This window comes from Patella vulgata, chromosome 8 (genome assembly GCF_932274485.2).
Source record: "Patella vulgata chromosome 8, xgPatVulg1.2, whole genome shotgun sequence".
Lineage (NCBI taxonomy): Eukaryota > Metazoa > Mollusca > Gastropoda > Patellidae > Patella > Patella vulgata.
The window spans coordinates 51,646,037-51,713,095 of NC_065886.2; the positions used below are offsets into that span (position 1 = coordinate 51,646,037).

Consider the following 67,059-nt stretch of genomic DNA (forward strand, 5'->3'; position numbering starts at 1 on the left):
TATTACCAACAAAGAGATGTGAGAAATGAAAAACAGCCAAGTTCAAAGCGGAGCGAACTCAATAATTGTTTTTTAGGCCTTTGAATATTATTAATTTCAAATATGCTGTTCCTTTTTTTATATAATAAACGATATTATATTTAATATATCTCATGAAATTTTATGTAATTGGCACTCAGTTGTATGTATAAAAATTGCAAAAGCAATTAAATTAAAATCCATCGAAAAATGAAATAGACACAATTTATGTTTATATAATGACATGCAAAGCGGGGCGATGCGAACAACTATATTAAAAATGATAATTACATTTACATCCTTCAGGTGACCGACCTACGTCTGGATTCTTATGTAAAGGGTCGACCTGGACTATATTTTGGAGAATAAAACTGCTTAATTTTGTGTTAAAAGCCATTAAAATCTTCTACCTTTGGACCGAACAACTAACTCAATATACATGATACGTTTTCATCTTAAACCCGACATTTATTATATAAAAACAGGAACTGTATATTTGGTTTGGCTGAACCCCACCCCCAATCCTTCTGAAAAATCGTGTATCCAACCTTGTGATCAGCCTCGTTCTGGACAAAATACCTCGTTCCAAAAACATGACAATTTAAAAAAAAAAAAAATACGTTTTGTAACTCCAGACAAACGTGGCATTTTGTTTTTACCACGTTACAACTTGGCAAAATTATGGCAGAAAATTTTAAAACGTTTTTGCCACGTTTGGACAAAAATGAAGAACGAGGCATTCTGAGGTTTATAGTGTAATGCATGTGATAAAGCCTTCGTTTTCCTCCAATATATAACATATTTCCAATCTGATTAAAACACACATCTATATTTCGTTTCGTTATTTTATACTTTTAATGGCCTCTGCTGCACGAAGATCTGACCACTTGTACTGGGAGGTCGCGGCAGGGGGAACACAAGCTGCTTTTGACCCCATGGCGTTGATGTTTCTAGTGGGTTAGTCACAGTACTGTGCACCTCACTCCAAAAATGCGGGTTATATAAAAACTCTTCCAGATCCTAGTAAACAAAATTTTGAACAATAAAAAAAAACAAACGAAATAGGATCTGTGTTTTAATCAGATTGAATTATTACAAGTAGTGAAGAAAATGACTATCCCACTATCCCATCGTTTCGTCATATTAGGATTATCCAGGCATGAATCTATGTAGAAGACAGATATTATTTACTGTCTTTCACGCTTCCATGTAGTAAAATGATTATAAATTACTAAAATTTATCAAAGAATGTTAATTCTCCAATAAAGTGTACCTTGTCTGCCTACATCAAATTCTCCCATAAAGTGTACCTTGTCCGCCTACATCAAATTCTCCCATAAAGTACCTACATCAAATTCTGATTGTTAAGGGTTCTTTTACTTGTACACCAATGGACCTTGGTTTTCATAAACTTTTGAATGACTAGGTAACAATATAGTTGTCAGCCTGGCAGGTGTTACACCTGACAAGTGGGAACCAGAATTAACAAATCTGGTACATTCTAGTCGAGAGAGCTTACATGGCCCATGTACATATCAGAATTATATGATATATTTTAAAGACAAGTTACACAAACAGAGCATAGGAAAAGTATTTGGGAATCACCAAAATTAAAACTGTATCATGAGCTAGATTTCTTAAATAGAACAGTATTTATTTCCATAATTTAATGTTTTATTTTTAATTTCAGATATGGGCATTGATGGAAGATATATTTGTATATTATTAATTATTCCTACATCATCCTAATATGTCATTATGTATTTTGTTGTGATATTAAATGTCTTGTATTTATCTGAGTTCTCTATAAATCAAGTGATTTGATATACACCCCATTAAAAGCATCACCCTCACATTGGTTTCCGTAGAGAGAGTTACAGTGGCTTAGTTGCTGGCTTGCTAAACAGGATGTCTAGGATTCACTCTTTGAGTTGGGGAGGGCGGGGGGTTGGATGGCTGAATAGTTTGAGCGTTGTATCATAAGGTCTGTCATTGAGTTAACTGGCATGGTTTCGATTCCCCGGTTGTACACGACAAGGAGTAGGGTTTTCTCTGGGTCCTCACACTTCTAAAGACCCTTACACTATTGAACTCGGTGTTAAAACCTCTTCTTAAGTAAAAGAAAATAGAATTATGGCCCTAAAATATTGGTCATATTCAGTGTAGGATAAAGCACGAGATTGAGGTCGAGGACATTATCTTGCTTATAAACCGTCTATGTTTACATGTACGCCAAATGAGAATATCCAAGAATTCCCGTATGGAAAAAAAACCTACTCTGGAAGAATAACCGATTACAGGTTTTAGAGAAAAGCTTTCAGAAGAAGATCCCCAAATTTTCCCTGTATACATTTAAAGCCGTCCCTACTTTCAAACTGCAAGTTATTCCGGGCATAGAATATACCCCACAGATGAAAGGGATTTACCCTTATAGGTTTATAATTTCACATAAAACCATTTGATCTAATTTATGGTTTGCATAGATGAGACCACTGTGACCAGCAGCATAATCCCTACTTAATTCAATCACTCAAGCGTCCATTGAATATATTTTCATCAAGCCTCCAATGGATGAAGGAGGCTAGAATATATTTTCATTCATTGTCTGAATATATATATATATACAATCAATATACAACCGTTTTTTTGACATTTTATTATATAAAAATATGAACAGGTTAAAATATTTCATAAAACAAATATTGTTAGATTCATGATTTAAAATAAATATCTGAATTAAATCACATGGAATGTAGTAAATCTGGACATTTTATGTATTTTTCCTATAAAACATTAATATCTATGATACCTAGTCTGATCCTTCTATAAAAAAATATAGAAGAAACTGGATGTGTGTTATAAATCTAAACACATGGTTCAAATCCAAGTCATTATTTCTTTAGTTGAATCTTATAATTAGCCTAGGCAAAAAAAAATGTAATCGTCCATAAATTTTGAGTCCAATTCCACTCTAATAAGAACCCTTCCTTTTTAAAGATGCATTATGTAAGAGCTAAATCTGCCTATTGCTGGTCTTTATTTTGGCTTCAAATGTTATATAAATTATTTTTTAGACATTTATTCACATGACGAGCCCATAATCAACTCTCTAGAAGATCAGATTGCGCAGATATAAACGGATTGCAATTCGATCGCTATTTGATAATTTCATTTAAAAATGGCACAGGAGCGAGGCTGAGTCTCGATTAACAAGTAATGTTGCTGCGATAATAATCTATGTCAAAACTTCAAACAGTGATTAAGTAATTTGAATGAAAATTTTCAGTATAATTTTGCATTATCTATTTTTAACCTATTATAACAAAAACGGTCTGCTCTTTATCTAAATCTTACATAATGTATGGGAGATTGGAATAGACAATTTGAGAATTATGAAATCAGATGAAGAATAAATGTATAGTTTACCAATAAAAATATGATACTAAATATTAAAAATAAAGAGTAATGATAATATTTACAAAATGACTTATTACAAGGAATAAAAGATAAAATGTTTCTTTCATATGTTAGAAGACAACTACTATCAAAGTTGTGTAATATGATTTAGTTATGTTCATTTAACTTCAGAATAATTCATGGGATAAGTAATAACTTGAATATAGTACATATATATATGCTACACAAAAGACAGCAAATTATTTACACAATGGATTGTTTTAAACATTCAATTGTATATCGTGGGTGAAGTGTCAAAAGGGTGTATCTCAAGAATTTAGTGAAATACAATTTTTTGCATTTTTAAAATCTCCCAATTAATATGCACATTTCTGTCTAAGCTGTGTATCTCTACGCCAATTAGACCTGTTTTGGGTATCATGTGACCAAATGTTGTATCTTGATTTGTGGAAATTTTGAAATGCAAAAGGTTCTATTTCTTAATCTTTAGAAATTCTTAGATACACCCTTTTGACACTTCACCGACGATATTCAACTTTTATAACCTATAAAGAATTCAGAAATGGTATATTAAAAGATTTCAGTGAAAGCTGATTTTGTATCTAATTTTAACTCTCAATAGATTATTATAAAAGATATGTTTTATTTGATTAATCATCAGTATCTCTATATAGATAAAATGAATCTTGTATGATAATAGATGCGATTATGTTTCTGGGGCCTGTTTCACGAAATTTTAACTGAGATAAAATCCAAATTTTAGTAATTTAATTGGATAATATTAGATTGATTTTAGTGCTTAGCCAATCAAAATTGAAGTATCTACTAAAATTTGGATTTTATCTTTAGTTAAAATTTCGTGAAACAGGGCCCTGGTATTCTAATCAAGTACCGTTTCACTATTAACTATGATATCATTATGCTTGACAATTTTTTCAATCACCTTTTGAAATAAAAGTAGAAATTGCATACATGTAAGGTCACCATCATGAAGTTTTCTACAACATTTCACAGGTGGATATATTGTAGCACAAATTTCCTTAAACATAATATTTCTATTTACACAGTTTTAAGCATACGAATGCGAATAATTCTTTTCTGAGAATCGAAGTTCATAGGCCATGTCTCCCTTCATCTGTTCATCTCTAGATGACATTACCAATATGAAAACAACCTAAAAATAATAAAGAATTATTAGTAATCTTTAATTATCGGACAATAAAATTTATTCAATACACAACATAAACACAGGATTTTAGGGTCTGTTATTTACTAAAGGAAAGCGAATTGCAAATCTTCAACAAGAGGTTGCCAGGCAAGATACGCCCACATTTTGCAAAGAGATGGAAAGAGAACAAGCTTAAAACAAATTGGCAATTTTTCGTACAAGCAGGGGTCATAATCCAGAAAGTTACAGTTTGATATGCGTGAATATTGAAAGGAATCAAGATGTTTGGGTTATAAACATTTCAAGTTTCATCAAAATCTGATAAAAATTGTGACCTCTTAAGAGTGTCCACAAGCTAAAAATGTGTTTTTCCGTACAATCAGGGGCCATAATCCATGAAGTTATGATTCGATAGATGCCAATTTAGAAAGGACAGGGGCGACGACAATATACGTCAACATAAAAAGAAAGGTTGCCAGGCAACAAATTACATTTCAAAGTTTGCATATAAAAAATGATAAATATACTTTCATTTAGAAAATCATCTCATTTGGAAAACCAATCGAACCATGTCTCGTGTTACATTTTTTTTTTTTACTTATATATACCTTTTTTATTTTTATTTAATTCTCAGCTGATGATTTGCTAATTCTGTGCAGAAAAACTGTGCATATAGAATGTTGTAATAAGATGAAGAATACCCATTATTGATTACATAAAATAACAATACTCACATTTACAGACAATCGAAACATCCAAAACAGCCAAATAAAAACTACAAAGGCCAATCGCTAAAAAAAACAACATACAGGTGTTTTAATGTCATTAACATGATACAAAACAGAGAGAGAGAGAGAGAAATGGGGTTTAACGACCACTCGACACAAACTAGGTCATTTCGGGACTAACATATGGTTTAATTTTATTTACATAATTCACTTGCGCGTAGGGGTTTTTTTAGCAGTGGGAGGAAACCGGAGGACCCGGAGAAAACCCACGAGGTTGGATGATACAAAACAACACACCTGTCTCTCTCTCATTATGTTTATCATACATATATTGTAATGATAATCATGAGAGACAGAAACAGGGTTTAATGTCCACTCAACACAAACTATGTCATTTCGGGACCAACATATAGTTTCATTTTATTTCCCTAAGTCGCTTGCGCGTAGGAGTCTTTAGCAGTGGGAGGAAACCGGAGACAACCCATGCGGTCGGACAGGTGACCCTACTCCTTGTCACATACATATGGAAGGGTATCGCTGCCAATATTAAATGCTCTGCTAAATTGTCTTTTCCGTGCATTATATGTAAAACGTACAATGTACAAAGTCCTAATACTGGTAATGATAAAGTCAAAATACCTATTGAACCAAAGTTAAATATAACACGTCAAATGTTTTTATTGGAAAATAAGTTTTTGACATATCTACATTTTACATTTCTCTCATTACATTTTACATTTGCCCTCTGTCGCATCTCATTTGTCCTTCACGCTTTCTACATAGCATCTTATGCACAGCACTAACTTTGATATGCAAATGTAGGATATCATGTGACTTATTAACATATATGGAAACAAGGCTGAGATCAACCCAATGCACTATAAAGAGAGAGAGAGAGAAATGGGGTTTAACGTCCACTCAACAAAAACTAGGTCTAACATATGGTTCAATTTTATTTTAATAATTTGCTTGCACGTAGGGGTCTTTAGCAGTGGGTAGAAACCGGAGGACCTAGAGAAAACCCACGAGGATGGATAGGCGACCCTACTCCTTGTCACGTACAACTGGGGAAGACTCACTATAAGCCAGCACACTAATGAACTGGATGCTTGATCAATATATGTAAATAAAATGACTATTAAAATACTTACAAAGGTGTTCATTCCATAGAAAGAGAATTCCAATACAGAGAAACAAAATTCTACAAATGTGTAAAACGCAAACCAATTTCTGAACAGCTTGATCGTATCCATATACATCACAAAATGCTGAAGATGATAAAATATGATCAATAATATAATAAACCTTGATTTTAAGGAAACTAGTGTTTGTTATAAAAGTAATATAAACAGGAACCCATGGCCCCAAGTTCACAAAGCATTCTCAGATTTAAGTTAAGAATTTACTCAATCACTGTTTATGAGAAATATCTTTAATCCAGAAACACAAAACTTTGCACCTAATTGTAATCAGATTCGTAAAATGTTGAATGTGCTTACAGGCTCAATACCACTCTTGTTGTAACTGAATAAATGTCCCAATCTTTATTCTGGTCAACAAATTGTACTATTTTACAATATTCCAATTAATTGATGATACAAATTTCATCTTAACACACTAAAAGATTTGAAAAGCCTGACGTAAACCTTTTCAGATGTGACTTGGATTTAAAAATATTTTCGAACCCTCTGGACAAGTAAAATAGGATGTAATGGATAATTTACACAACAGGTAGGACACTTAAACATTTAATACTTAGAATAAGGCTAATATTTATTTACTGGAGCTGTCAAGCCAGCAAGAGTGTTATTGTCCCTTTAAGCTTATCTTATTAAAACCAGCTCATAAAATCATACAATTAGTAACAACTTACTTGTTTTGTGACAGACAATACCATAATAATGGAAAATATCCAAGTTGCAAAATGACCGAGTAGGATAATTATATCACTTGCAAGAAAAGCTGAAAAGGGATCATAAAATATATAGGTACATGTATGTCATCTATTAACGAGAATTTAATTAAATTCAACATTAAACATTATTTTCATTCAACATTCTGCTACAAAAGAGAGAGAAATGGGGTTTAACATCCACTCAACACAAATTAGGTCATTTCAGGACTAACATATGGTTCAATTTTATTTCAATAATTCTCTTACACATAGGGATCTTTAGCAGTGGGAGCAAACCGGAGGACCTGGAGAAAACCCACGAGGTTGGACAGATGACCCTACTCCTTGTCACGTACAAACGTGGAATTGAAACCACGCCAGATGACTCAATACAGGGTTGGGATTAGCGCTAGCCCTGTTTACATCTCATGACCTTTGACCAGACTTGAAGTTGGCCTAACCTTGGAATATTATAGCCCCTATTTGATAATCAAGGTTATAATATAGGGGATCCATATGTGATAGTCGAGACGTGTACATGGGTCATATATGTACAAGGGTGAGTATTACTGTGTATACCACCCTGTGATCTATGTGGTGGTGGAAGGTTGTATATGAATACACCTCATGGTCCATTATTTGTGGGAGTCTCACGTTTCAAACTCTATCTGGTCGGTCACCTCTGGCTTTCGGTCATGGTTTTAATCCCTGGTACGAGCGTATGTGGCTTGGGGATAGGGTCATCTTCTCAACCTCATGGGTTTACTCCAGGTACTCTGGTTTCCTCCGACAGGATAGACATCTGCGAGTGTGCTAGATAATAAAAATCAAAATAGGACAACTTGTCTGCGATATCCCCCTCCATGGAAGCGGATATTAACACTAAGAACAATGAAATGAAATGAAATGGGGTTTAACGTCCTACTGTTCTGCTCCGAACTGAGCTAATGAAGACAGGCATATACGCCATACAGTGTGCTATGAGGGAAATTTTGCCTGGACAGCAGCACTACGGCCTACACTTATATCCAATTGTCAAGGGATCTTCTACGTGCATATCATTGTGTAAATGGGACCCCAGTTTTTTGTCTCATCCGAACGACTAGACAGCTGTCCTTGTCAGGCCCTTCGTCCTGCATCAGTGACAAGGGGGAAACACGCTGGAAAATTTGGATGAACTTTCTCGGCCAATGCAGGGATCGAACTAAGAACAACAACAACACACATTTGTAAAGATATATCTACCTTCATGTTGATGAGATCTCCACTGTGTATGAAATCCTTGACTAATTTCAAAATCTTCAGATATAATGGCTGCCAAATCAACTAAACGCAAGACAATTGCAAAAAATACTGTTATCTGTAAGAAAGGAAAAAAACGTGAAATACATATACATATCAATATACCAAGATTTATCCAAGAATTAGTATCAAGTATTTTATGATTTATTAACCCACACTTTAAATATACCTTATGCAAGAGCTAAATCTGTCTATTGCAGGTCTTTCTTTAGGCTTGAAATGTTACATAAATTATAATAATTAATTATAACTTATCAAGACCATAATCAACTCTAGATGGCATCGCTAGCCTGTGATATTTACTGGATCTGAATACATTTTGTGATGGATGATATAACGTCAAATTGGATAATCGTGATTTACTTTTTTTATTGTACCGACTTTAGTAATGATGATCGAGGCTTGGCCTAAAATTGTTAATATCTTGGTTTAGAGTGGAGCAATTTGAATGAAATTTTCAGCATATTCTCTTTACATTATCTGTTTTTTATCTATCATAGCGAGAACAGTCAGCTCTTTATCTAATCTCCCATAATGTCCCTTTAAATCTCATAATAAAATAACAGAGTACCACTTCTACGCTAAATTGCCTCTTCCTAAAAATGGTCGAGCCTCAATCTGTATACTGTTTATACTAGCCGAAGTAACAGGTGAATTATCAAGATACTTTGTTTATAAACTGCACAACTAAAATCTTTATGTAAAAAATAAAAGGTCAACTTTATTGTATTTGATGTGTTGTTGATTTGTGAAGTGGTTAATTAAGTATTCTAGGCCCATGTCAACAGTTCCATGTTTAATATTATAAATTATCATTTTTACATGCTTAAATAGGCCTCTTAAAGATGCATATTACGGAAGATTAGATAAAGAGCTGGCAGTTATTCTCACTATAATAGATAAAAACTAGATAATGTAAAGGGAATTTGCTGATAACCGACTATCAAAAAGTGCGACAACAAATTTGTTCGAAACTGATTTACTAGGTCAAATTGCTTAAATTCACTCTAAGCTGAGAAAACCTTATTTTAAAATCACTGTAGCCTTGATTGTCATTGTTACTGCGGTCACGATAAATAACAAAGTCTTGAATATCCATTTTTGCATTTAATCATCAACAGACGTTGAACAGCAGATCGGATTCAAATCCAATGAAAATATTAGGGCCTACACATAAGATGGCATCGAGAGTTGATTGGTCTTTTCATGTTAATAAATGTCTAATTAATAGTTTTATAACATTTCAGGCCTAAAGAAAGACCTGCAATAGGCAGATAAATTGCCTCTTGCATAATGCATGTTTAATATAGGCCTAACATGTAGGTAAGAAGATACATGCATTGGAGTAACACAATTAAGACTAGGTTTATAATAATTAGAACTTTGTCCTGAATGTCGCTCCATACAATTCACTTCAAAAGAGGTTAGACTAGCAATCATTTTCCGTACCTTATCTTATAAAGGGTGTACAAAGGTATTCACAAATTCCAACTCATTATCGACCTCGCACTGATATATGTATGAAATTAGAACAGGTACAAAGTTTTATTAAAATAGGATGAAAAAATGTGGACATGGTTGTGTTCAAAATTAAGCAAATACCAGGTTTGAAATCACGCATCTTAGTCGATCCTTTGACATAATTAAAAACACTAAACTTACGTTTGTCCACAATAAAATGGTTACAAATCTAATATTCTTATATACGTACCAGTACATAAACAAGGCCAACAAATACAGCACTTGTCAGATTCCAGCAGAGGATTTTGTTCTTGAACACCGCCATTTTGGAAGTTTAACCTGTGTTTATTCCTACCTGTAATTAGGTCATCCTTTTAGGACAAATTATTAAATAAAAATACAGGTGTATATCATAGATTTTATTTTATACATTTAACTGAATGAAGTAATTTTGTACAATATACTTTACCTGAAAAAGAAAGAAGAATGAATTTCAACAGTATAAATACTTGTTAAAAATTGGATATTTCTTATAAATGTCATTAAATAATGATTGCTCCCCATTTTTACCTGTTCATGATCACCTGTAAAGAATTTTAGTCAATGAGTCATTTGTATCGTGAAGTGAAATGGTTATAAGATAATTTTGTAAATAAATTATTTAAAAAAAAACCCAAAGATCCTCTTCGAATACAGTATACACGTATTTACTTGTTTAACAAGAAAGTTATATAAACAGATTCAAAGTTAATTATTCATTAAGGTATTTTAAAACTCCAAAAAACAAAATCGCAAACATTAAATGAAATGAGTATAACAATTTTGCAGTAAATTAAAACCATTTTACTTTCTTAATAATATTAAATATCTTTTGGAAGAGTATTTAGTCAGGTTTTTTTTTATATCCCCTGCTAAATTTCACCCCTATTTAATTACTAACACAAAATACATCGGGTGGAGAAAAGGGAACAAGTTTAATTATCTTTCGTATATAGCCCGTTTGTTCGTTTGTTTCTGGAGTTTTACGTCCACTTCCACCAAGTGTGATATCGTTGACAAGTCTTTCCTAAGAAACTTGCCAGAGGAAGCCACAAAATTGTCTTTGCAGGGGCCCAAGGTGAATTTCATCCAAAGTATAGCCCCTTATATCAGCGGTTTTCAGTGACACTTGACGACTCCTTTATCTTTTTTGAGTTTTACTTTTCAGTCAGATATTAAACTACGATTTTTGTAACTTTTTCGGAGAAACGTAAACACCCAAATTTGATACATAAGCATAGTAATTAATTCAAAAAGGGATTCAAAATTATTCACCGATGTGCGACGTGGTCTTTGGTTAAACTATAAGCATGAACCTCTTAATAGCGAATAATTCCAAATTTTCGTCCTGATTCGACTTTTACGTCGTATGTCGTGGCTTTCTAGCGGCACAACTTTCTCATGAAAATGAAATGAACGGAACACAGGCGATGTCTATAAGACGATGTTAGCAGGCCCGTAGCCAGAGGGGGGCAATGCCCCCCCCCCCCGAAAAAATGTTTTGCCCCCCGAAAAAAATTTTTCCGATCATAGCTCTAAAATACCTACTGTAGACTGTGCCCCCCCCCCCCTAAAAACTTCACTGCCCCTCCGAAGCTAGCAAGCTGGCTACGGGCCTGGATGTTAGTTTGTTTATGTTTCTTTTTTCAAAATCTCATTATGAAGTGTTATTAAATTGAAAATAGTCATTTCTAAAGTACTATTTATAATATAATATATTTTTAACCGACTGTCAAATAGTAGGCTACGACACCAAATTCGTTCTAAACCGATTTACTAGGCTCCTTATTATCTCCCACAATGTTAGTTGCAATTATTCGATTTTTATACTCTCACATTTTCAAGTGGGTGTATATTGTCGTCGCTCCTGTCCGTTCGACCACAATTTGTTTGTGGACACTCTACAGGTCACACTTTTTATCCGATTTTGACGCAACTTGAAATATAGGTTTATCTCCAAAAGATCTCGGTTCCAGTCGATATTGGCATGTATCGGACCGTAACATCATGGATTATAATGGCCCCTGATTGTACGAAAAATCACGTTTTTTTAGTAGCTTGTTGACACTCTAGAGGTCACAATTTCATCTCAATTTGATGAAACTTGAAATATATATTTAAAACCCAAAGACCTTGTTTTCTTTCGATATTTGCGCATATCGGACTGTATAACTTCATGGATTATGGCCCCTGATTGTACGAAAAATCGCGTTTTTAACTTGTGGTGCCTCTAGAAAAAACAATTTTTACCCGATTTAAAAAGCCGATGGAATATATCACTGTTACACCCTAATGAAATAAAATGAAATGGGGTTTAACGTCCTACTGTTTTGCTCCTAAACTGGGCTAATGAAGACGGGCATACGCCATACAGTGTGCTATGAGGGAAATTTTGCCCGGGCAGCGGCGCTACGGCCTACTCTTATATCGAATTCCAACTGCCAAGCGATCGTTTACGTGTACGCCAATTTGTACAAGGGACCTCGGTTTATCGTACTATCCGAACGACTAGACAGCTGTCCTTGTCCTACCCTAATGATGGTTGAGTTCTTAAAGTAAAAGAAAGCTGGGGTAACTTTCTATACCCAGTGGCGTGGGTAGGATTAGAATTAATTACGAGAAAAGCTCATAATACCTTAATCTCTAACTCTGTTAAACGAGTATTTTAACAGGAATTCATCTAAATTAAAACGAAGTAATATTGGTCTGGTATAATACCATAGCATTGTTAACCAGTTATAGGGAGACAGAACAACATACAAAAGAATACGTAAGGATCCTACTGAAAACAAACATGGTAAACACTACAATATTCCAAGGAGTCTTAAAGAGCAGAAGGAAATCCCAGAATCCCTATTCCATCATCTAAAACTAACGCACCCTAAACCGACATAAGATATATAAGGGCCCTATTAAAGCCCGTTTACTATAGTCTGTTCCAGAGACTCGGCCCACAATACCGTACCGCCCAATACTTATCCAAACAACTCTTCTTCCTAGGCAAGCCCGTAGACTCATTCATCAAAGACAGACTTTTGCATGCAATTTAACAATCCAAACCGATGTGGAAAGGTGATATCATATGATGTTGTGGATTTGTTCAACAACGTCCCAAGAACCAAAGCCTTACATATCTTGAAGAATCGACTTGACGAATTAGATGAACCGATCCACCCAACCCAAACCATGATAAAGAGAGAGTGCACCTGGAGTTGAGATATTTCCAACGGGGTGACAATTTCTACGAACAGATCCGCGGCCTTGTCCATGTGCGTATATCCATTCCATTTAACGGTAAGGTATTTTACCAAATTAGGTGACTGCTACACCACCGTCCAGGGAGAGAAGTACCTTTCCTCAAAGGGTCAAGCACCAAGGCCATCCTAAAAGCAAACGGAAAGTTAATACTCCGCACCAACCCACCCCAAGCCCTCCTTCATCACCAACCCAAAGACTGGGTTTACCATATCAAATGTAGCTGCGGAGAATCATAAATAGGAGAAACATGAGACCCACTTTGTATTGTCAAGAATCTTGGCGTTTGGCTTGACCAGCAGCTCAATATCAATCATCAGGTATCAAAGGTTTGTCAGGCAACCAATATGCACCTCAATATATCACAAAATCAACAAAACAGACTACAATCCATTCAGAACTCAGACGAACGCGCCATCTTCAGGATTCGGTACCCCATTACTACAGAAACTCCACTGGCTTCCCAAAAAATACAAAACTCCCATATACAGCTACAAATCTCTACAACTTAGCCCCGAGATGCCTTTCTCAATTTTTACATGACCACCAAGAACTTTCAAATCTAAAAACCCAAAACTATACAAACTTCCTCGTGTAAAGACATCAATATTTGACAATCGGTCCATTGCTGCTGCCTGAAGGAACGACATACCGAAGAATATTAAATTAGCCAAAACGTACAGAATTTAAAACGTTTCCGGTGTTAGGACAGTTCTCTTGTAGTGCGTCCATATATACCAATTCCCCTTTTCCATGGCATTATTTGCTGATTTTCTGGTCTGAAATAAATGAAATTAATGAAATGAAATGGGGTTTAACTTCCTACTGTGATGCTCCGACTGGGCTCCCCGTGGTACAAGCACATCGGCGAGCGGGAGGGTCGCGGGGGTGTACTGTCCGCCCGGGCTCGAAATTATTTGAAGGATACTGCACGATCTCTAGCGCCATTTTGGCATATATCTGGGGTGACTGAAGGTCACTTTGCTAAAACACAGAGATATAACATAACACAACAAGCTATAATATTCCTAATGCATGTACTACGTTTTAGTTTTACTCATGTAATAATAATCCGATATACACGATTTTGACAGGAAATTTTAAGCAAGCAAACAAATGGAAAAACAAAACCCGTGACCATCAGACGCCAAAATATCAAAAACGAAAAAAAGAAATTCATCACATAAACTATTCGTTTATTTTTATCAATGCTCAAAATCATGTAGGACTGCATACAAGCGGAAGGGGTCCGGATACCCTGACGGTGACAACAGTCTCAAGTGGCGGAATGACGAAGGGCCGGGGCGCGAAGGCCCGGGCAGGTGTCTTATAGTTTTTAATCCACCATATTTTCCAAAAGTGTAGACTGACGTTAAGAAAAGTCACCAGTTTTATTCTATTTTACGACCAAATGGCAGTGTATCTTTTTTTTTTTTTTTAATTTATACCAACAGTTTTTTTTAAAACATTACTCGGCATACCTCCGGAAACCTCTAGAGTACGGACCCCTGGACAATTAATGTCCCAACTGCCCCCCCCCCCCTCCGTCACGGGACCTGACTGGGCTAATGAAGACGGGCATACCCATACAGTGTGCTATGAGATATGAGGAAAATTTTGCACGGGCAGCGGTGCAACGGCCTACTCTTATATCGAATTCCAACTGTCAAGGGATCTTTAACGTGCACGCCAATGTGTACACTTTGGTATTTCGTCCCATCCGAACGATATACGTTGTCCCTTGCCAGACCCTCTATTCTGCATCGCTGACAATGGGGAACCACGCCGGAAAATCCCAATGAATTGTCTCGGCGGCCAATGCAGGGAAAGAACACGGGACCTAAAGGTTACTCTTGCCAACGTCTTACTCACCAAGCCAACGTGGCTCCGTCTAAAATAAAAGAAGCGTGTTTGAACTTATATTTTCTGTCAGGTTTTTGTGAATAGTCATGCTTTTGAGATGGAAGGGTTAGGATGTACACAAACATGTATTAGGAACACCCCCCCCCCCCTCTCCCCATTCACGCGGATGGTACCTAACACACCCATCCACCCAAGGTCGATATCCAATGATTTTCTTTTCAGTACCCCTCTTTTACGTCTGGTACTTTAAAAAACATTTTCAATGCGATTTGAAAATTTTTCTTTTTGATATTTTTGCCTCTGATGGTCATGGATTTTGTTTTTCCATTTGTTTGCTTGCTCAAAATTTCCTATTCCGTTTGGGACTGTCTTTAACGTCAGGGTATCCGGGCCCCGGTAAGAAATCGGGGCCTAGCCCGGGCCTGTAGTACATGTATTTGATATATATGTTGCGTTAAATCTCAGTGTCCTGCATGATCGGGTCGCTTTTTTTCAAATTCTCGGTTCGAGATATGCACACATACATTACAGAGCAGCCTAGTGACAACGACCGTGACTAAATACTTTCATTACTAGTTGACAAATGGCTGGATTTATATGTGTTAAAATGTTAAAGACATAACAACATTGTTTGAAAGAGAAATTGTACATATTCAATTCGTAATAAGAACTTCGGAGTAGAAGGGAATCCCTGAACATTGCCGTCGAAGGGGGAATCCTCTTTGATTTTCTCATTATTTCTAATAGGTGACATTGTTGTTTACAAATGCTTTTTTCAACAAGCAAATAGTAATATAATTACCTTATTGATAAGATTATAACAATTAAATTATTTATGTGTGTTTTACCAGAGGTTAATTGCACTGCCGCAGCATTTCAATAATAGTTTTGACTGAAGTATTATTTCGTTCGCCCCCACGAAAAATGAACTATTCCCGACTTGCCAAAGATAGCAAGTTCACTGTCGCGTGACGTCATGTATGACAAAATGGCGGTAGATTTGGCACTTTTATGGACAGCAAGTTGACTATTTCTAAGTAAAAAGCGAAGAATCGATGGATTTAACCGTCATACGAGATGGCGGAGCCCAAAAGGATTCAATTGACGACAGTCACTGCAGTTGAGAAGGAAAAGAAGAGTAAATCAACGCCGAAAACAATACGTATCAACCTGACACTAAAGGACTCGACTGATACAACATGTCCCGAGTTTTCCTACACCGAATTAACGAGAAATGAAGGGGTAAGATGTGGAAAATTTCATGACAATTTTCATATTTATCACCTTTAATCTAGCTTTATTTACATCATAGACTGTCTTTTAATAAAATTCTTTTATTCCTCTCAATCTTTGGGAATTCCGTGATACCCGTAATGACCCCTAACAGGCGCACAAAATTGAGATTTGTCAGTAAAATCGTGAAAATCTACTAGGAAAATGGCTGAACAACGTTGGATAGTGTTCTCGAGTTGCATAGAAAAATAGACAGACATCGACAACGCCATATTGAACCTTTTCTCTCCTTGGTTTGTCTCTGAACAAATATATCAGGAGTTTGAGGGGAGCTGTGAGACAGCGAATGTCATCACCATCAATAGTCGTGTTGCCACTCCAACTCCATTCAAACTTTTACGTTAGGGTTCATTGTATGATATTTGGAATAAACTGATATTCTGGGTAAATTTGTTGGAAGCCACGTCCGTGATAAAATTAAATTACATAAACTGTTACAATATGGCCTGACTAGCTAACCCAGCCATATTTATGTTAGGTGAAGTAGGCTGGCTGTGGTGATCGAGTTTAGCATGCGTGCAAATTATTTTGTTGATTGTGTAGCCTAGTCGTGCAAAATGAATTTTGGTCCCTTGTTTGGAACAACATAACATTTTATCGGGAACGTAGATGATATGTCATGTTCATTGGACATGAATTTTATTTTTAACGAAAGCTAGATTTATGACTTGTTTATGATTGCACAATATAATGGGTACGACTTCACGAAAGGGGCGCTTCTTGTTATCGCTGCTGTATGGCAACTTATGGTTTTGTCGTAAATATGATTGTTAACGCATGTTTTGAAATTTGATTTTTATTTTCAAGACATTGTATGTTTAATAATACAAAATTTTAAAAAGTTTAAAAATGTAATTATATGAATTATGCGGCTCGTGACGTTTGTCATGCAGAGCTGGGTGGAAGTAGGTCAGTTGCTATTTATAGGTGTAGTATGCCAGGCGGGTCGCATATCGGGGTATTATAGAGAGCGGATTAGCACAGCGCTTTAGTTTATTTTTGGTACTTCGATCTTTGATTTATTTTATCGACGTTTAGATTATTTAGTGTTGCTAGGAGACTCGGCGCTGATTTAGGGTTGGTTTCTTGCGCATGAGCTGGAATGTAATGTGTTATACATGCGATATTAGGCTTTGCATGATAAAGGATATAGTCGTGTACTCTACAGACTATAGTACTTGTAGTTCAGTGTCGATGTGATAATTATACAGTGTTGGGCGCATGCTAGTTAATGTGTGTTTTAACAATGGCGCGTTGTATGTACATGTTCGTGCATAATATTACACGTGCGAAAATTTAAAGGGACACTTTTTTTTTTTTTTTTTTTTTTTTTTTTAAAATTAGTTATTGGATAGATTTAAAATGTTTTCGAATTCCTTCCCAATAAAATGAAAGTTAATTGTTATCTTATTTTGTTTAATAAATAAATGATTGTAGACTTCATGAGTTGGGAGTTTGCTTTTCTTCTTTTTTTCACCAACTTGTTTGTTTGGAATTTCCAAAACACAGCGTATAATAAAATGTAAATAGTTAAAATATGGAAGTTGAAATATGATTTGGATGATTAGACTTCTCTTCATATTTTTATTTTTTATTTTTCCTGGTTGTTTGACAGGCCTTAGTGGAAGTTATATAGGAATTTCAGACATAATTATTTCCATGATTAAGCAAATGTTTAAATATAAACTTTGATCGTCTCTGGCATTTTTTTCAGACAATATCTGACTTTTCTCAACTTGACCCACATAATTTACTGATTATTAATTAAGAGAGAGAGAGAGAGAAATGGAGTTTAATGTCCACTCAACACAAACTAGGTCATTTTGAGACTTAACATATGGGTTAATTTTATTTCAATAATTTGCTTGCGTGTAAGGGTCTTTAGCAGTGGGAGGAAATCAGTGGACCCGGAGAAAACCCACGTGATTGGACAGGCGCCCCTACCTTGTCACGTACAATCGGGGAATCGAAACCACTTGAGTTGACTCAATGGCAGACCTTATGATGCAACACACATGCGCTAACGTTTCAGCCATCCAACCCCCTGCTTTTAATTAAGAAAAAATTAAAATATCTACATGGATGGTAGATTATTCATCCCAATGAAAAAGAGGTACATCAAAAGATTTTAACAAAAATCGTAACTGCTACTTGCTTGTCTCAGACTAAGTCATCGTCTGTAATGGGTACCGGTACTGAATGTTGACAAATTTTCAAAAATACTGAAGGGAATTGAACTGTTTTTGAACTGAGATTACTTTTACACTCCCCTTATAATACTTAACAAAAATAATGACTGCAATGTTTTCTGTAGATTGTATTTTAGTTGATCATAAAAAAAATGAAATAACCCAGGTGAGATGCTGTCTTTGTCTCGATGTTAATTGATAGAATTGAGTTAAAGTCCTGATGTGGCATTTGCATTTGTCGCTAAAATGGGGGGTTGGATGGCTGAATGGTTAGCATGCGCGCGCTGTATCATAAAGTCTGTCATTGAGTCGACTGGCGAGGTTTCGAATCCCCGGTTGTACGTGGCAAGGAGTAGGGTCGCCTGTCCAACCTCGTGGGTTTTCTCCGGGTCCTCCGGTTTCCTCCCACTGCTAAAGACCCCTACGCGCAAGCGAATTATGTAAATAAAATTAAACCATATGTTAGTCCCGAAATGACCTAGTTTGTGTCGAGTGGATGTTAAACCCCATTTCTCTCTCTCTCTCTTGTCGCTAAAATATCCAATTTATCACGGCTTAATTCATACTAATCTGTACTCAGATAAGTTAACATATTAAACATACATCACAGTCATTGTTTTTTAAGGCGAGTGATCGCTCTCTAGCACCTGTCGCGCACCTGAATGTTGACCGAGGGGAGGTTTTGCTCCCTCTCCATAAAATTTAAAATCATTCTCCTGTACAAAGTCATGGGGTGGGTTTATTATCATTTATCAAACTAGGAATTACCCCCGTTCATGCGGTTATTGATCTTCAGAACCATTTCAGAACTAGTCACTCTCCTTAACATCAGATCACTCTCCTTAATTTCTAAATCACTCTAGATCGAAACTGGGAGAACTTTTTTAGGGAACGATTTCATCCAGATTTTCTGGCGTGGTTCCCCTTTGTCAGTGATGCAGGACCTCACAAGGACCTCACAAGGACAGCTGTCTAGTCGTTCGGATAGGACGAAAAAACGAGGTCCTGGGTACACATTTGATATAGCACATTGTATGGTGTACGCCCGTCTTCATTAGCCCAGTGTGGAGACGTTAAACCCCATTTCATTTCTTTTTCATTCATAAACTAAGCTAATATTGGGACCTAGAAATTGACCCTAATGGGTCACAACGCATATAATAATGTAATCTGATTGTATATAAACTGATTTACATTCAATTGTTTTTGTTTTGACTCTAATTCTAAATCAGTTATGTCCAGTGAAATACGGCAATTTCTAGCATCTGGTTATTCCAGTCTATTACGCATGCTCTCTGGATAAGATATGGCGTCACCATTTGACAGGAGTTGTGGAATATGTCTAGCCTCGTTCTTTCTGGTCACTTGTTACAAATGACGCTGAAACGCACTATGGTACACGATTCGTGTACCAACAGTAAAATGTTTGTTTTGTCGTAAATATTGGATATCAGAAGCCTACCTTTTCCCGGTAAGATCACAACATCAGTGTCGATTTGAATTGACAAATAATTTGTGTTTTCAACGTGCAAGACTTTGGATGATATTGAGCTCCTTTAATATAACGTTTTTTTTTATTGATTCAGGGGGATGTGTCACAAGATGGAAGCTCCACCTATCCATTTGGTGATGAAGATGATGATGGCAAAATGGCTGCAATTGCCAGAGCATATGAAGAAAAATATGTGAGTTCTGTAGAATGTTTAAACTTTTTGAAAGTGTTTTTCAGGTGAAAAAGCCTACCTGTACTGAGTTTGATGATGATTTTTTTCTGCTTGGCGTAGCAGAGATAAGCAATTTGATTCATTGATGCTTTGTGACACTATAACTTTGATTCTAATTGAGTGAGAGTGTCAACTTGGTGTATACCGGTAATTTCATTGCATAAATACCTTGACTAAGTTCGATGATAAGTTTTGGATGTTTCTAATGGATTACCCACAGTTCCGTGCACCATACGCCAAAAACTGATCCTAGTGTAGTAAAGACAAGTAAAACAAAATTTTGAATTATGAAAAATGAAACGGAATAGAATCTGTGTTTTAATCAGATTGGTTTAAATGATATTTTTTTGTTTTCAGGCACCAAAGCCTAAGAAGTGTAAGAAAGGTGGATATAAGGATCATTTAGAAGATTTAATAGATCTTGGTGAAGGATACGATGAAGATGATCCATTTATAGATAATGCTGAAGCAGTAAGTAGGATGGGATGGGATGGGATGGGATGGGATATTGTTTCTACATTTTAAATCCATCAAGTTCATACCGTACTCATACCCTGTGTATGTTGTCTGTTCATCTGTTTGTCTGGTAATGCTTTACATTTTCAATTTCTTCATTTGTACTACTTGATCTTGCTGGATTTCTATCTAATTTGGTAGGTATGTTCCTTGGATGGTGGTTATGAGTTTTGTTGTCCTCCTCCTTGTGAAGAAAGTAGGGAACTATTAAAATGGGTCTGTCCGTGACACTTTTTGGGACACAATAACTCTCCTTCTAATCAGGGAACAAAATAACTGTTGACAATTGGTTACCAGTGTGGAAATGTTTTAATAAATTTTTGCTAATCAAATCAAAATTTTGATTATCAGTTTTGGTCATTTGAGGTGTAGCTACAATCTATCATGAATACTAATTAAATGTAGCAGTTTACTTTTTAGTACCATAATAGCCCATAGCTGTGTTTATTAAATTTTGACAGTTATTGTCATTTTGGAAAATATTTTTTTTAATTCATATTTTGTGCACAACCTGCAAGCTACATTGGCATGCACGTAAAAATTCCCTTGGCAGTTGGAATTAGATATAAGATCAGGCCATAGCACCGCTGTCCCGGCAAACTTTCCCTCATAGCACACTGTATGGTGTATGCCCGTCTTCATTAGTCTATTTGGAGCAGAATAGTAGGACATTAAACCCCATTTCATTTCATTTCTTTGTTGTTATTTATTTATCAGATAACTACTCTTTCCAACCATCTGACCCATCTGGACTTTGTACCAGTATTCACCTGTTTAAAAATAAACTGAAATCCCCCAAATACTATAGTTTATAAGTATTCACCTTTAATTAGTATCATTTCTTGTTTTACAGTATGATGAGGTTGTACCTGTATGTATGACAACTACATTAGGTGGTTTCTATATCAATTCTGGTTTATTAGATTTTAAATATCAGTCGGAAGATTCTGTTGATGAATTCCGATCAGATACGTCTTTAAAGAAGAAGAAAAAAGTCAAGGTATCAATTTCTTTTGTCCAATTAGTTTTAATTAAACACTAGAAGCCTTCGATTTGTAGTTCAAGGAACCTTCGTTGTATTTCATTCAGGATATTCTGTCAGGATTTTTGCGCCTCACTTTGCTTTGACATCTGCCCCATTGTTCATTCATTTATGACTTGTTAAATATTAATAATAATGATGATAATAATGTATATTTGTAATGTGTTTAATAATCTATTCATATACGCATGCTCAAAGCGCAACACACATAAACAATCTGTTTCTAATCTGCATAGTAGAGTTTAGATAAATGGGTTTTTAGTTGTGACTTAAAGATTGTGAAAGTTTGAGATTCTCTAATGTTAACTGGTAACTGATTACAAAGGAGAGGTGCAGCAGCACTGAAACTTTTATTGTTTTAGTTTTGGTTTAGGAACAGCAAGTATATTTTTGTTACTTGACCTTCGAGTACGTTTAGGTTTATAGTTTGTCAAAAGTTCAAATTTCAAATATAAGGGAGGAAGATTATTTTGAGATTGATACACTAATGACAGAACTTTATACTGAATCATGGGTTTGACAGGCCACCGATGAAGAGACTTTGGCACCAAAGTTATGAATGAATATTTTGAAGTTCTTGTTATTCAAATCATTTAGTTTGTGAACCCAGTTGAATTGACCACCTTTATACAAAGTTAAACAGAGAGATAACAGGGGAAAAATTGTTCATTTTAATCCACAGCAAATTACATCAGATACTGATAGTGAAGTTGGAGACAAGAAGATTGTCAAGGTAAAATCTTTATATATTAAACGACAATATTGTTGTAGGCCAGTATCACATATTTAAAGGACAAGCATCAGTTGACCTGACAATGTCGGTGACAAGTACCTATCTTGTCAATATTATGAGTTTGCACGTTGTTAAATAACTGTAATATTTTTCGAGAAGATGTTATTGAACTGAACTGACCTTGAAATCGAATTTATCATCACTGTAAATTCTTATATTTTAGAAGAGCAAATTGAATTTATCGTCACTGTAAATTGTAATATTTTAGAAGAGAAAATTGAATTTATCATCACTTTAAATTGTAATATTTTAGAAGAGAAAATTGAATTTATCGTCACTGTAAATTGTAATATTTTATCGTCACTATAAATTGTAATATTTTAGAAGAGAAAATTGAAGGATGCCGAAGGTGGTTTGAAAAAGAAAAAACGTCTGTTGAGTTCTGATGGAAAGAAAATAAACAAAACTAAATTAGGCATGAAATTTAAGTAAGTATATATATAAGCTTTAATTAAAATTCGGGGAGCCACGGTGGCTATGTGGGTAAGACACTGGCTTGCTAGCCAGGAGGTTGTGTGTTCGATCCCTGCATTGGCCAAGAAAGTTCATCGGGATTCCCCTTGTCAGTGGTGCAGGACGGGGGGGTCTGACAATGACAGCTGTCTAGTCATTCGGACAGACGAAAATCTGAGGTCCGGTGTATACATTGGCAGTTGGAATTTGATATAAGAGTAGGTCATAGTGCAGTTGCCTTGGCAAAAATTTCCCTCATAGCACAGTGTATGGCGTATGCCCGTCTTCATTTGCCCAGTCAGAGCAGAACAGTAGAATATTAAACCCCATTTCATTTCATTTTAAAAATTAATTAAAATTCAGTAACCAAGGATGCATTATTATTGTTCTTTTTTACATAACCATTATTGAATGCAATTTATTAGTGGTATTATGGTGATTAATGGATTTTGCTTGAATTATTGATCAATTCACATTCTCTAATATTTTTGATTTGATCTATTGATGTCTGTTTTACAACAGCTGGTTGTACCCCTACCCCCTCCCATCCCAATCCTCCATACTAGAGAAGATAAGTTAAAAATGCCCTTCGACTTTTGAAAATATCATCAATATGAAAACTAAAGATAATGTTTATTTAATGTTCTTAATGTGGTGGCTCAGTGACTAGGATACTGTCTCGTTGACCAGGATATCTTGGGTTCGCTCCCGGTGTTGTCCGAGAAAGTTCCTCAAGATTTTTCGCCTTGGTTTTCGTTTGTCAGTTGTGCAGGATGGAGGGCCAGGCAAGGACAATGTCTAGTTATCGGATGGGACAGAAAAACCCAAGGTCATAAACATTGGCATGCTGGAATTTGAAATAAAAGTAGGCCAGTAGGACGTTAAACACCATTTCCTTTCCTAATTAAATGAAATGCCGTTTAAAAATTTGAAGAAAGTACCCCAACATCCAGTCAATCAGACCTACTAACTACATACAATTTCAGAAAAAAGACGTCGCCTACAGTAGCAGAACTTCTAAAAGACCAGAGAGTTTCGACATCTCCTAATGGTATTACAACAAATGGTGATACACCAGTACGTGGTGGTGATGGACGAGGTGATGCTAATTCTAATCCTACTATTGGATCAACTATTGATTCTCTATTAGAACAAGCCATGAAAGATGATTCTAGTCAAGATCTAGAAGAAAATGATAAATCCGGTGTACCAGAATCTATAACAGCGTTACCATCCAATATACCCGAGTCTCTTCTACATATGGTTAACTCTATTAAACTGGTATGTTTTATTTATTGATGAGAATGTGACTATCACAATGTTTTCAGTTTCCTTCAATTCGCAAAATGTGACTATCACAACGTTTTCAGTTCCCTACAATTCGCAAAATGTGACTATCACAATGTTTTCAGTTTCCTACAATTCGCAAAATGTGACTATCACAATGTTTTCAGTTTCCTTCAATTCGCAAAATGTGACTATCACAACGTTTTCAGTTTCCTACAATTCACAAAATGTGACTATCACAACTTTTTCAGTTTCCTTCAATTGGAAGTTATCATCTCACAAACTTGTGCAATTCAGCCATTTTGTGTGTTAATTCCCAACGTAAAACATTTATAATTTGTCATAAAATTAGAGAAAATTTATCTATACCTGTTTTCTGCTAATTGCTGTAAAGGATTTAGACTTACTGTTTATTATTGATGTAACTGTTTACAATTATATTCCAGGCCGCCATTAAATCAAGTGAAGGCAAATGTAAATTTTTTACAAATGAAGTTAATAACATGTTACTAAGGTATAAAAAGATTTTTCTTTTCTAAAACGGGGGGTTAGATGGCCGAATGGTTAGCACGTATCATAAGGTCTGTCATTGAGTCAGCTGGCGTGGTTTCGATTCCCTGGTTGTACATGACAAGAAGTAGGGTTGCCAGTCCAACCACGTGGGTTTTTTCTGGGTCCTCTGGTTTCTTCCCACTGCTAAAGCCCCTACGTGCAAGCGAATTATTGAAATATAATTGAACCTTATGTTAGTCCCGAAATGACCTAATTTGTGTTGAGTGGATGTTAAACCCCATTTCTCTCTCTCTCACTTTTCTAAAACCGATTCACATTCAAAAGGACAAGAGTTTGTTAGCGATACGAACACCTCAAAATTAAAGGTGTATCAAGGTTTATATACTATTCAAAAAAAGTAGGGGATATTTGATTTTGGGGGCATAATACTAAAATATGCAAATGACTACGAAAAAAGTCACTATAGAACCTAACAGAAGAAACATTTCCAGTTACATGTGACGCCCAAACGCACCAATAGCTACCGCATGGAATGCAGGTGATGCTTGGGATCATCATGGGGGTCCAACCCAAGATTTGCACGACTCTGACTTTGAATGTTACAGTCATTGTGGCATTGAATTCCAGGGTGGAAACATCAGTTTAATTGTTTTAGTGACCAGAAAACAAATTTTGATATGCGTCGGCTTACCCAAAATGAAAGGTTACGTGCCCTTGGCATGCTACAGATCGGCACAACACAGGCGGTTGTGGCGCGGACGATGAATGTTTCTCAGTCTGTCATAAGCAGGCTATGGTCCAGATACCGTGATACACAATCTGTACAGGACAGACCACGCTCAGGTCGACCAAGGGCGACAACTCAAGCCCAGGATCGATTTATCCGTACCTTGGCCTTGAGAAATCGTGTCATCACAGCAAATCAGATCAGCGCTCGTCTTCAAACAGACACTGGTGTGAGAGTGAGTGGCCAGACGATTCGGAATCGACTGCATAGGGGTCACCTTCGCGCCCGACGTCCTCGCGTGATCCCTTGTTTGAGAGATCATCACATTCAGGCAAGACGTCGTTGGTGTAGGGATCGTCAACACTAGGATAATCGACGCTGGAGCAATGTGATGTTTTCAGATGAGTCAAGGTTCACTGTTGATTTTTTGGACAGACGTAGGAGGGTGTGGCGTCGTCGAAACGAGCGCTTCCAAGACGTTAACGTCATCAGACATGATCGATTTGGGGGTGGTTCTGTTATGGTGTGGGGAGGCATCACTGTTGCTGGAAGAACGGCTTTACATGTTGTTGCAGGGCGTGTTACAGGCCAGTACTACCGGGACAACATCTTGGCAGTCCATGTTGTGCCGTTCGCACGACGTCATGGCCGCCGTTTCATCTTCCAGGATGACAACGCAAGATGTCACAGGGCCAGGATCGTTACAGGTTACCTCCAACAACAGAACATCACCACATTACCTTGGCCAGCACTGAGTCCCGACCTCTCCCCCATCGAGCATGTCTGGGACATGCTTGGACAGAGGTTACGTCAACGTCAACAACGTCCTGCCAATGTCCAAGAACTTGCTGCTGCGTTGCAACAGGAATGGGACAATCTGGACCAAAATGACCTTAGACGTCTCATTAGGAGTATGCCACGTCGGATCAATGCTTGTTTGGCAAACAGAGGAGGATTTACCCGTTACTGACTTGGTTGTGATGCTGTGGTAACTTTGCTGTTTGACCCCGGGTATCATTTTACCCTTATAATGGTCAGTCTGTGCCTTACTTAGTCTAACGATCATTTGGAATAAATCGATGAATGTGAACTTCATTTCATTTTGTCATTTGTTTCTTCGTCAGTTTCATTAGGTGACTTTAATAACACTTAAAAATCAAATATCCCCTACTTTTTTTGAATAGTATATTACATGGTCTTTGTTCTTTTGCAATGGCCCAGTTGGTTCTCACAAATAGGAGGGAGCCAAGGTGGCTAAGTGGGTAAAATCCTAGCTCACTAGTCTGGAAGTTGTATGTTTGATGCCTGCTTGGCTGAGAAAATTCATCGCGATATTCTGACTTGGTTTCCTCTTGTCAGGGGTGCAGGATGGGAGGGCCTGACACGGACAGCTGTCTAGTCATTTGGATGGGACGGAAAACCAAGGTCCCATGTATACAATGGCGTGCACGTAAAAGATCCCTTGGCTGTTGGAATTCGATATAAGAGTAGTCAATAGTGCCGCTGCGCACTGGGAAAAATTTCACTCTTAGTACACTGTATGGCGTATGCCCGTCTTTATTAATCCAGTTTGGAGCAGAACAGTAGGACGTTAAACCCCATTCCATTTACAAATAGGAGTTTAAACAATATTTTGTTTAATTTAGATCGCTTTTGAGAATCTGATTTATAGGATCAAAACTTATTTGATATTATTCAAAATAAAATATTTAATTGGGTTGATTTAGACGATTAAAAGTTTAGAGAAATCAAGTGGACGTCAGCTGGTTTACTAATCCCTGCCATTATCTAGTTATGCTTTCTTCGGTCAGAACAGCTAAAATGTGAAATGATCTTCCAAAAACTCTTTGAGAGTCCTCCTTCCAGAGCTTTAAGGCTAACTTAAAAACATGTTTATTTGAAAAATTGTTTTTGAACTGTTTTGTTGTGAGTGAATGCGGATAGAAACACTATAAATATCATATAATAATTTTAATTTGGGGTACATGTTTTAATATTTTATGTTAATTGTTTTTGTAGTATTGAAGTAGCAACGAGACAGTTAACATGTGGACAGCGTTCTAGTATATATGGTCATTTAGCAGCTTATCTCCCCTGTAGTAAAGAAACGCTGTTAAAACGAGCAAAGAAGTTGAGACTTAACGAAGTAGACGACAAATTACGAGACCCCATCAATAATTTACGTGAGGCTATAAATAAAGTGATGCCAGCGTTAATGGATATGCATGAAGCAGAATGTCAGTTGACTTTACTTGCTAGGTGGGTAATAAATTTAGATCAGTTTGTGTGAACAAGACTTAACGTTAATATTTAAATGTAAAACATATCGCGACCTGGTTCTAACTAACATTTTTGTCAAAATTGAGTTTGATAGTAGTGGATAGTGTTGGTATTACAAAGTTCTATCTAATATAGTGATCTTACGTCCACAACACAATTACAAAGTTACAACACCATTCACTATTTTCACAATTAGAAATTGAACTTTACAAGCGATTTTCTCAAAATGACCAAAGTGTTAGTTAGAACCCTGAAATTCTCAGGTTGCGATATCTTGGAATTATTTACAGACACCCCAGCACATCTGCAGTTTTTGCCGAGTTCTTTTCTCCCGTTCTTGCCACTTGTCCATCCCGGACATGAGAAGTACAACAACAACAATAACTTCACAGTTTGTCGATCATGTCGACTAAGCTTGATAACTGTGGAGCTGCAGTCATACAAAACAAAGCAACCCACATGGAAATCTAGAAAGATGTTGTTTAGAGCAATTGACATGTTTTGGTTTGCCTCAATCTAGAGATGGGTGATGTTTCAATATTTTGGCTATAACTGGTGTGATAATTCTAGTAACAAATATATTGTTACGTAAAGAAATAACGGCATTATCGTCACTCATATACCTTCGAAAAATATTTTAGTGTTAAAAATGAGAGTTAAGTCCCCTTATACTTTCCCACATTCAGTATGATACTCTTAAAGCTGAAATTATTATTGCTTTTCATAAGTTATATTCCCTAAAGTACTTCAATCAGTTGACATTCCTCCTCCTCAGCACATGTAAACAAACCTCATTACAAGTTCGACGTAATATGAAGCAATATGAATAAATAACTAGGCGTGGAACAAATAATAATCAGTAAGTTCTAGCTATTGTAATGATCTATAAAATTCGAAACCCCCACAAAAGGTTTTAAAAAGTATCTCAAAACTGAACTTTTTAAACAAATATACAAGTGATAGAATACGGTCAGACTTTTACCATGTGTATTAAATAATGTTCTCTTATGTCGTATGTATGGATTAATGTGTTGTCATTGTTGTAATTTTATATTAGTTGTACTTATGTAAAGTGCCAGAGAGCATCTTGCTGAGTTGAATTGTTGGCGCTATATAAATTAATTATTATTATTATTAAATTAGACAAGAAGGTAAAGAACGTGGCGAAGGAGAGATAAAAGAAAAAGAAGATGGATCAACAGAAAGTGATGAAGAGGATAAATCTAATACAGTTGATGGAGAAAAGAAGAAAAGGATTATGGGACCTCGTAAGAGGTTTGAGTGGTGTGATGAAACCAGGTACCTTCAAATCATAGTGTCTAGGTTTCTTTGGGACGTTAGATGGCCGAATGGTTAGCGTATGCGCGTTGTATCATTTGGTCTGTCATTGAGTCAACTGGTGTGGTTTTGATTCCCCAGTTTTATGGAGTAGGGTCACCAGCCCAACCTCGTAGGTTTTCTAACGGTCCTCCGGTTTCTTCCAACTGCTGAAGACCCCTACGCTCAAGTGAATTATTGAAATAAGATAGAACCATATGTTAGTCCCGAAATGACCTAGTTTGTGTCAAGTGGATGTTAAACCCCCATCTCTTTCCCTCTCTCTCTAGGTTTCTTGTTAGGTGTGGTTTGTGACCGTGAGGTCCGTCAGATATTACAAGAGTCTGGAATGGTTCTTCAAATCTTTAATACTGGAAACCTATAATAACAATTATCTACATACACTTACAGGACCGTGGATAACCGACTAGTACCTTATGCTACTACGTCGGATAGACCTAAATGACTCATGTATCAAGGACAATCACATATTTATATGGAATTACTTCTAATCACTTGGCTAGATCAAGTGTTGACATAAATAAGCATTGATGTAATAATGTACAATATAAGAAATAAAACAATGGTAAATAAAACAATTAATAGATTAATCATACGATTGGCATGTTCACGAGACAGGCTATATTGCCAGTTACTTTCTATCTATAACAGTTTTATAAACAATAAGGGATTATAATAAATTAACATGTCATTAGCATTACATAACATTTCATCATTGGCTAGTCACCTTTAAATAGCACACATACAATTAATGTTTCAAAGGAATAGAATAGTTATTGTCCCGAGAGTTTAAATAAATTCAATTTGAAGGCTTTCACTTTTAAAATTAATAATGCATTATCTTAAATATTCAAGATTTAAATTATAGCATATAACTACTATAACCTGCACGGTTATATTATCCTGTGCTTACTTACAGTGTCAATTCTTCATAATTACTATTGAAGAGTTCAATTTGAACTTGCTAAGTATTGTTGAATGAATAAGGCATTTGACAGGATGCTTTCTTAATCAAAACGTGTTATAAATAGTACATATTGTGGTCAGGCCATTTTGTTTAAATCTTTATATCATATTTTTATTTCAGGAAATGTCTTTTAGAGGTTGTGAAAGCTAAGATGCAGTGCTATGATATGTTGAAAACCAGAATGCAGTCACCAGAGGAATACCTTCGAACATTTTTAGATGCAGAAATAAAGCCATTATGGCCACCAGGATGGATGCAAACGAGGTAGGGCTTGTCTTCCTTTCATGTCCGTCTTTAGAAGATTCTGAATCCCAGTTTTAATTTATAGATATGAATATTTATTTGAAATATGGTCGAAAGGTTAACGCGTGCATGACGTATCATAAGGTCTGTCATTGAGTCAACTGGCGTGCTTTCGATTCTCTGGTTGTACGTGACAAAGAGTAGGGTCACCTATCCAACTTCATGGGTTTTCTCCCGGTCCTCCAATTTCCTCCCACTGCTAAATATTGATTTGGTCACAGAAAATCTTAGTCCAAAAAGTTCTGAAATGACAGTTGTGTTTCAGTGGCACCTAATTCCATTTTCGATAACTGAGGTGTAGAATCATGACCAGCACGTTAAAGACATGATCATCCAGTCTATTCAATTGATATTGTCAATGTTTGTTGCATTTAGGGAAACAAATCTGTAATGTTCAATTTAATATCACCATCAGTGGTCAGTGACAAAATTAGTTGATTCTGAATATCTGTTAGTGACTAATACTATGTCCATTCTTCGAGGGGGGGGGGGGAACCATATGTTAGTCCCGATTCACCTATTCTGTGTCAAGTGGACATTAAACCCCATCTCTCTCTCTCTCTCTCTCTCTCTCTCTCTCTCCATTCTTCGAAAATAATAGTATTCATACAAGCAGGTTATTGGTCTATAAAAGAGGATGTGGATGCCCTTGTGCCTATGTTCACTAAAAATTCTCCTTTACCAAATGAAATGTGCATTGACATCATCAAAAGTCATAATTTCTAAATCATATGTAATATGTCTGCCTTTAGCTTTACCAACTATTTTGGAGTTATCTTTCTTGATACGAGTTCAATGTTTGTTTTTACAGGATGTTGTACAAAGAGAGTAAAGTTGTACATGCTCCGTGGACAAACCCGTGAGTTTATTTTAATCATGTTTTCTTTTTGATTTTTTAATTGGATATAGAATATTTATTCAGAATCTGCACTTGAAATTAAATTTTTTAACATTTTACCAGTTTTTGCTAGAAAGAGTAATAGTGTAATTTTGTTGACTGCTCGAATAAGGTCATGTTGAAATCCGCACCACTACTTTCAGTTTAGTTTTTTAATACCCACAAAACATTCGGGCCTTGTTCATATGCAAGATTATATTCATTGGAATTTGTTTAGTTTAGATTAGATTTTAATCATATTATTTTGATTTTAATTCAATTTGGTATGTTTGTTTGATGTTCCACAAAAGATTGATATTTAGCCAATGAAACAGTCTATTACCGCGAGTTCTTGTCGTGCAATGCACGGAACTGTGGGTATCCCTCTGGAAACATCAACGCTGATTGGTTAATCAAATGCCTGACATCATAAGGTCAAAAGCCGCTCGTATGCCCCCTGACGCAACCTCCCACTACAACCAGTCAGATCTTCATGAAGTGTAGGCCATCGAAAGTATAAAAAAACGAAATGAAATATAGATCTGTATTTTAATCAGATTGAAAACAGAAAGAGACCTTCACTAAACAAAAACAAGAAAATGTTCGTATTTAAGTCAAGATTACTAGGTGTTTGTTATAAAGTATAAAAAAACAAAACGAAATATAGATCTGTCTTGTCTACGATATCACCCTTGGTGAAAGTGGACGTAAAACTCCAGGAACGAACGAACGAACGAATAGATGTGTATTTTAATGAGATTGATGTTTATGTTTCAGATTAAAACACAAGAAGACCGTTACAAGTAACAAACAGAGTAATAATACGTCGACAAATATTGTGTCTAATATCGTTAACAAAGTTATATCATCTGTATCTAACGATGGTGATAAATCAACAAACAATTCAAACGTGATTGAAATATCCAATGACATTTCGCGAAATAGTGTTCCGACGTTGTTAGATTATGCGGAGAAGACCTCTCCCATTAATAAACTATCTCCAAACATCAGTCCTACTTCTAATCCCCTGCTATTAAGTGCTACGAGAAACCCTTCAAAACCACATCCTGGTTATACGGACATGTCCAAATCGAAAGACAATTCCAAACACCATCTTGTGTCGGAAATACTACAAAAACCATTATCTGTTGTAACAAGCAATCCGTCACCCAGTTCTCTCTTGTCAAGTTCTCCGAAAAGTCCACATCTCACCAATCCAAATCCGAAAGAAAGCAATTTTTTCATGGAATTCCAAAAACATTTATCAAAACAGTTATCTCCAAACTCTCAAGATAGGCATGGTTTAAGTCCATCCGGTGTGACCTCCTCGGCTGCCTCATCTCCATCAGGAGTATCAGTAAAGCCTCAGTTTAAGAGTCCACAAAATAAAGTAGTTGAAATATCTTCAGTAAACAAAGGACAAAAAGAACAGTTTAAATCCAATGAAGCCATGCAAAAGCAATATCAAGCTCAAATGAATAAAGCCAGACAGGTGGCAGCCCAACAGAAACAGACGGATCAACAGTTATTAGCCGAACTTCAGTTTCAAAAGGCTTATCTGGCCAGTGTTCAAAGTAGTTCAAAATCCACACCACAGATTACCATGAAACAGTTTTCTCCCAAGACCACAAGTCCAGTTCAGAGCCAGAAATCCTCTACTTCAGGTCGTGATCAGATTTTGGCTCAAATTCAAGCAGAACTGGGTCGCAATGAAACAAAGTTGAAATTCAAACAGCCTGAATCTAAAACTTCACAGAAGATAATAGAGGATGCTGTTATGCAACAGATGTTTAAACAACCTCTACCAGCTAGTTCAGGCAATCCACAGAGACCACTATTACAGCAAGCTCTACGTGCTTCACCAGTATCAGCAACAGGAACAAGTCCTACCAATAACAACAACTCGGTACGCCAACCACCTGTTTCTGCACATCACCCACCTAGCTCATCACGGCCTATGACTTCTCTTTTGTCTCCTACCTCTCGAAATATTACAGTTGATCTCACTGCTGAAAGCCCACCTAAAATGAAAACCTCGCCCACTCATATGACTGTTAAGAGAACCTCTCCCACCAATCAACAAAGACATGACATAGGTCATGCTGTGTCTGCACAATCTGCTCACCGTCCAGGTTATGTTGTGACTTCATCAACTGGTAAAGATAGTGTAAGTGATTGCGCTATGATGGGAAAAGTATTCATGCAGCCAATTTCTACTCAACAGTCTCCAGTGCGTCATAGTTCTGGACTGTCGACCAGTGCTAATAAAAATATGCAGGACCAGTGGAAAGCAGCGTTCGGTGTTAATCTTGGAAAAGGAAATTCGTCGGCTTTTAGTCCACCTGTGTCAATTTCTAAAACAGTAGCTAGTAATGTTAGTAAAATGGCTGACCCTACATATATGGGTGCTGCACCAAGTTTGACTTATAATGATGTTTGTGAATTACTCGGTAAGTAATATGAATAGATATAATTATTTTAGTTTTACTTGACAATATTTCCACCACAAATAAATAAAGTTGTACAAGACATTTTAATGCTTCAATATGGGTAGAAAAAACAAAAAGCAGTACTTTAAAGAATGGCAGGCATTAGAAGAATGATATCTGAAATTGTGTCTGACACTTATAGTGATAAGGAGGGTTAGATGGCTGAATGGTTAGTGCGTGCAGGTTGTATCATAAGGTCTGTCATTGAGTCAAACTAGCGTGGTTTCGATTCCCTGGTTGTACGTGATAAGGAGTAGGGTCGCCTGTCCAACCTCGTGGGTTTTCACCAGGTCCTCCCACTGCTAAAGACCCCTACACGCAAGCAAATTATTTGTGGGGGAGCCACGGTGGCTAAGTGGGTAAGATGCTGGCTCACTAGCCTGGAGGTTGCGTGTTTGATCCCTGCATTGGCTGAGAAAGTTCGTGATTTTCTGACGTGGTTTCCCCTTGTCATTGGTGCAGGACGGAGGGCCTGACAAGGACTGTCTACTCATTCGGATGGTGCGAAAACCGAAGTCCTGTGCATACATTGCCGTGCATGTAAAAGATCACTTGGCAGTTGGAATTTGATAAAAGGGTAGGCCATATTGCCGCTGTCTGGGCAAAATTTCCCTCATAGCACACTGTATGGCGTATGCCCGTCTTCATTAGCCCAGTATATTTATTTACTTGATTATTTATAGGTGTACCTTCAGGTCCAACCGGACATCAAGGTAATGTATCATCTCAACAAACAGCTATGTACAGTCATTCTCCGAATCAACAAGTAACATACAGTAATACCGGTCATAATCCAGGTAATAATAATCTTATAAACTCTTCTTTACTTCAAATACAGGTGTAGGTAGGTGGGGGGGGGGGGGGTAATATGGACAACAGCTTGTCATATGACATTTCTTTAAAATGTTATTTGCCAAGACTTCTATAATCTGATTAAAACATAGATTCTATTTGTTTTGTTTTTTTTATAGTTCAAAATTTCATTTTACTTGTCTTTACTACACTAGGATCTGGAAGAGTTGTTATATTACCGGCGTTTTGGTTGAAGTGAGGGATAAGCCAATGAAACAGTCTGTTACAGCGACTTCTTGGCGTGCCATGCATGAAACTATGGGTAAACCACTAGAAACGCCCATGCTGATTGATTTATCAATGTCTGACATCATAGGGTCAAAAGCCGCTCGCACGACCCCTGACACGACCTTCAAGTACAACTTGTCAGATCTTCATGTGGTGTAGGCCATCGAAAGTATACAATAACGAATCGAGATATAGATCTGTATTTTAATCAGATTGAGACTTCTACATCCTCTAAACCTGGAGGTCGTGTGTTCGATCCCTGCATTGGCCGAGAAAGTTCATCTGGATTTTCCGACGTGGTTTCCCCTTGTCAGTGGTGCAGAACGGAGGGCCTGACAAGGACAGCTGTCTAGTCGTTCGGATGATACGAAAAACCGAGGTCCCGTGTATACATTGGAATGCTTGTAAAAGATCCCTTGGCAGTTGGAATTCGATATAAGAGTAGGCGATAGTGCCGCTGCCCGGGCAAAATTTACCTCATAGCACACTGTATTTCGTATGCCCGTGTTCATTAGCCCAGTATAGGAGGAGAACAGTAGGACGTTAAACCCCATTTCTTTTCATTTCATTTCTAAACATGTGCTCCACATCATAAAAAGTTCAGAGATATATTCACACAAAAAAGCTCAGTATTTTTAAAAATTCTGCTTGATTTTATTATTTTTGTTTGAAATTCGTGGGTTTTTTTAAAAACTTTCTGCAATAAAAAAGGACATTGTGCTGTTGATGATAAATAAATTTGTGTTATTAACTCTCCCGTCTCAACAAATCAGTAGATTAAAATAATTTTAAAAAATTGCAAAATAACTGTAAACAATTAATTAGAATATTGAAGAAAGTAAACAAGCTTGTTCTAAATCGTTTTCTTTATGCTTTTATACAACAATAATATCATAATGTTGTCACCTCTGTCTGTCTGTCTGTCTGTCTGTCCAGCATCTATTCGTGATCGTCATTGAGTCAACTGGTGGGGTTTCGATTCCCTTGTTGTACGTGACAAGTAGGGTCGCCTGTTCAACCTTGTGGGTTTTCTCCGGGTCCTCTGGTTTCCTCCCACTGCCAAAGATCCTACGAATAAAATTGAACCAATGACCTAGTTTGTGTCGAGTGGACGTTAAACCCCATTTCTCTCTCTCTCTCAAAAAAGTATATGATGCTGAAGTTGCTGGGGGGGTGTTTTACCTTGCCTGGCAACCTTTGTTTGCTTATTTAGACCTACCAGTACAACAACACTACCATCTTCTACATGCCCCATGTTCTGCACATGATTGGTGGACGGGGGTGGGGGGGGCAATAATTATAACTTTATAACTAATATTTCGAAAGATAACATAACTGTACAGATAAAACCGATCAAATTTTTGATTATTGCTGTCGATATATATGAAATGTTTATTTTGGATTCGACCCTGGATCAGCATCGACCACTGAATATGTGCAGAATGTGGTGAATTTAGATTGTAGCCGTATATGAATGCGTAACAATTTATGCTTGTTTATTGCATATTAGAGCATTACTCTGACCTTTTCCGTTTCATTAGAAATAGTACAGATGTACTCTGTCATAAATCTTATATATATAAAAAAAATTTTTTTTGATAATCCCTACCCTTTTGGTGTGCCATGATGGGAATAGTAAAAAGTTTTTTTTTTATGGTACATGACTGTTAGTTAATGATACATGTAGTAAAAATTCTTAATGTACTAAATGTTGGAAAAGGTCACCATATGTTTGAAATACTAGAAAATGTGAAATTTAAGATAATTCTTGCTTTAACATGTTGACTTTCATACAACACATATTATTAGATCCACTTTTGACTCCTAGCTGTTTGCCAAAACAAGTTATTCTGTATGGATGAATTTCTACGGCACTGGCAATATAACACTTAAACGTCACCAAGAAAGCTTCATAATTTTTTTAAATAATGCAAGTAATTATGTCAACATATCCTTTCCATAAGTATAACACGATCCTGAATGTCAATGTTACCTGCCATAGGTGACTTTCAACATTGGTAACTTTCCGTCAATAAACAATCCGAGACGTTATTTTAGTCCTTCTGCTTATATAAATATAGACGAGAATATGAGCAGAAGGACTAAAATGATGCACAGATTGTTTATGACGGAATGTTACGACTACTCATGGAGAACGGATATATTGACATAATTACTTGCATTATTTTTTAAAAAATTGAAGCTTTTCCGGTGACCTTTAAAAAGTTGTCATTACTTGCATTATTTTTTAAAAAATTGAAGCTTTTCCGGTGACCTTTAAAAAGTTGTCATTTGCCAGACGTTTTGAGTTAATACATTATGAAATAGGTGGCAGGTATGAATAACCAATCAAGTCAACATGTTAAATTATTTATGTAATAAATGCTTACTCTAGTAGATAACATGCTTATATTGCTTTAAAACTAACTTCTGCTTGTAGGCTTGCTTTATCAACAACAGCATCATGGCAGCACAGCTAATATGTTGTCGTCAACTTTACCTTACGGACATTTACCTTATACAGGTATGCTATTGTTGTATTAGTGCATCGTCTGCTTTCTTTATATATGTATCCACTCTAATAGTGGACGTATGTTGTTGTCACCAGGGCTGAGACCAGTTAACGTATAAATGAGAATAACGCGCTAATAGTGGACGTATTTTGTTTTCACAGTTAACTTATTAACTCATTAACGTAAAGATAAGATTAATGTGTTAAAAGAAATGAATTAACGCGTTAACACTCTTGTGATGTCATGTATGCATATTCGGACAGAAAATCATTATACAGACCCATGAAAGGGCCTGCTTCATGCAAAATATTATCCAGAGACCATATTGCCAGTGTCGCTTTAATTTTGTCTGTCGGATCACAAGTCATCGGTCAAAATAACTTGGTCTCCCGTCTCCCTTGAATCAAAGGTCAAGCTCGAAACCATGAAGTTTTTAAACGTTATTCGGTCAAAATGCCACCTAAATCCTAGGTTTGAAATCCAGAATAAAAATAATGATCAAGAATAATTTTGGTTTACTCTCTGAAATAGGTTGGGTACGAAAATGACCATGTTTTAGGAGCTTCAATAATTAACTCATATTAACTTGTTAACTTCAAAATTTTAACACATTAACCAGTTAAATTTAACATGTTAACCAGTTAAATTTAACGCGTTAACCAGTTAAAGGAAATTTTAATGGGTTAACCAATTAAAGGAAATTTTAACTTGCTCTCAGCCCTGGTTGTTACCACTCCTTATTCCATCTATATTTTCTATTCATCACTAATTTTAAACTGAATATACTGAAACTTGCTATCTGGAGGAATGTTCTTCAATGAGTATTTCACTTTCCTAAACTTGTTATAAAGGAGAGTGGTCGATTGTTCTCTCCTAAACCTGTCTTAGACTATTATATAAACTGTCCTCGTATTTACTAATAAAATCTTTGATGGATCATTGTATTTTCTTCGTGCAAGGTCTGCCCCCTATTAAATATTTTAATATTTAACCATTTTGACGTTAAATTAATCCATCACAAAATGTATTCAAATCCAGTAAATATCGTAGACTAGCGATGGTATTGAGAGTTGATTATGGTCTGGATAAGTTAATTTTAATTAATAGGCAGGTCTTGCATGATGTATGTTTAAGTAATTAATATTCGAAATAAAATAGCCAGAATTTTAATAATAATTTTAATTAGTTTATCTTGCATATATTGATTACTATGTACATGTCAATCTGGTTAAAACACAGATTCTATTTCGTTTCGTTTTTATAGTTCAAAATTTAGTTTTACTTGCCTTTACTACACTTGGATCTGGAAGAGTTGTTATTTAACTCGTGTTCTGAATGGTGTCAGGGATAAGCCAATGAAACGGTCTGTCACGGCGAGCTTTAAGCGTGTTTTGCACTGAACTGTGGGTAATCCACTAGTAACATCAATGCTGATTGGTTAATGAAATGTCTGACATCATCGGGTCATAAGTCGGTCTTTTGACCCCTGACGTGACCTATCGCTATAACTTGTCAGATCTTTATGTAGTGTAGGCCATCGAAAGTATAAAAAAAACGAAACGGAATATAGATCTGTATTTGAATCAAATTGTGTACATGTAGGATCTAGCTAGTCTGTTGAATAAAAATGTATATTTGTTTTGTGTCAACAAGGTTTGCAAAGACAACTTCATGTTTTTATTTACACAACAACTGTGCAATCTGGTTAAAACACAGATCTTATTTCGTTTCGTTTTTTATAGTTTAAAAATTTTATTTTACTTGTCTTAACTGCACTAGGATCTAGAAGAGTTTTTATACAACCTGCGTTCTGGTTGATGTGAGAGATTAGCCAATGAAACGGTCTGTTATGGCAAGTTTTTAGCATGAGGTGCATGGAACTGTGGGTAATCCACTAGAAACATCAATGCTGATTGGTTAATCAAATGTCTGAAGTCATAGGGTCAAAAGCATCTTGTAAGACCTCAAACGCGATCTTCCACTACAACCTATCAAATCTTCATGTAGTAGAGGCCGTTGAAAGTATAAAAAACGAAACAAAATATAGATGTGTATTTTAATCAGATTGGGTAAATCTAGATTCAAAGATACACTTTAATCTTGAAGTCTGAATGTAATAACATCAAATTCACCACGATAACATGTTTTAACACAGGAGTGAATGGGGATTGAACTATATCCACCTAATGTGTCTCTCTATATTTTAATGATATTTTAAATCATTGTAATAGTTATTAAATATTCTCAAGTTAAATGTTTATCTGTTTTCAGATACCTCACAGAAACCTCATGGACAGTAATATGCCTTTTGATTGGTTGAATTATCTATAAGAACAGCAGCCATTAACTGAGAAAGAGACGATGCCATATTGACCTCAACATAGTAATAGATGTAGTCGTAACTCTAGTCTAGTTTCCGTACATTCCCCCTATCATATATATTAATATTTTCATGTATTTACTGTTTATAAGAACTATGATCAAACTTGATTCTAATCCGCAATTACGAACAGACCTGGAAATAACGGTTTTAGATGTACATGACAAAATGTCAGGCACTAATGAAATAGTACCTGACATTTTCTGCATTTTCAACTTAGTGCCAAACATGTATTAATAATATCAATAAAAAAGACAAATCAGTGCCGGACAAAATGACAGGCACCAGAGGTTTAGTGCCTGATAAAGCCTGAAGCTGTGGCTGACATTGTCTGTAACAGGTGCCTTATTTCCAGGCTTGATTGTGAATTTGAAATGGTTAACTGAAATATGTTGAGAGATAATCCCCAGATATTGGTATAAATAGGCATAATTTTATTGTAATAATTGTGTAATATTTTACATCAAAACAGAGTAAGTAAATTTATAATTACATGTTGAGGTAGGCTTTATCAATCACACTCATATTTTTGTACCTTTTTATGTGGTCGTATATTGTTGTCGCCCCTGTCCGTCCGGACGAAGAATCCTATAGCTTTTCAATGATTTCCGATAATTACTGCCAGAGATATGGTCCTTGGTCACTCTAAAAAATCTTGTGAACGCTCTGGAGGTCAAAATTAACATCTGATTGATTTTAAATTTATACACAGTGTTATGGTCATAAAATGAAGAAGCCTATTGATTTTCAATGATTTCCGATAGTTACTGCCAGAGTTATGACCCTTGATCACTTTGACGCTGTAGAGGTTGTTAATCAGATTTCAGTGTGTTGTAAATGTTTCCATTAGTTAGAAAAGAAATAATATATGACAACCCTTGTTGAATGCCCGGACGACTTAGCTGCTGTGGGTGTATGTTTCATTGCCTGGCAACTTATCTTTTGACTATTTAAAAACAAAATTCTTGGTCTGATTTTTTACGGCTAAAATTTGTGACATGATTCTAGCCTCTGATAATGGATGATCAAGTTGTAGAAAATGTCAGATATTTTATTTCTATATAAAATTGTACGTACATGTAGTTGAACCATTGGCAATACAGAACACTTCATTTAATAACAATGTCTAAATGTATATAGGGTCTGTGCTCAAGGGAAGCAGGGACAGAGATACTTAAAACAAATAGTTTACAGTTTGGGGTTGTAAATAGTAACAGGTATTATGAAATGCTGATGGTTTAACTAATGTTATGTTTGAGTATTATAGAAACTTTTGGCAAGTGTGTCCGTGTTGATTTTGCGTGTGACATCATCAATGCATGTGTATTTCTCATACGTGATACAGCACTAAATATTTTAAAAAGCTCAGTGACTGTCGAGCGACTTTACTGCCTTCAGGATTTTGTAGGCTAGACACTTGACTAGTAGCGATGGTGATCTTGATAGATATCTGCCATCATGCTGTAATAGAGCTCAGCTGAGCTACCCATATGTACGTGGCGCGAAGATCTGCATAAACTCTAAAACAACATTGATGCAACGTGATATGGATGGGAAAAATTCCACTTGGCAAAAGTCTCTAATATTTGGTTTAGAGTTGAGGACTAGATTTAGAATATATCTTTATCAGAGGTTGATAGAATGAAAAACCCATCTTTTACTGTATAACTACTTTGTGAGGATATCAGTTCTAGTATTGATTATGTTGCCATATTTGTCTATATGTATATTTTTATATGTTGTCTGTTTCACTATATAAATTAGTTGACAGAAATTAATTAAACCAAATAATAACCTGTGAAACCTTGAATAATACTCCCATCTTTCTTTAAAATGCCACATTTTCGTTCTTCAGTTATTCTCGTCTTGTATATTTTATAAATTAGATTGTTTTTGTCATGTTTTTGTTAATCTTCAATAAAATGTAATTGAATTGTAAATAATGGACCTAATAGAATAACCAATGAAACTTATTATGCAACTTAAATAATAATAATAATAATAGTGGTTTGTAGTGAAGAGATAAGAATGAAATATTTTTCTTTACCCATAAGTGATGATGAATTTGTTAAACCAGTTGTTTAGAAAAACTTTGGGTGAATAAATGCAGACAAATTTGAATAAATGCCGTTTTGTTATTTTCTCATTGGTGGATGAGCCTAAAGAAGGTGGAGGTTGCCTTGTTAGAGGAGGCTGAAGAAAGCTGGGGGTTGCCTTGTTAGAGGAGGCTGAAGAAAGCCGGGGGTTGCCTTGTTAGAGGTTGAAGAAAGTGGGGGTTGTCTTGTTAGAGGAGGCTGAAGAAGGCCAGGGTTGCCTTGTTAGAGGAGGCTGAAGAAAGCCGGGGATGCCCTGTTAGATGAGGCTGAAGAAAGCGGGGATTGCCTGGTTAGAGGAGGCTGAAGAAGCCAGGGTTGCCTTGTTACAGGGAGGCTGAAGAAAGCCGCGGTAGCTGTTCCCCAAAATTTTGGTTTGAATATGTTTATTTCAGTATACATAAGAAATAGTATTTCTGGTGGTTGAATTTTCAATACCCCCCACCCCCCAAAACACACACACAAACACACATGACCAAACAAACTCTCTGACTGCAAAATGTTGATCACAACAATGGGACATATTGTTTTCTTGTTGCTTTTGCATGAGGAACAAGAACCCCTCAACCCCCGCCCTATATTTATATGTGTGGTGGGGTGGGGTGGGGTGGGGTGGGGGGTCCCCACCGAGTAATATTGAGTTATGTGGAACATGCTAGAGTTGATTTGTAGCACATTTTGACGCTAGTTGAGTATTATGATTATAATATTGATAACCGCATTGAAACCATGGGATTTTTTGCAGTTTTCGAGGGGACGCAGAAACCCAAATCTATGACGCACAACTTGTCATTGCGTCCCTCTCACTTAGTCTGTGCAACAAGGAAGCAAGATGTCCCATTTTTGTGATCAAAATTTTGAAGGGAATCTTCTGGATGACCGAGACTATAAAGGTAAGCCGCCACGCAATAGAATGAAATTAACATTAAAATACATGGGCAAAAATAGTTAAATTTTGTGTTTAAAATGCAGTTCTCTCCCCTTTACTACCCATGGTCACTAAATATGATTCTTATCCAGTTGGTCTGACTATATCTACCCTTTTGATAGATTACAGAAGGCGCAACGTCAGTAATTGTGTGGTAACTATTGCACCTTTTCTAAAAACACATCTGATTAAAATACAGGGGCCTGTTTCACGAAATTTTAACTAAGATAAACTCCAAATTTTAGTAATTTGATTGGATAATATTAGATTCATTTTAGATTCAATTGAAGTATCTACTAAAATTTGATTTTATCTTTAGTTAAAATTTCGAGAAACGGCCCTGATCTATTATTTCGTTTCGTTTTTTTATACTTTCGATGGCCTCTACTACATGCAGATCTGACCAGTTGTGGTGGGACGTCACGTCAGGGGTCATAAGAGTGGCTTTTGAACCTATGACGTCAGGCATTTGATTAACCAATCAGCGTTAATGTTTCTAGTGGGTTACCCACAGTTCCGTGCAACTCTCGCCAAAAACTTGCCGTAACAGACCGTTTCATTGGCTAATCCCTCACATCATCCAGGACACGGGTTATATAACAACTGTTCCAAATGCTAGTGTAGTAAGGACAAGTAAAACGAAATTTTAAACTATAAAAAACGAAACGAAATATAGATCTGTGTTTTAATTAGATTAGCGCAGTGACAATAAATAATGCTTTTGTTTTTGTTTTAATTTAGTTTGAACTGTTTGTCATCCAGTTTTTCATTTCCGTTACACATGTTTCAATTTTCATACAAGACAACTGAAATTAATAATACTTGGTAAACATCCGTTTTAAAGACCAGGTTACCAAGTAGTATCAAGATAACACTGGTCTCAATACCATTCCTTTGGGGATGCCACGGGTAAGTGTGACTGTGTTCTACCGGAAAGATATGATGAAAATCAATCTAAATCAGGGCCACTGCTTTCATACTCGGATTTAAGTCTGATGAGTAATTTACTGTGATCCAGCGTATCGAAGGCATAAGAAAGGTCAAGTAAGATAAGCTTAAACATAGAACCTTTGGCTACACCGCTTCTGACAATGGTGAAAACATAGTTTAGAGCGGTTTCTGTCCTGTGAACACTTCTTTGAGCAAGCTGGTACTTGCATATTTAACAACCCTTTCTAAGATTTTCAGAAACAGTTTTAGGAAGGTCATTGTCATGTATACAATTGATATAAATTCTTGTGAGCACATCAAACTTCTTTTGTTTTCTTTTTCCACCTCGTGTACCCCTCCTTTGTACGTTTAGTAATGTTAATGTTGAGGTCACATATAACACTGAACAGATCTAGATTAAAGTCTCGGGGTCACGGTGGCTAAGTGAGTAAGACGATGGCTCGCTAGTCTGGAGGTCGGGTGTTCGATCCCTGCATTGGCCGAGAAAGTTCATTCAGATTTTCCGGCGTGGTTCCCCCCTTGTCAGTGATGCAGGACGGAGGGACTGACAAGGACAGCTGTCTAGTCGTTAGGAATGGGACAGACCACCAACGTGCCGAGTACACATTGGCGTGCACGTAAAAGGTCCCTTGACAGTTGGAATTCGATATAAGAGTAGGTCGTAGTGCCGCTGTCCAGGCAAAATTTCTCTAAAAGCACACTGTATGGTATATGCCCGTCTTCATCAGCCCAGTTCGGAGCAGAACAGTAGAACGTTAAACCCCATTCCATTTCATTTCTGAATAAAGTCTCGATGCGTCATTTTAAACAATAGGCAAACTAGAATATAATGAAAGATGACACTCTCCACACAAATCTCGCTATACTGCAAGGGGAGACAACTCTGTTTGGGAGATTGGGAGGCAGACCACCATTAATTTCCCCATTGACTTCAATGTTAATTCTGGCCTCTTTGCCCACCTCCAACTTTTCCCCAAATTTTCGTTGGGCTGAATGCTTTTCACAACAGACAGAGGAACAAATGGTCATGTCTTTGCACTAAAATTTGTATGAGGTTGACCACCAAAATTTTGAGATACACAAACTTGAAGAAGCATACTAAAAACATGTAACTAGTTGCCGTACATATCGCCGTAGCTAACCTGATAACCCTCTTATCCTTCCGCCTCAAAATCATGAATATTTACCAAAACCTGGCAGAAAATGTTAATTCAAACCCTCTTCGTCCATTCTAGACCAAAAAATCAACACAAATGAGCATGGAAAAGGGGAGAAAAGAGAGAGAGAGAGAGAGAGAATTGCTATAAATAGACGAACTACAATTCGCCTACACATGGTTTAATTTAATTTACAAAGTTATGTTGAATTTAAATTCTAACACTATCGTAGTGATAACAGAGATCAGTTTCATAAATATATGATTTATTTACATCCGGAACAGAATATAAAATAGCTACATAAATACAACAGGGACATAATATTAAACAGGAACTAAACTACACTAGGACCATAAAGAATAACATGGTACATTAAGACAACCACTCCGCTCCTCTGCCACGGCAGCGCCTGAACTAGGGTGAGTAAATTTGCTGGTCTCGTAGTCTCTAAGTCAATATTATCCATAATATTCGAAATTAAAAACACGAATTATAATTCAATTTTGATATTGATGTTGTTATCTTACCGTGAAAATATGGGCTCTGATATCCAATGTTAAGATGCAACGAAAATTTTAAAATCGGTTCCCGACATTTGGTTCTCTGTAGTCTCGGCCGTCATTTGTAATGAACAAAGCAAAACATATCAATACGGAGCTAAATAAGAATGGCTGCTCCGCAAACGGCAGAAAGATAAAGTTGTAGACTGGACTAACAGACGCAAACGAATGCCATTTAATTTGGATTGCTGACTGTTTCATCGAACATAACTGATTATAGTTGGGGAGATAGTCGGACGTTAATCTCAAAATCGTTGACAAAATTACAAAATAAATTGTAGGAATGGACATTGCGAAAAATCCACAATGAAATGATTAAAAAATCCCCAAGGATTTGGCGCCGCTCTTTTCCAAGCTGTCCGCGAGCCAGAGACTTGGTTAACGTGCCAGCGCCTTACACACTGAGCCAGCCATGGTTGGAACCTAGATAAGAAACCTCATCTCTCAACCCTCCGTGTTTCGAGATAAGAGATGGTGATATATAGTTCCATGTGGCCAATCCCAACGGGGATAACATCGGGCTTCAGTAAGCAAAATTGACAACATTTTTCATCAAAACAACGATTGATTTTTGTTATTCATAATAATTCTGCCATATTCAACTACATTTAAGCATATAATCCTACCAAACACAGGTACAAATCATGTCTTTTTAAATCGAAGCGATAATAGCCTGGCTCTCCGGCATTTTAAATTTGACATCCTTGACGCCACGAAGGCGAGCGGGGCGTCGTGTACAACAGCCAATCAAAGTACTAACCCGATATGAACTACGCAGGAATAATACACCGTAATTATGAATGTCTGTATCAATGTTGATAAAAACAACACTTTATTTAATTTATTGACAATATTTGCAGATAAACGAAAGTTGTTGCACAAGAGTGGGGTGCGTATGTTTAATAAGTTCTAATAGTATAAAATTAACTTATTTTCAAGATGTTACATGCATTAATTGTGGTTTAAGTAATATTATATTGAAACAACACGCTTGGCACATCAAAGGATGATGTCCCATTTGTATTTTAATAATGAAATTAAGTTTGCCAGGTGAAACTATGGCACCCAATCGTAGCTAAAACTAAGCACATCAGTATATCTCAACGTTTTTAGCTACTGAATACCAAATCTTGTAATATATATAATACTGTAAAACTTGACAAAACTATTTGTTAAAAAATGGAAATGAAAGACAACTACGCCGGAAGATAATTCCAGTAATCACGAAATGTAAAGTTTTTCCAATGTCTTATTTGGAAGGGTAATTATACCTAACGTACGTACTCATTTCCGAATAAAGGACAAGCTCATTTCCGTGGAACAGCTGAGAACCTAGTGCCGCTTATTGAGAGGAGAATACCAGGCGTAGAGTCGATGTTACGTACACATATAAAACGGACTTGTGCAATATTGAAATCGTGGCATCCCATAAATAAATAAGTCTACAAATTAATCTGACGTTGTTGAGTGGTGGTATTATTCGTGACTTGTCAGCCGATTTAAGAGACTACAATTGATGTTATTTAATTGTCTGTCACAATCCGAACCTATTCCTTCAATATATTTAAATGGAAATTAGTCGCCGGTTAATTTAAAACAATTGGATCTATGATGATAGTCTAATCTAATTCCCCCTTCCTCACATTTCATGGGACGTAATTTTGTAATGGCCAATGAAGGCTATTATGGTGTTTAGTGAACAATTATATTAATCTAAAAGTGCCATTTTACTAGGACAATACTGCGAAATTTAGCATTGGTATACATACTATTTATAATACATGTTATTTGCCATACAGTTCCTATCCGTCCTTAGGAGGGTTGGGTGGGGGGCGAATGGTTAGCGCGTGCGCGTTGTATCATAAGGTCTGTCATTGAGTCAACTGCCGTGGTTTCAATTCCCCGGTTGTACGTGACAAGGAGTAGGGTCGCCTGACTAACCTCATGTGTTTTCTCCGGGTCCTCCCACTGCTAAAAACCCCTACGCGCAAGCGAATTATTGAAATAAAAAATTGAATCATATGTTATTCCCGAAATGACCTAGTTTGTGTCGCGTGGACGTTAAACCTCATTTCTCCCCACTTCTTTTGGAACCCTTACCTTCTTTTTTTCACCTTGATTCTTTATTTTTCGCCAAAAGGAATCATTTCTCATCTGACACAAATTTATAACAATTCAACCCTATTTTCAAGTAGAATTTAGCGATTAAATAAACATTGGGCCTACGCATGTTTGAGTCTCGTAATGGCTGATCAGTTCAAACAGATTTTGTGTGTTTTTAAATCGCAAAAGTCTACTTGGAAATAGCGTTGAATTATTATAAATGGGTATCAGCTGTGGCAAGAAATGATTCCATTGGCGAACAAAGAAGAATTACGATAAAAAATAATCGGTAAAGATTCCAAAATAGCCTTAGAACAGAGGTGGGGAAGAGCGGTATTTTCATATTGCAGCTATATACTTTGGAAGAACTATTGAGTTCATTCCGAAAGATATAAGCTCTCTGTCTGAGGCGAGGACTGGCCGATTGTTTCCAACAAGGTCTGGACGGCAACGCGTGAAAATGACTTGGAAAGACCGGTTCATATCCAACATCAGTAGGGTCGCTGACTGCCAGCTCCCCTTTACGCTCTTCCGACGTACTTTTTACGTCAATAAGTAACTCGTTTCAAATATCAGTCATTATAGAATATGGTGATGTTTGTTCCCTCGTTACAGTCTACAGAATGTACATTATTATCAGATCATTAGATTGAACGTCAATCGCGGGGTTGAATGGCCGAATGGTTGGCAGGTGCGCGCTGCATCATAAGGTCATTGAGTCAACTGGCATGGTTTCGATTCCCCGGTTGTACGTGACAAGGAGTAAGGTCGCCTGTCCAACCTCGTGGGTTTTCACTGGTTTCCTCCTATTGATAAAGACCCCTACGCGCAAACAAATTATTGAAATAAAATTGAATTATATGTTAGTCCCGAAATGACCTAATTAGTGTCCAGTGGACTTAAACCCCATTTCTCGCTCTTTCTTGAACGCCAATCTGATCATTTTTTTATATATCCTTTAATGTAAATTCCTCCAACACTTCCCGTAACAGCATAAAATATGCTACAGGACCTTCAAATGCATCAATATTGAAGAATTTAATATCGATCTCATGAACAGCACTCTATTAACACAATGTTCACATGATGTTGATTATGTGGTAGCTTTACTCGATAAAACATTAGCTGACTTCCTCGACCAACATGAAGTCATCCGAACCAAAACCATTGACCATTTAATGATAACCCCATGGTATGATGCTTCTGAAGCTACACCGTGTAGCTGAAAGGAAGTGGCGTCAATCAGGATTATTGGTACATAAACAAGTTTACACAGAGTGTCTTAAACGTTTTATGAAATGTGTTAAAAATGCTAAATCACAGTATTTCTACAGGGATATCACCGTGCTCAAGAAATCAGAAATTAGTGTTCTCAACGCTGAACTATTTACTGCGAAAAAAAAAGAGTGTCATCCTTCCAGAGTTAGATGATAGATGTGTTGTTGCTAATATTTTAGCGATTATTTCATTGATAAAATCTACAATATTCGTCATGGGCTTGGTTCACACAGGGGTGCGAGGACAGGAGGTCCGTAATTTAATCAATTTAATTAGGCTGTTTTAATCCAGTTTCATCTGAAGCATAGGCGTACGGGCTCGATGACAGTTAGGGGGGCAGAACCCGAAATGCCCGAAAAAATTTCGGGTTTTACAGACAGCGGCGTCGGTCTTCCTGGAGAGGCGAAGAAGCAGAGCTTACCTTGCATGGACCCCCCTAGATAACAAACCTTAATCTCTCAACCCTCCGTATTTCGAGATAAGACATGAGCCCATTACCTATAACGTTGCAGCTCCGGGAGCGATTCACACCCGGCATTTTTAAACAAAATTGACAATAGTTTTAATCAAAACAACGATTGATTATTGTTATTTATAATATTTCTACAACACCCAATTACAATTAAGCATATAATCCTACCTGAAACGGGTACAAATCGTCGTTTTTAAAATCGAAGCGTTAAGCCGTTAGTAAGACCGCCATCTTTTTAAACGATACGCTGTCATCATGAAGGCGGGGCTAAATATAAGGCTTTTATAACAGCCAATCAAAAGGACAATCGAAAGCACAGTAACTATGAATGGATTTCGATGGCGGTGAAATGTCAGACAAAAAAAACCGCTTCATTAATTTAAACGCGAATATTTGGAGTTAGGCGACAGTTGTGCCACTACATTGGCCTCTGTAAGTTTAATTAATCATAATATCATAAACTTATCTATTTTAAAGATGTTACATGCATTAATAAAGAAATTGAGTTTGCCACTTGGAACTAAAGGCATCCAATCGTAGCTAAAAACAAACACATCAGTATATCTCAACGTTTTTAGCTACGTTCTCGTAGCTAGGACCCCCCCCCCCCCCAAGAAAATTTTGGAATATTTGACGGCTGCAAACACGTTTTCCTGCTATTTCAGTCCTTGAACAAAGTGGTCTATTATAGCCTAATTAAGATGGTTGACTCGAATTCAAATCAAAAGATCAATCGTTTACAGTCCACGAAGACGGGGCCGTTAGCAGAAAATTTTGAAAATTTAACTGCCGCAAACGCGTTTTCCTGCTATTCCAGCCTGTGAATACAGCAACTTCAATTTGGTCCAATATAGCCCACCTGGCTGAACCGAATTCCAAACAACCAATCAATCGTCGCGGAGTTTGGAGGCCTCACCCTCTCGGAGAAAATTTTGAAAATTTAACCACCGCATATGCGTTTTCTGCTATTCTAGCCCGTGTAAGCAACTCCAACAGTATCCAATGGTTTTGTAACCTAAATCCCATTTTGAATTCCAACCATTCAATCAGACTGTTGCAGCTGCATTCACAAATAAAAATCAATGTCCGAAAAATGTCGCACAAAGTAGAGTGGCCCCATAGTCAACTCAGTATAAATTCGTGCTATTCAATTAAAAGATAAGTAAAATTAGTGTTTTATTAGGGCTCGGTGACAGTTAGGGAAGCAAAACTAGAAATGCCCGAAAAAATTTCAGGTTTACAGACAGCGGCGCCGGTTTTCTTCGAGAGGCGAAGAAGCGGAGCTGACCTTGTAAGGACCCCCCAAGAAAAAATTTGGAATATTTGACGGCCGCAAACGCGTTTTACTGCTATTCCAGCCCGTAAAATTAGTGTTTTATTAGATTTCGGGCACTTTAATTTGCCAAGTACATGAAATAAATTTTTTTTTTCACTTTACCCGCCTGCCCGAAAAGTCAGCTTGCCCGAAAGTTAGGGGGGAAGCTGCCCCCCCCCCCCCCTGAAGAGATAAGGAAGATCATCTCTCAATCCAAACCAACATGATGCTCGTAGGATGTCATACCAACACATCTCCTGCTAAAACTTCTGGATGGCATTTTGCCTATCATAACTAACATCATAAATAGGAGTTTGCCGTCTGGAATAGTACTGGAACGGTTTAAAACTGCAGTAGTGAAACCACGTATAAAAAAGTCGACACTCGACCCATAATTGCTGAAAGTTTCTTAGCCATTTAGAAAGCTATCAACTCCTCGGGGGGTTCCAGTTAGCTTATCACAGCCGTATTATGTATTATGGAGGCCATTAAATCATCTGTTGATTCGGGAAAGATCAAAGTGTTGGTCCTTTTGGATTTATCAGCAGCCTTCGATACTATAGATCACGGCAACCTACTGGATCGACTGTCGTCAAATTGTGGATTAACTAGATTCTTTCTAAAATGGTTTTCATCTTATCTCACTGAACGATTTCATTATGCTTTAGTTAACAACTCATCATCAAGTCATCAACAACTATCATGTGGTGTCCCCCAACGATCCGTGTTGCGCCCATCATCTTCACAATGTATACAAAGACTTTAGGTTAACTAATTCATGATCACAATTTGCTGTATCAGTTTTATGCAGATGACTCTCAGCTCACTAACAGCTTCAAGCCACTCCTGGAGGATCAACATCTGGAAAGCTGTCTAGATAACGTTAAACAATGGATGTCATTCAACATGCTTAAACTCAACGGTGACAAACCGAGTTTCTACTCGCAGGTCCAGAAAACAGACTCAAAAAATGTGACATTCAATCGATTAACATCGGAAACACCGACATTCCTGTGTCTAGAACTGTAAGAAATCTTGAAATTCTCGTCGATTCTCGTCTCAGTTTTGTAAACCACGTGAACATCGTCTGTAAGGATCGGGTCCATTCGTCATCTAATAACAGAAGATGCTGCTGCAACTTTAGCCCCATCCTTTGTCCTGTTCAGAATCGACTACTGTAATTCGTTACTAACTGATATTACGGACGAACAGGTTTTAAAGCTTAAACGATTTCAAAACCGTGCTGCTTACACGTCACAAAAACTAAATCAAAATCACACATCGCCCTAGTCTTAAACACATTACATTTAACTTTAAAATCTTATCGTTAACCTATCGATCGATTAACAAAGCTGCTCCAGGTTACCTTCAAAATCTAGTATCACTGTATCAACCTATACGCCCATCAAGATCAGAACTGAAACTATTATTGGATGTACCTGCCTATAATTTGAAATCATTTGGATCAAGACCCTTTCGATACAGTTGTTTGGAATACACTTCCAGAAAATATCCGACAATGTGAATCTGTGTCAGTTTGTACATGGTGAACAGTCCATATGCTGATTACACTATTTTGCTTTATTACACTATTTTGCCTATAACGTTTTTTTTAGGACTTCGAATTTTGTCTAATGGTTTGGATTGTTCGTACTTGGTTTTATTTTATTTAAATCCAAAGTGAAAACTTGGTTATTTAGACCTTATCATTAAAATTTCGACGTGAGAACATTTTCTAGCACCTAGTGCATTCCCTAGAGGAATGAATATTATTATTATTATTATAACAAACATAAAAACGAAAATTTAAAATATTATATCTGGTAGTATGACACCTTTAAACATGCATTATGCAAGAGCTAAATCTGCCTATTGCAGGTCTTTCTTTAGGTCTGAAATGTTTTCTAAAGTATTAATTAGACATTAATTAACTGATCCAGGCCTTTATCAACTCTCGATGGCATCAGATTTTTCGATATTAAATAGATTAGAATGGTTAAGCGATACTTTGATTTAATCAAATTTGGATGACCGAGACTTAGCTTCGATCAACCAGTACGGTGGTTGAAATTATTGCACACGTCTGTCAAACCTTCAAAGGCTAATTTCTTCGCTTACAATAGAGTAATTTGAATGAAATTTTCAAATTATTCATTTTACATCATCTACTTTCGAACTATTATAGCAAGAATGGATAGTTCTTTTTCTAAATCTTATATAATGTATCTTTAAGTTACAAGAAAACAAATTAATTAAAACTTTAAATAACTTATATAACCACAAGGTATTACAGATTTCTTGTAATTGTTGTCACTTATAGAATAAAATGTAATTATAGACAGGCATTAACAGCCTGATGAATAATTCACCAGATCACCGTAGAAAACATTTTCACAACTCCGCTATCTCCATCTTCTAACGTCCATGGGAATTAGATAATTTGACCCACTGTGATGACCGCACACACCAGAATCCGATTGACAGTGTCGCTAAACCTAATTATGGCTTCTTCACGTAAGCTTATATTTAAGTCTCTGGCCGGACTGTTCCCGCAAAAGGCGTCTTATATCACAGTTTCAAAGTCTAATTTATTCGGATTTCACGAGACCTACATACATTTGTAAGCATATTTGAGCAACGGTGTCGCTACGCTGTCGCGAGAGTGAGTTTAAAAGATAGAAAAAGAACGAAACTACATGGGGTGAAAATTAAAAATAAAATCTCCGAGTTTTAATCAAGTTCGAGATTTCTGATCAGTAGTGAATCATGCTGACAAGAGAAGCAACTTACTTGAGTCTGTTAACCACTCTAACTCCGGGCAACTTTAAAAGATGACACATATTAATTAATTACACATTTATCTTTTTATAAAGCATGCATCAAACTGTTCTATAGAATCAAAGTTATCGACCAATCAAATTGAATATCTCTGCTTAGCCATAGCAAAAACTGTTTACCCCCGAACGCAGTCAAGACTTTCACCTAATGAACATCTCCACCACGTTTAAACATTCTACCTAATTAAAAGCAGAGTTGACCAATCAGTTTGCGTATCGCTACTTAGCCTAGCAGAAAATGCTCATCATCGAACTTAGTCAAGTTATTGATGTAATGAAACTAAACTATCGAACTTAGTGAAAACATTGACTTTAATTAGGCAATTAAATATCTCCATAATGAAAGCCTTTCTAAAGATTATCATAAATTCTCTGTATTGCAGGTTTTGGTAGGTCGGTTGCTATGGGTAGACAGATCAAAATATGTGCAAGACCGAACGCGTCCCACAAAGAGTGTCTTTCAAAATAAACTATCCTGTCCACAACAATACAAGCACGACCGACACACGGAGATCCGCGGAGATAAAGAAAATGAATAAGTGATAAATACTGCAGATACTTCTATCACTGCTTCGTTATTGTTTTAAAAAGCATGGGAGAGAGAGAGAGTTTAACGTCCACTCGACACAAACTAGGTCATTTCGGAACTAACATATGGTTAAATTTTATTTCAATAATTGGCTTGCACGTGGGGGTCTTTAGCAGTGGTGGGAAACCGGAAGACCCGGAGAAAACCCACGAGGTTGGACAACAGGCGAACCTACTCCTTGTCACGTACAACTGGGGAATCGAAACCACGCCAGATGTCTCAATGACAGACCTTATGATACAGCACGCACGTGCCAACCATTCGGCCATACACCCCCATCCTCCATCCTTCCAAACGAAAACGAAATTCAGTATACAACCTGTTATAGATAGTTGTAGAAACGTGACCATAAACGTTTATAAGTGTTGTTGAAAATAGTAAACATGTGTACGGCGTTACTGTCATCAATAAGTTTTGTATTCATGCTCAGCTTTAAAATTCTGAAAAAGATAAATTTCACAAAATTACACATATTATTACATTTTTTTGCATATACAATTTTGGCGGAGACGCGGGATCTGTTAAAAACAGGCGGTAATGTCTGTGAATATCATTCTAATCCTGGTTTTGCATCATTTAAAAATACATGACAGCTGATGTTAGCAGGGGAACATTTACAGTTTAGAAGAGTAACAAAAACCAAACATAAATCTACCAACTCATCACAGAAAGGAGTAGGGGGAGGGCGGCTGAGGCTATTTGCCCAAAACTTTTCTTAGGCACTCGAATTTTCAGTATGAATCCATCATTAGCTAAAACGAGTTTTCAACAAAGCGAAGTCTTATAGTATTATAGTATTCAAAACGTAAACCGCGAGTGATTTCATTTTACAATTGTACAATATATGGTCTCATTCTCGGTTGTTTGTGCCCGAAAAACGAAATACATTATCCAAAAAATGAACGGTTCATGGATGAATTCATCCAAATCGAACAATATTTTCTGATCATTATAAACAGACGATGAAAATACAGCAACCCGGACATCGGTCATGTTAGTCTCACATAGTGAGTGCAGGAGGACCGCACTACACGTAAAACAAAAATCTACAAGATAAACCTGCGGACAAGACAGAAAATAGACATTGCACCAAATAAACAAATATCAAATTAAGTGAATGGATCTGGGGGCCAGCCGTAAGCGTCCACTGCGCTGTACAGTCCCGGGCCTGTAGTGACACAGACTTCACTCAAATTTGAAAACAATCAGGAATACAAAAAAGACGTAACAGAAATAATGCGACCGATCTTGACAGTGGTCGTCTCCTCAATGGCGGTAGTCTGCCAGTTGACGTCATGAGTTATAACGTCAAAAAAGATTAACAATAAGGGCGATAATCCGGATAGAATCTCGGGAAACGCTAAAATAATAATGGACGAATTGTGTTGACTTGACTCCCACCAAGAAAGTAAATGTAATTAATTATGATTAACATGTTCAAAATAACCGTAGACTTGCAACAATATAGAATAAGGTAGGTTTTGTACAAGTTTTCTCTAAATTCTCCTGGGGGTCACGGTGGCTAAGACGCTGGCCCGCTAGCTTCGAGGTCGGGTGTTCGATCCCTGGGACGAAAAACCGAGGCCCCGTGTACACATTGGCGTGCACGTAGAAGATCCCTTGACAGTTGGAATTCGATACAAGAGAAGGCCGTAGTGCCGCTAAACAGGCAAAATTTCCCTCATAGCATACTGTATGGCGTATGCCCGTCTTCATTAGTCTAATTCGGAGCAGAACAGTAGGACGTTAAACCTCATTTCAATTCGTTTTATTTAAACTCTCAGAATACAACTTCAAAAAATTAAATTTTGTCTAATTGGAACATGTCTGGTGTAACTGCTATAGTCAAATCACGTGAAATTTGAAAGAATTGCCAACCGTCGAAATCTAGTTTCTATTTATAGTTTCTAGTTTCTATTCTTTCCTTTCTGTTTTTAAACCACAGTCTATTTGTCTTCTAAATTTATTCTAGAGGTAACGTTTTAGTAGCTACAAATCAACAGCCTGCGTTTGGACAGGTGTCCTATTCCCCAGAACCGTCTTTCTTCAATATAAACACATCTTCTGTCAAACATAATAAAAACAGAACGCCAGTGATAATCAGGCGTAATAGCTTTACGTATTCATTCTAATTCCCTGGAAGTTGTAGAATGTTTTTTTATCAGAATAAATCACGTGAAACTATCCCGGTGTCATGTTCGACACGTTTTAAATCTTGGCTTTCTTAAGAGACAAGTTGCTGTAAAAAGTTGGAATTGGCGGCCATCATTCCATCCGCAATACAAAAGGCCTAGGTTTTAAAAGATTACCCATAACACGCCTTATTTGATCAATTGATTTCCATCTTTTTAAGTCGGTGTATCAATTATAAATGTTTATTGGGTGGTAGCAGACAATGGAGTATAAAGAGCCAACTCTGATTAAAATGGCCGATACACGAGAGTTCAAAGAAGGGAAGTGTCAACTCAGTGAATTAACTACGTGCTCAGAATCCTGCATTGGCTCTGTTTGTCTAATGTACTAGTCTCAAACCAGCCATGTTTTTCTTAAAAGCTATTAAAATACCAATCTTAAATTATAATCCAGTACAACTAAAACTTTAGTATAAATCCGGTCCTTTTTTTACGACTATAACTTATTCGGAAATCGTTCTCCCAGAAACCATATTTTTGGTCGTAGTTGGTAACGTTAATGTCGTAAAATTCTTATCTCAGTGGAGACGTTTATATAAAACGCCCAAGCAACCCCATTTTTACTCCAATTTATTAACAGAAGCCATATATAAAATTACTTTGTCAATTTAGCTTCTTAGAGGGTTGAAATTTCAACATTTTACAAAATTCTGATGGCACACACGGGACCAACAATTTTACCGTCGTCATAACTGATGAAGTTTCCCGAATTTACCGTTCATTGATTTAGCCATCACTCAATGGCTTCTTAACACTAAAAGTTTATTCCTGTCACTTAAGAAAAAAAGCGGCAAATAAATCGTTGAACTTCATAGACGGGGCCTTTCAGCTAAGTGTTGGGTGATTAAATTACCTTGAACAAGCCAAAACATGATATTAGAATTTTGAAACGGGTTATTGAATACCTGTTTAAAGCGGTATCATGGGAGATTGGATAAAGAGCTGACAGTTCTCGCTATAATAGTTAAAAAAATAGATAACGAAAATAGAATATGCTGAAAATTTCAGTCAAATTGCTCCACTCTGGACCGAGATATTAGCTTTTGAATTTTAAGCTAGCCTCGATCATCATTACTAAAGTCGGTACGATAAAAACAAAAGTCTCGATTATCCATTTATCAATTTAATTAATTTTCAAAAAATGTATTCCAATCTGCTAGCGATGGCATCGAGAGTTGATTATGGTCTGGATAAGTGAATTAATGTCTAATTAATAATTTAGATAACATTTCAGGCCTACAGAAAGGCCTGCAATAGGCAGATTTAGCTCTTGCATAATGCAGTTTATATCTTCACATAGGCTACCATGGAATACAATTATGCTTGTCAGTGGTGCAGAACGGAAAGCCTGACAAGGACAGCTGTCTAGTTGTTCGGATGTATACAACGGCGTGCACGTAAAAGATTCCTTGGCAGTTGGAATTCGATATAAGAGTACGCCATAGTGCCGCTACCCGCCCTCATAGTACACTGTATGGAGCAGAACAGTAGGACGCTAAACCCCATTTCATTTCATTTTGTTTTCTCATTTTGGAATAATAGTGGACCAAATGGAGAATGTATTTAATTAGAGAAAGGGGTCCCACATAAGCATAGTCTGTCCCCAGTCAAAATTCAGATATCTACTGAATAAAAATATTGTTTATGATAAAAAAAAAACCACACAACAAAATTGGAGAATTCTTTTTCTTTATAGATTACAAGTATAGTCGGATATTTTCTGGATAGCAGTTAACCGTAGTGTAAGAAAACAGCCACTTCCGGTGCAAACTTCAGAACGCATGAAGATATCTATATATCCGGTCTTTGCCAATAATACCTTCAAATAAACTGTTTTGAAAGACGTCGACAACACGTCGACCAATCACAGTGGTATACTTCAAGAAAGAATTTGATTCCTTTTTAAAATAATTTTCCACCTAGGGTCAGCGGTAAATTGGACCCAAGTTAAGTCCAACATGGTCGCCGTATATAATTATTATAATCCTTAAAAAAAAAAGAGACTCATTGCCGCCATGTTGGACTCAACGTTGGTTCAATTTAGGCCTACCTATTGCCATCCATCAAGCCGTAGTGGGTTTGTTACAAATTTTTACTTTGGAGCAAATGCCTACGTTTCTGCGCCTATTGAAATTCACACTAAATTAAAGATTGCGTTTGTGATATCTCTGCCGATACTAATAATTATCCATTGGCAAGAACGGGAACACGTTTCAGCTAGGATTAAATATGCAAAGATTTAAGAGTATTTTTTTTTATGAAAACGATAAGAGAAAACTTGTCTAAAGGGCGTGCTTTATGTGGGTAAACCAGTGATTGTTTTTTGTTTTCCATAGAAATTATGAGCTTTTTGTAATGTGTTCATTCGCTAAATGCTACTCAAGAAATCAGAGAATTCTAAAAGCAGAAGCGATTCGATGTCAGGGGTATGCACCTTTTGTTTGAAATATGGGTCATGCCACTGAAGTAAAAGATGTAGAATATAGACGCGTGTAACGTTTATACAATCTGAAGAACGTGTATGGGGGGGGGGGGGGGGTCAATTCTGGGTGTCGAACATATCCGAATTGAAGGATTAGCACAAACTATTCAAAATGTTTTACAGAAACTTGAGGACATTGTGACAGGGATTTATTGCGACCCGGACAATAGTGGAAAAGGTATGTCACGTCGTCCTGAAAAGAACTACCTTTCTTTCTTGGTCGCTAAGGGGAATGGGTTAATTTATCATTTACCACTTCATAATCCGTGCAACATGCACTATAGAATAAAAGTGGATCTTAGGTCGACCCCAACTTCATCAATACAAAATATTGTCATTACAAACAGAATGGTTTCAGACAAAGTAATTTACTTTCATCTTGCAAAAAGCGTGTTGTTTTAAAAACCGCTGCACTGAGGTGAAATGCTTTTCTCCTGCGTTACTGGTATACACATGTATACGATATCAGTTTGTACGTAAAGCCTTCTTATTTATAAAAACAAGTTTGCCGATCTTCTTTTGAAGTTGGTTAAAAACACTTTAGTAAATGGGTTCTAATAGAAAGATGGCGGAAGGCAAGATAAGGGTAAGATATATCAGTCCCCGCGGTCCTAATCCATTTGTCTTGCTGACATACACATGAAATAAAGATATACTCGTACTGGAGATGGGGTCTAAATATTTGGAGAGGAAGATTAAATGTTTTCTATCAGATCAATTGATAGTTGCCGCCATTTATATCGCGAGCAGTCGTAAACAACGTCCCGAATCGAGGGAAATTAACGAGCCAAGATGGCGGTCTTATGGCTCCTTCAGGAAATATATGTAAAAGCCTCGAGTTGGTTTTGATGGTTTTGTAACAAATGCGTCTTTATGCTGGCTAACTTCATTGAATAATAAAAGAAAGAGCCAATGATTACTTACACAAAGTTTACGTACATGTATATAGACATATAAATTATAGCTCAACTAATTAGATAGTATGTCAATAACCAGCGCTCTTTGGAATTAAAAAAATAGGAACATTCTGACATAAAACTTGATTAGATTTTTTTTATTTGTTGTTCTTCTTTTTGGAACAGAATGTGACGCTATGCTGTGTCTGGGTAGGACTTTACGCTGTGTCTAAAATGTTGTCTCTGTCCCTGGCTTTAAACCTTGACGGCTAAATGCCCCGCTAGCATCGCTCTATGAAGGCCTGTCATTGAGTCAACTGGCGTGGTTGTACGTGACAAGGAGTAGGGTCACCTGTCCAACCTCGTGGGTTTTCTCCGGGTACTCCGGATTCCTCCCACTGCTAAAGATCCCTACGCGCCACCTTATGTTAGCTGCAACCCTATTCTAGAAACCATCATCTGATCGCGATCCCTCCAAAAATAAAGTCACCTTTTACTATGAAACATCATCATTATTTACAGATCAAAACGGAAACGATTCAATGTAAATCAGTTGATATACATTCATATTACATTATTATATGCATTGTGACCCATTTGTGTTAATTTCTAGATCCCAAATATTAGCGATTTAGCGCCTTTAATCGCGTACGGTCGTCTTTATTAGCCCAGTAGATGCAGAATAGGACGTTAAACCCTATTTCATTCCCCCCCTCTCTCTCTCTCTCTCTCTCTTTCTCTCTCTGATACACAAACTGGTATTTAATTATTGTAAGTGATATTTTTGATTGCTATACTAATATCAGTTTGACCATTTCAATATGCAGGTTGCAACCCGTTCAACACAAAAAACACGACAGAAAACCAAAGCTAGCTGATAACAGCATCAATCGATAGGAAACATATCAATATAATGTAATATAATATTTTTATTAGGCAATCGGATAATACCAGACTCTAGTTTCAATTTGTACAACGAAAACAAACCTATAACAAGAAAACATTAGATCGTGACAGTGAAAATAGAACCAACTTCACATAATGTCTTATACATTGTAAAAATTAATGCTAAATTTAGCATTTAGATCAGTGCTTTGGCACCTCTACGTGTACTTGGGTTACGGTTATCACCCTCATGATAATAATAAAAGAGATCAAAGGCCCCAGACACATTAGAAGGTCGATGGAACTGGAAATAAACCTGATCGCATAATTTTTGGCACCATCAATAATTCGGTCTTGAACCGCGGCGACTAACCAGATATTGTGGAGAGTCAAGTGAATAGACCTAATTCCATTAAAAACCCATCACATTTAAACGCACACCCACCCACACCCACCCACAAACATCGTGACGGATACTGAAGTTTTAATTTTATATAGATCTTTGTCTAGAATCTCTTGTTTCAGTTATATTTAAAACCTATTGATTTATTTATAAATAAAGTAATGAATTTGTTTAGATATTTAAAGGACAATATTGGTGTCAATCATTATCACATATGTGATAAAGAGCTGGTTAAAGGACAATGTCAATATGCTGTTAGTCATTATCACATAATATGTGATAGAGCTGGTTAAACTGATCGGCCAAGGAATTTCACTCGACCATTTCAGAATACCTGACACGCACGGCATCTATGACAAATTGGCTAGGTTGCAATATGTTTTTTGGATTTATTGACCAAAGCACATTTCTTAATAGGTCAGAGTGGACCATAACAAACCATCTATTATTCTTAACTAAATATTATATCTATAGCGAAAAAATTAAAAATAATACTCCGCAATAGAATAAATATCTATCGTTTATAAAACACATAGCTAATATAGAAAATAACATTCATAACGAGATTAGAAGTAATTGGACACGTATATTGGAAATGAATTTATAAAATAGAGCCTGCTGTACATGATTTGTTTTGATTTTTTTTATAAATATTTCTGTTTATAATATACTTATATGTTGTGTTGTGTAGACTATCAATATGTAATGTTGTAGGTTTTTATGCTGTATCTTTTGTTTTTGTTTATGTATTGTATTGTATTGTATTTAAAAAAAAAAGAAAAAAAAAAAAATGTTTTTTTTTTATTTAAAGGATAATATTGGTGTCAGTTATTATCACATATGTGATAGAACTGGCTAAACACGTTCCAAATATAATTTAAACACAGAGATCTACGATAGATGCGTAATGAAGATTTCAAGAAACGGGAGTGACATTGGTATTGTGAAGCAATGGAAATGGCAAATTGTTAAAACTAAAATACGTATTTTGAACTGCTGACATATGCATTTTGAACCGTTAACATCGAAATAATATTGGCAACGTTATTCTTCCATACTTAACAAGGGAGGAAGCGGTTTAAATATATTTTATTGAAAGGCGAGGAGAGTGTTGATGATACTCAGAGTAGGGTTTCAAAATAAACTACCCTGTCCACAACAATACAAACACGACCGACACACGGGGCTCCGCGGGGATAAAAACAATCAATAAGTGATAAATACTGCAGACACTTCACTTTTCACTGCTTCGTTATTGTTTTAAAAAGCATGGGAGAGGAAAGAGAAAGAGAGAGAGAGAAGGGGGGGGGGGGCTTAAGTCATACATAGATTATATGCAGCTTGTAAATGACAGATGTAATTAATTACATGTTTAATTATAACATAGCCAGTTCGTGCCTTAACAGAAGTATATACAGAGTTGAAAAGTCAATATCACATATTATCAAAAACCAGCTAGAGGTCAATAAGCTCTATGCACGTAAATGATCGTTCAATTTGATGAAAGTTCTAGAGCACTATAACCAGTATAATATATTCGATCGTTGTTTTATATATTAAAATATTCCTTCCGACAGTCATTTTTTTTATAATTATTAGAGTAATGTCTTAAGATAATTTGAATTCATCTTGTTTTTTCTTAAAATTGTGATGACAAATTACACCATGAACCTTTGATCTTTCATACAGGAAATAAAGATTATTATTATTAATGGTTTTGGGTGCGTTTTATTCATTTGCAGCTGAAATTATGAACATTTGAGAATGCGATTGCAATTTATTGTCGATATCAGCAATATTGAAGATTGATATTGTCAGTGGAAATGTCGTAATGTCGCGTAAAAATGTCGTATTGTCGGGTTAAAATGTCATGACAGGTTGTCGTTTTGTCGTGGTGTCGGGTTGTCCGTCAAGTTTACAGCACCACTGAGAACACTTCCCGCCCCCCCCCCCCCCCCTCGTTGCTCTGAACTAGTTACGGCCCTGCTGAGGTCGCGTCAGGGGTCGTACGAGCGGCTTTTAACCCCATGACGTCAGCCATTGGTTAATCAATCAGCGTTGACGTTTCTAGTGGTTTGCCCACAGTTCCGTGCATCGCACGCCAAGAAGTCACCGTAACAGATGGTTTCATTGGCTAATTCCTCACGCCATCGAGAACGCAGGTTATATAACAACTCTTCCAGATCCTAGTGTAGTAAAGACAAGTAAAACAAAATTTTTAACTATAAAAAACGAAACGAAATAGGATCTGTGTTTGAATCAGATTGTGCCTGTCAGGTCACCGAAATCTTTCCTTTCTATAACCTAACCTTTTTTTCTTTTTTTTTTGTAGAGAATAATCATTAATTCTGTATTATCTATTTTGTCAGCAGTTTATTATTCTCAACGATTGATGTCTTTCCGTTGTGATTCTGTTAGGAAGGTGGTTTTTAACATCATACACATCTGTCAAAATACATGAAAAGTATAAGGCCAAAGTTAAATGTAAAACGTCAAATGTGACGTGTCAAATGACAAATGTTTTATTTTAAAATGCTGTGTCTATATTTTACTCATTACATTTAACATTTGACCTTAACGTTGGTCTTAGAGGTATTTTGACTTTATCATCACCGGTATTAAGACCTTGTACATTATACTTTTTACATAATCAACGGAAAATACAATTTAGCAGAGAATTTAATATTGGCAGCGATACCCTTCCATAGAAAAGTTCCACACCAGCGTGACACTAATATCATTAGATTTCAATTCAATTTTCTCCAGAATTTCGGGACCATGTTTTTATGGATTTAAATCAAAACGTCATCGTAGTAGTTATGGTGTATCTAGTGTATTTGTTTGATGGCAATGAATCTGAATTCAGGCTCGTTTTAAATTAATTAGCCTCTGCTAATTTTGTATTCAGACAAACTTTGATTCCATTTCCCATTCTTTAAATTGTTGAATGTTAATAAAGGAATCCAGTTTCGAATACTATCCAATCAAACAATCTCTTTTAGTTTACCCAGAGTAAAGATTATTATGACTATGAATGCTTAAAGATACATTATGGGAGATTAGATAAAGAGCTGACAGTTCTTACTATAATAGTTTAAAATAGATAACGTAAAGATAATATGTTGAAAATTACAGTCAAATTGCTTCACTTTGAACCGAGGTATTAGCGATTGAATTTTAGGCCTAGCCTCGATCATCATTACTAAAAAAACAAAGTCTCGATTATCCATTTTAACGTTAAATCACCCATCACAAAATGTATTCAAATCCAGTAAACATAGCAGGCTAGCGATGGCATCAAGAGTTGATTTTGGTCTGGATAAGTTAATTAATAGGCAGATTTAGCTCTTGTATAATGTATGTTTAACAATTCAGAGAGTTGAGACACACTGCTCTACTTGATACAGGCTCCTAAAATATAAATACCGTGCAAAAAAAACCCCCAAAACTAAAAAAAAACATTTAATGTATTCTTTTTGGACCGACACTCACCCAAAAAAAAACCCTAAGGCCCCACCAATTGTACGATCGACATGAAACTTAGCATGTTTGTTTATTGGACAATTGCGCGTCGATAGGAAACCAATAAGTGATAAATATTTGTCATGAATATATTACCTAAATGCTACTTTCCCTCTCTCAAATAGGCGGGTGAGGGTGGGGGTTGATGGCCGAATGTCACAAGGTCTGTCATTAAGTCAACTGGCGTGATTTCGATTCCCTGGTTGTACGTGACAAGGAGTAGGGTCGCCTGTCCAACCTCGTGGGTTTTCTCCCGGTCCTCCCACTGCTAAAGACCCTACGCGCAAGCGAATTAATGAAATAAAATTGAACCATATGTTAGTCCTGAAATGACCTGGTTTGTGTCGAGTGGACCTTAACCCCCCCCCCCCCCTCTCTCCCATTTTCTATAACCCCCCAGTACATATATTGTCCTTAGAAAGTTATGTTAAGTATGCGAACTCTTCATATAAGGTGCCCGAGAACAAGAAACATATCACGCCCCGTGCACGACATCCGTCATTATTTATAATTAACCTGGCCAATGGATTTCAGTAGCGTCGTTCTTATCATTGAAGATAACTGACAACACTTTTGACTAGGAACGCCTCACTGTGCCATCGCCTGCTTAATTCGCCGCCTCACTAAGCGCTAGAATATTGACAATGCACAACACTAGTGCGCCATTTTGTTCTGGATTTCAGTAGAAGATAACTTCTGGGCCAGAAATGCACAACACTAGTGCGCCATTTTGTTCTGGATTTCAGTAGGAGATAACTCTTGGGTCTATTTAAAGATAATACTTGAAATAATAATATCGTTAGTGCCTTTTAATAATGTCTGTATTGAAATGAGGATTTGGGGTAAGATATAAATTGAATGTTTATGTGCATCGGAATGTAGAGGTTAAAAGATAATGATTGACATCTTTAAAATCATGTCCGCAAGCGCATACAGGGCTGTCTGATATGTGTCTCAAGATTTTATGAAATGAAATGAAATGAAATGGGGTTTAACGTCCTACTGTTCTGCTCCGACTGGGCTAATGAAGACGGGCATACGCCATACAGTGTACTATGAGGGAAATTTTGCCCGGGCAGCGGCACACTGACCTACTCTTATATCGAATTCCAACTGCCAAGGGATCTTTTACGTGCATGCCAATGTATACACGGGACCACGGTTTTTCGTCCCATCCGAACGACTAGACAGCTGTACTCGTCAGGCCCTCCGTCCTGCACCACTGACAAGGGGAAACCACGTGGGAAATCCTTATGAACTTTCTCGGCCAATGCAGGGATCGAACACGCGATCTCCAGGCTAGCGAGCCAGCGTCTAACCCACTTAGTCACCCTGGCTCCCTTTAAGAACGTTTGACCATTCTACAAAAACTAAGCAGACCCTGAATAAAATCCCCAATGTAGTTGCCATTATATTCTAAAACCTCAATACTGTTCAATGAATTAACACAGATAATGGAATAATTGTTAATGTCAACACAGTAAATGCCCATCGTTACCAGAGGAATGAACAGTGCAGATTCCAGTATTATACCAATTGGCTGGGGGAACAGCTTGTCAAGAAACACGACCATGGGGATGTCAATGTCTAGACCTGTTCACTGAATCAACTTAATAACATTGACAGGAGACCACCGTAGCAAGACTGCAACACTCAATTTTCTTGAATTATCCAAGCTTTATAGAATGACAGTAAAGAAATAAAGGACCATCATGTGGGACTTTTTGTGTTAGCATATTTCCTTGACCGAATGTTTAATTTTCTACAATACCAAAATAAATGGGGGTGGGGGTGGGGGATTGCCAAATGGTTAGCGTGTGCGCGCTGCATCGTAAGGTCTGTCATTGAGTCAACTGGCGTGGTTTCGACTTCCCGGTTGTACGACCGGGTAATCGAAACCATGCCAATTGACTCAATGACAGACCTTATGATACAACGCACACGAGCTAACCATTGACCCGACTTCCCACGCACACACACACCAAATATGCACCAGATCTTTTCAATAAAAGAAATATCAAAAAATATCTCCAAATTTAGTAATAACTTCACTGCACTGTAGAATTCTGGCTCCAGGCTTCACTAAAAATGAAAAACGCATAACTAAAGCATGGTTCACGACCTGATTTTTTTAAAACCACCACAGGCTACAATGACTCTTACATGATCTTAAAACGTCTATATCTCGGCAATATATAGACAATTCTGTCCCAAATTGTGCATGCAATCTAATCTGAAGAATCCCCGATATAATGAAATCACACTATAGGTCGAAGATTAGTTTTCAATGACCAACGAAGATTTCAAGATATACTATTTTAATATGTCCTTAATTTATCATAAATCAACTACCTAAAACACAAACTCCGCAAATAGAATAAAAAAGAAGAAATTCCAGAAACATTATTTTTTTTTTTTGTAAACAATATTTTATATCAAATTTATGAAAAGGGATCAGGGAACAAGCATAGCCTATATTACCCCTCT

At 36.7% G+C, this 67,059-nt stretch overlaps 2 protein-coding genes across 3 annotated transcripts; one reads left to right on the top strand and one right to left on the bottom strand.

Annotated features, from left to right (window-relative positions):
- Window positions 1-2,664: 2,664 nt before the first annotated feature.
- On the bottom strand, window positions 2,665-10,367 carry LOC126830661 (uncharacterized). Its single transcript, XM_050561068.2, has 6 exons — window positions 10,239-10,367; window positions 8,471-8,585; window positions 7,205-7,293; window positions 6,483-6,599; window positions 5,338-5,394; window positions 2,665-4,609 (listed from the first exon to the last, which is right to left on the bottom strand). Exons 1-6 carry the CDS (start codon window positions 10,311-10,313, stop codon window positions 4,505-4,507), a joined length of 558 nt encoding a protein of 185 aa, XP_050417025.1. The 5' UTR covers window positions 10,314-10,367; the 3' UTR covers window positions 2,665-4,504.
- Window positions 10,368-16,136: 5,769 nt separating this feature from the next.
- Window positions 16,137-42,015, top strand: LOC126830654 (ubinuclein-2). Of its 2 annotated transcripts, XM_050561061.2 has the most exons (16): window positions 16,137-16,387; window positions 20,214-20,312; window positions 20,709-20,822; window positions 21,721-21,867; window positions 22,592-22,642; window positions 23,027-23,130; window positions 24,142-24,436; window positions 24,889-24,956; window positions 27,702-27,941; window positions 29,106-29,261; window positions 30,388-30,531; window positions 31,382-31,429; window positions 32,225-33,897; window positions 34,620-34,733; window positions 37,457-37,540; window positions 39,801-42,015. In XM_050561061.2, the coding sequence occupies exons 1-16, from the start codon at window positions 16,223-16,225 to the stop codon at window positions 39,827-39,829; spliced, it is 3,531 nt and encodes a 1,176-aa protein (XP_050417018.2). In that variant the 5' UTR covers window positions 16,137-16,222; the 3' UTR covers window positions 39,830-42,015. The 2 variants fall into 2 exon arrangements, with proteins under 2 accessions (XP_050417018.2, XP_050417019.2); XM_050561062.2 differs by lacking the exon at window positions 37,457-37,540.
- Window positions 42,016-67,059: the final 25,044 nt, after the last annotated feature.

What these genes read in the sequence shown, in the direction of transcription:
- LOC126830661 (XM_050561068.2), bottom strand. Translation starts at nt 10,313, where the DNA reads ATGGCGGTGTTCAAGAACAAAATCCTCTGCTGGAATCTGACAAGTGCT. An exon ending in TTGGCCTTGTTTATGTACTG is followed by an intron (nt 8,586 to 10,238) that starts GTACGTATATAA and finishes CCTTTCTTACAG; the next exon opens with ATAACAGTATTTTTTGCAAT. An exon ending in TCTATGGAATGAACACCTTT is followed by an intron (nt 5,395 to 6,482) that starts GTAAGTATTTTA and finishes TGTTTTTTTTAG; the next exon opens with CGATTGGCCTTTGTAGTTTT.
- LOC126830654 (XM_050561061.2), top strand. Translation starts at nt 16,223, where the DNA reads ATGGCGGAGCCCAAAAGGATTCAATTGACGACAGTCACTGCAGTTGAG. An exon ending in GAGACAAGAAGATTGTCAAG is followed by an intron (nt 22,643 to 23,026) that starts GTAAAATCTTTA and finishes GTAATATTTTAG; the next exon opens with AAGAGAAAATTGAAGGATGC. An exon ending in CATGCTCCGTGGACAAACCC is followed by an intron (nt 31,430 to 32,224) that starts GTGAGTTTATTT and finishes TTTATGTTTCAG; the next exon opens with ATTAAAACACAAGAAGACCG.